The sequence below is a fragment of the Semicossyphus pulcher genome, unplaced genomic scaffold (assembly GCF_022749685.1).
Source record: "Semicossyphus pulcher isolate SPU_LCO1_2020_fin unplaced genomic scaffold, fSemPul1.0.p SCAF_12, whole genome shotgun sequence".
In the NCBI taxonomy this organism is placed as follows: domain Eukaryota; kingdom Metazoa; phylum Chordata; class Actinopteri; order Labriformes; family Labridae; genus Semicossyphus; species Semicossyphus pulcher.
This window is the reverse complement of record NW_027211626.1, coordinates 21638422-21709771: the sequence shown is the minus strand read 5'-3', so window position 1 is coordinate 21709771 and position 71350 is coordinate 21638422. Positions and strand designations below refer to the sequence as shown.

The window sequence follows — 71350 nt, the reverse complement described above, 5'->3', positions numbered from 1 at the left end:
TGCTTTGTTTTTATTCAAGCTAACCAGACACTCTCATCCCCCTGAACCTGTCTCACAAACAGAATCACAAACGGAAATGGTGACAAGCTGGAGCCCTGGCTGAGGCCAACACCCACCAGGAATATTTCACCTTTTGCCTAGGGATGCGGACACAGCTCTTACTTTTGTTATACAGGGAGTGGATGGCCCATACCAACGGCCCCAGTAGCCCATATTCCTGCTGTAACCCCACATGACCCCCGTGGGGAACACGATTGTAGGCCTTCTACAATTCCACAAAACACATGTAATCAGGATGAGCATACTCCCAGCAGCCCTGCTTGGTCCACTGTCACGTGACCAGGACAGACTCCTCGTTTTTCCTACTGTAACTGAGGTTGAACGATTGGAAGGACCCTCCTCTCGATGAGATTTGTCTTTTTTAAGAAAATAACTTAAGAAATGTTTGTTTAGATTAACCTTCAGATTGTGTGTGTGTGTGTATGTGTGTGTGTGTGTGTGTGTCAGTCATTTGTATAATGTCTAAGGTCCCTTAAATTAGATCAGAATTTAAGGAGGCTTTGTTATAGTCAATATATATTTCCCATTAACATCTATGTTGCTTTAAGTGTCATTTTGTGTGTAGGTTTTGGCTTTCTAGAATCCCAAGTACATGATAGCAGCATCATGAGTTTTTAAACACTAACATACCACAAATCCTGCAAAGCAGCTCCTGAACTTGATTTGTTTTGCTGCAGTACCCTCAACAGGCCACCTGGTGTCTCTCTCCTGCTATGGAAAGCAGGTGCTTGTGTATAGCTCTGTTCACTAACTGCCTTGTATAAGGCCACTTTGCCTCACCATGGACTTGGACGTGGACTTTTTCTTCTCCAGTAAAAGCTTTTTGAAGTTTCACACGATGCCTTCTATAAACTTTTTGTGTTCAGTTTCATTTTATATGTTGACCTCTTTCCAAAGCAAATTAACGGTGGTCTGTTGTTTGGTGGTCATTTTTGTCAAATGTAAAACATGTCAAAACGTTTTGGGTTGGATTATATTTACGTTTGTTTTCCAGACTAACTTTCCTCCCTCTTTTCATCTAGACCCACCATGAGGTTCACATTTGTAGTTTTGAGTGAAATGTCTCGACAAATACTGCATGAGAACTTGGTACAGACGCTAATGTTCCTGTCAGGATTATTCCAATAACTCTGGTGATGCCATCATTGGGTAAAACCTCGAATTTGTCCACTACCTTCAACAGGAATGACATTCCCATGAGCCTCAGCTGCTCTTCATGTTTAGTGATCAGTAATGCTATCACACGAAACAAAGATTTTGAACATGGTGGACATTATAGCTGCACAACTTTTGCATTTTCATTGTGAGCATGTAAGCATGCCGGAGTTATCACTTAGCTCAGATCAATGCTGTGCTTAAAGCTGTGTTCTCCGTCAGATGTGCTCGTCATGAGGGCCAAATCGTTTCAGAACCTCTCCAGTGTCTGATTTAGAGGGACTGTGTTAAGTCGCATTTTGACCAAACTTTTTCAGTATATGTCCCTTAAAAATGTTACCTAAGCTGTACATACATGTACCTAAGTCCTAGGACTGTTGTGCTTATCCTAAGCAGACGGTACTCTTAAATGAAGGCCAGGCTTTCACAAAAAGCGACGATTCTGTTGACAAATTACAGATTGCAGTTTGCCTTGGATCCCCTGTAGTGCCGGATCAGTTACAGGAGCCCCAACAGACATTTAATTAAAAAAAAAGGATTGAATGGAGTCGTTCATCTTTGCTAACGGAAAAGCAAAGCTAACCGTGTAACGTAACAAACCAGACTGAATTGATCAGGACTGCTTGGTGGACACACAGGTAGCAGGATTTTAACTTCCCTCTCAGCTTGCTTTGTGTATATTTACACTGTTTCTGTCACAAACGTTGGTGGTAACCATAGCAGCCATGTGGTTTGTTACAACATAAGACCATCCAAATTCTACATTTGTAATGATGATGTTGATAAAAACGTTCATCATCAGACACGCCCACACAAAGGCGCATGAATCCACATGATGCTGACCGCACTGACCCCACAGCAGCTATATTTACATCAGCTAATAATGTGACTGCAGAGTATGACACACACCTACGAGTAAGTTCACTTTTCACAGCATCACGTGCTGAAGCAGGAGTAAATATAAACAACCTGAAATATATTTGACATTTACAGAGCCCAAAAATACTACACTGACATTTTTAAATGTTGACCTGCACCAAGTGAGGATTGTACGGTCAGTTACAGGTAAAGCATCATAGACTGTGTAAATATAGGACGTGCCACCGTGACGTCACCCATTGGTTTGTCGTCTGCATGCTGGCTGTCACCATTTGTTTTTATTCACCATAAAATGACCATAGTTGATAAGGAGGGCGGAGCTGGAAGAGAGTGAGGGTTGGCCAACACCAAATGATCAAAGCTGTACAGACTGTGCCCATGTCTAATTCACCAGCTGGTGAATGAGCAAGAATGAGATTCTTGTTATGGTGGTATAGCTGACAGGAGTTGTTTATTTAAGCTAATAGAGCCTCTGCAACGTAGCAGACTCACTGCACTTATAAATTTCAGTATGGAGAGCGGGCGACGGGTGAACAAAACCAACAGATGACTGAATAAACAAGTCTCCTAATTTCAAAGGCCAGCTGTCTTCTCTCTGGGGGGAAAGCCGGCAACAATCCTGACGAGCTAACAAGCCAGGTATAGCAAGTGCAGTATTTCTGCTACTTAGTGCAAATATATCAATTAAGTAAGACTGGACAGAAAATTACGCACAGACTTCTTGGACGGCCAGTTAGTGCCCAGCAGAGAGGTCAGGTTCAGTGGCTGTGTTGATGTCTGACAGCCGGCTGTATCCACCTGTCACTCAAGTGACCCTGCACCTAATTATGCATATCTTAAATCCTTAATATAATTAAGACGTGTGAGTTTTATAAAAAACCCATGTACACTTCTCATGAATCGAGAAAAGAGCTCTTTAAACGTGTTTTTTTCTGATTTAAAGGCATTTTAAAATGCGCCCTAATAGTTGTTTTTTCTACTTTTGGAGCCAGCCTCAAGTGGTCACTAGAGGAACTGCAGTTTTGGCACTTCCTCATTAGCTTAATATCTCCGCCCTGGAGGTTGCCAAGTGAAGAAGAGATGCGCTCCATGAAGATGTAGATGGATTTGGGAAAACTTTGTAAGCTGAAATCAACACAGCGGAAAATAATAAAATAAAAACATGTTTTGTGCACACCAAATTCCAACGGCGTATTAGGGCCACATTAAAGAAAAGAAAACTGAGATTATGAAATTAAAGTTGTTATATTACGAGAATAAAGTCGTAATTTTCTGAGAATAAAGTCGTAACTTTAGGCTGTTGTTTGCCTTTATGTTATTATGAAGGGGAATATCAGAAAAGCAGCCAGCCCTCTGCGCTAAAAGAAGCAACGTGTGAAGTATAACTTAACAGTGAGCATCTTGTGAAGTCATGCTTGTAAATGACTGCACAGGAGGCTGAACACAACTTGAGCCAAAGCTGTATTTATTGAACACACCCGGTAGCATGGAAGCATAGCATACATGTACCTCACAGGAACAGGCGAGATCTCCTAGTCTCCTTGGTTACGCAGCAGATTGTGTTACTGGATAACACGCAGCTTTATGTGTCAATACTTGAGTATAGGTTTTCACAAATATTAAATACTTATTCTTTCAGAACATCAGCACCACTTTGTCACAACTATCAGGCCTCTGAAAAGGGATTTTTCTTTAACGTGGCCCTAATATTCCGCCGTACAAATTAAAGTGTTTAATGAAAATACTGCTGCTTTGTGCTCACGCTGCATGATTTGTGTGTGTGTGTGTGTTTGTGTGTGATCATGAGGAAGTGGTTATCAAAAAAAAAGATAAGTATTCCTCCCAGATCGTTGGTGAATGTTTCCCAAGACCAAACTTTCCAAAGCCTGAGGGAAAACTCGGACATGTTGTAAATGGTAAAACAGTCTCGGTTACAGTAACGAAGCCTTTTTATAGAAGCTTCATTTCCTTTATTTGAAGAGTTCACTCTAGTATTTCCGATCACCATTAAAAGAGGATCACAAAGCCTCTCCTCTCAGACTCAAGTTTCACATCTTTCTGCAACGTCTCACCTCTTATCAGATAGAAGATTTCAGATAACAACTGTTTGTGGTGCGACACGAAGGATTTTACTGTAACTATCTGGTCGATCTCTGTGGGGAGTTTTTAATCTTTGTTGTCTGACTCTTGTCAACACTTTTAGTGGATGCACTTTCATTGGGTTCATTTGCCCTAATTGATTACATTAGGATCACACAATGATGGAGCTTATGTGCAACATTTTTTACGGCCCAGGGGACCTGTAATGCTGTAAGCTCGGGACTGGATTTTTTGAATGGGAAGTGCTCTGGTTTCTGTTTGTAGTCTGAGTAGTATTGACCAATCATGTATCAGCATGCTTTGGTGTACAAAGGAAAAACAGTCTGTGTGGAAAAGAACAGGGCCGTAATGCCAACGCTGCAGTCATCTGACCACGATTTAGCTTCTTATTAACCTCTAAAGCAGGACATCTGCATGCAAGTGAGGCTAACAATCCCTCCTTAGATGACATTACTCTTGTAACTTAACTAAGGTAAGTATTAAACTAACAGTAGAGTAGAGTACTTTTGAACCTACGTCACTATGTTTTTACTGCACCAAGTAAACTTTGCCGATGTGTGTCCATGTGTTTGTGGTATGAAGAAGTGTTGCTTGACATGGGTGCTAATTTAGGTAAAGCTCCATTAAGTCGTATCAGAGGGTAGGAACGAACTACTTATGTGGTATGCATTGGAAAAGTAGTTTGTTGCAGCCATACGTTGTGTCCGAAACCGCATACTATCATACTAATCATACTAATCATACTAACCGTGACGTAAAATTGAGTATGTCATGCGTTCCCATCTCATAGTATGCAATTTTGTGTATGCAAGAGATGCTCGGATGTTTACTAGATCAGCTTGGATATTTGAGTATGAGAGCTCACTGGTTGTTAAGTCACGTGATACGGAGAAGACGGCTCTGAGTATGATGCCAACGGCATCCTAATAGTCAGGTTAGTAGGCAGTATGCAGTACATACTGTTTGAGTATGTAGTAGGCAGTACGTTAGTATGCGGTTTCGGACACAGCAATAGACTGTATGACAAGATAGACGACATGACAGCTCCCTAAAAGTGAAGTCAAAACATCTCTATCGCCCCCTGCTGACTGGCTGCTGTATAGCTCATAAAGCCTGTCTCCTCTATGTTAACAGGTGGGACATGAGTCAAACTATAAAATCAAAATACACGCCAAATAAATGTTTCTCAAACATGGCATTATAGTTAGTTCTTATCATGCTGCTTTATGTTCATTTTTCTGACAAGTTTATTTTTAATGATTAATTTGATGCTGTAAAACAGCAGCTCTGTTGACAAATCCGGCTCCTGCAGGCGATCTGTTTCAATCACTACAGTCACTGAAGTTTCCCTATCTGTGAACGTCTGCTTCAGACCAACACGAGTTCTGCTGTTAATACGCTGGCGTGCGGGACCTAATTTTTGACCTAATTCAGCAAACCATCTGTGTGTTGGGAAAATATCTGAGATGAACTTGGGGGCACGTCACTGTCAATGTTAAATGGCTTGTTGTGTTATGGTTCCCGACTGCATTACAGTATGTCAATAAACACTGCAGGCTGCTGTTGATCTTTCATAGAGAGAGTAAACACAACATCACAACGCTGACGTCACCGCAGAGGCTCACACAACGCTCTCAGTCCACACAAAAACAACGCTCTGACGTCCTTCAATCTGTGCAGAACCAAAATGTTTTCTGGAAGCGTCACGCAGCCGTATCAGTGTGAGCATCTACAGACGGTCACCCTGCAGGCCGGACACCATCTGATTGGGCCACACATAACAGATTTCTGCAAGCGGAGCCACAAAATCAGAAGTAAATGTATGGTCTCCTTCCAATATAGCGTTTCATGATGTCAGTGGCTTCATGTGAAGGTTCCCTGTGAGACTCTTTGGCCTGCAGATCCAGCTTCCTGCCTTTACCCTGTGGACCCCAGCCTGTCAAAAAACACATTTGGATCCGCTCATGTTGAAGTGTCTGAGGGACAATGGCATGCAGACCTCAGACAGAAACCTTCTTTGGTTATGACAGACACAGATGCTACACAGCACGAAACTGACCTCAAAGCAAAAGAACTTGAAACATGTCGATGAAATAAGACATTTTGCTGCACTCAGGGCTGAAGTGATGGATGCGCATTACATTACAGTAAATGTTTTAGAACCAACAAGATCTTAAATACTACAACTGCTCTTGAAAAAAACAGCGGGAAACCACCGGACACGGATGAGCTGGATGTCATGGTAATTGCTCCCATAAATAATTGCTACTAGCATTTCTCCTCTGGGAATCATGCACTTATCTGTGTGAAAACAAACAGGACTTTTTATAACAGGAAACGTAGACTACTGAAATAACTCCTTCCACGGTACAACTCTAGAGTAGCACCCAAGGGGAATTGCGTCTTCACTGGAAAGGCACCCTTATAGCTCTCTACTAAAGGGAACCCTGGAAGGGGAACCCCACACTGCATTGGAAAGGCACTGGATAGCACTTCCTCAAAATGTTCTCCTCTGGAAGGCACGCTAGACGCCACTTTATCAGGTGTTCTCCACTGGAGGGGCCCCTCATCACGCTACCATGTTACTGGAAGGGATAAAATGGTAAATGGACTGTACTTATGTAGCGCTTTTCTTGTCTTGCGACCACTCAAAGCTGCTTTTTACACTACATGTCACTTTCACCCATTCACACAGTGATGGCAAAGGCCTAAGTGCCAATCTCCAATCAGATCTATGCCCATTCATACCAAGCAGCAACCTCCGATGTTGAAAAATAAAGCCAATGCGAAAGTGCAATGAACTGCAGTTCCTCGAGTGGCCACTTGAGAGAAAACAAGAAATAACATTACAGCAGATGGGAAAATACCGATTTTTACAGCAGAAATAAACATGTTTTCAGCCTGGTACAAAAAACTATTTTATTATAAATAGCTAATTTTATTGTTCAAGATAACGGGGGGTGAATTTTTTTATAACACACCCATTTTAATTATATTAAGCCTTAAATCATAGGGGCCAGATCACTTGATTGACAGGTGGATCCTGCTGGCTGTCTGCTAGACGTCAACACAGACATAGACACTGAGCTTAACTTCACCTGTTTGTGTTGTTGGAGACTTTTGGGGATTTTTTCATTCAAAGTTTGGACAAATAATCTCTCTGTGGGATTTATGGAACTTTATGGCTGTGCAAGAAGTCTGAGCTAGTTAGTGTTAGTGTTATTGTATTAAAATATTTTTAGCACTAAGTAGCAGGTATACTGTGCTCACTTTAGCTGCTTGTTAGCCTGTTCAGTGTTTATCAAACATTTATTTAATCGTCGGCCAGTAAATAGGAGTCAGGAGTTGTTGGCTTTTCCCCGGAGAGATTACAGCGGACTGCAGTGATGAGAAGATCGGTTATTTTACGTTTCCCATAACGTGTCGGCTTGCTGCGAGTTCGCTACTTCTTCAGTCTGATAACTAAACACCTGCAGTCAGTCACCGTCACAAACAGAATCTCCTCCTGGGAAAACTAGCTCATTCATTGTTTATACAGTCTATGGCTAATAACCACTAGCTACGGTGAGGAGCATATATCCTAGCTTTATAGCCAAATCTGGTTTATTCATGCGGCCCGCCCATAGTCCTCAGCCATAGGCTTCAGCTCATTCGTGCTCCGCCTCTTTGCCTGCCTCTAGATTAGCCGGCTCTGGTATTTCCAATATGGCGACCCCCAGTGCCGGCGTAATTCGGGCTTCAAAACACTTCCTCAGACACCAATGGGTGACATCACTGAGACTACGTCCATTATTTATACAGTCTATGATTCATACCCGATGGCTATGCCACCGGGAGCAATTTGGTGTTCAGTGTCTCGCCCAAGGACACTTGACATGTGACTCTAGCAATGAGGGATCAAACCACTGACCTTCCGATTGGGAGAGGACCGACTCTACCACTGAGCCACAGCCGCCCCGAGGGCACAAGGGGTAACGTTATCACTTCTACTCCAATGGAAGGATAACATGCGAGGCTTTGCATCATGCTTTCTCTATTTGAAGGCCACCCCTGGTTGGCCCTTTTTCCAGAATTTCTCCACTGGAAGGGCACCCTCGAGGGCCCCCTACCACATTTTCCCAAGTGGAAAGACACCGTATTGAGCTTTTTATCAGGTACCAATCTGTACACCAGCATCTTCTCCACTGGAAAGTCCCCCCTACAAGCCACATTGTTTGGTTATCTCCACTGGAACAGTACCCTAAAGGACCCTTTATCATGTTTACTCCCTAGAAGGGCAACACTGAGGGAACTTTTTCATGTTTTCTCTGCTACACTTTTTCCCCCTGCACATTGGACCAGTACTTTGTCACGTTATCTCCACTGGAAGGGCTCCCAATGGGAGTGTTTTCTAGCACATTGGGCCTCTCCAGAGGATACTTTGGGGAACACTTTTGCAACATGGAGACATATGTTCTTCAGTGAACATGAGCAATGTTCATCACTACTATCCTAAAAATACTGTAACGTTGGAGGATCTCAAAAGGAGAGGGGGATCTTTTCATGTCCAGTATAAACAGAAGGAATTATAACAGCAAGAAAATGTTCAGACGAGCATCAGTCTATTAAAAACTGTGTTGAAAAATGTTGCAACTACCCTTTAATGGGATTACACTGCAATGAAAACCTCTGACTTGTATGACAGCAGGCCTGAAGTGTCATCTACACACACACAACAACATACTGAGCTTCTGCTGTTTACTCTTGTGTTATAAATATACAAGGCTCTGTGTGTGTGTGGGTGTGTGTGTGTGTGTGTGTGTGTGTGTGTGTGTGTGTGTGTGTGTGTGTGTGTGTGTGTGTGTGTGTGTGTGTGTGTGTGTGTGTGACCCGAGTGCGACAGCCTGTTGCAACATAATAATTCATCCTGTTTATTTGATTTGGAGGACGACCTACGCAGGGCTTCCACAGTTTGGCTCGACATCAGGGCTAAAACCGTCCAAGCTCTGAATCACGCCGTCTATTTTCAGCCCGCCTTCACTTCCTACTAATGAAAACACCGAGTTGCTTAAGGAACACTGCGACGTCACACACTGACTGCACACACTCGCACTATGTCGGGGTTTTTTGGCGCACAGAGAAGGCCTCCGTGTCACATTGTGAGTAGGTGGGTGTTAAACTGATTATTACAAGATGAAGATTATGGAGCTGAAGGGAAGTGAGGAGGTGATGTGTGTGGGAAGCGGGTGACATCTCCATGGACGGATCTGTTTGTGTCCTCATGATCACAACAAGTTCACTCACACAGCCTCAGAGCAAATTAAATCTTTTTATTGTGACTTATTAACAAGTCAACACGGGGGCGTCCTGGTGGATCTGTGGGCAGGAAGAAGAACCCAGTCTGGTTCAACCTGCAGAGTGTCATAGATTATCTGATCATGAGAGGAAAGCTCGACACAGACAGTCAACACATCCATCTGGAAGGTGTCAGGGATACGCTCTTTATTATTTGTTGCCTGATATTTAGTGATTCATACTCTTAGATTACAGGCCAGTATACCCTTTATCAGTGGACAAAGGTACATATACTGGAGTACTTTATTCTACTTTAAATTTACCTCATTTTAGTTTCCAGACTATTATGTTTGTGACCCTTCGCAAAGTCATGTTACATAGATTAAGATTGTCACCAAAGACACATTACCTTTCTCAATTGCTCAGATGTTTTCAGTATTATTTTGAGGGTCACAAAAAAAACAAAGTTCTTTAACGCATGATTCTTTAATTACATCTTGGAAATAAAATCATAGGTACTATGTAGCTTTACTTAAAAAGCAGTTTGAAGGCAATACATGCAGAGTATTTTTAAAATGTTGTAATGGATCTGAGGACTTTCACCTGTGCTGATTTTACTCAATAAAATAAAGTTTAATAGTTATTTTGCTTCATTGTGAGCACTAATTAGTCGCGGAAAACAGTTGTGTGACTTTTGAGGCTTTAAATTAGCTTCGTCACGGCTGTGGAAATAGCTGCATTATGGGAAGTGTAGGATCCAGTGTTTTATAGAAAGGACAAGGGACTTCAAATGATATACAGTATATAGGCACATTGGGTGTGTCCGAAACCGCATACTATCATACTAATCATACTAACCGTGACGTAAAATTGAGTATGTCATGCGTTCCCATCTCATAGTATGCAATTTTGTGTATGCGAGAAATGCCCAGATGTATACTAGATCGGCCTGGATATTTGAGTATGAGACGGGAGCTCACTGGTTGTACTCAACCACCCCAAAATGCATTGCTGCTATTCAGCTTCTACTATGGCGGAGATGGACCGGAGATCAGACCGGACATGCGTAAACGATTAAGTCACGTGATACGGAGAAGACGGCTCTGAGTATGATGCCACCGGCATCCTAATAGTCAGGTTAGTAGGCAGTATGCAGTACATACTGTTTGAGTATGTAGTAGGCAGTACATTAGTATGCAGTTTCAGACTCAGCCCCTCCCTTTACCTGCCTAACAGAGACCCTCAACACGGCCACTACGGCCTCCCCGCCCTCAATTGAAATCCCGTCCCTCACGGGGGCTCCAACACCGCACAAGGCCTTCAGCAGGGCAACCGCAACCATGGACTTCTAGGTGGAGCTCTTGCCAACCTGTTTGTGATCGTAGGCTTCTCAGTCAAGTACATGTTGAGGAGCATAGCCCAGGAGTGAGAGGAGAGAGAGGAGCGGGCCTTGTACGGCAACGCTCCCCACTGCAGGTGAAGCAGCTAGTCGACGAACACAGCGCGTGGGGGAGGGATTTTCTGTCGTGGGTACCACCATGGACTTTGGCAGACGGAAACTCAAAGCCGACGCACCCAGGAAGGACTGAGAGCAGGAGGAGGAGGAGGAGGAGGAGGATATACTGTTGTATTATATAATGTATTGAAAAACAGCATGTTTTTTTTAAAAACTCTGGTTATTTTTTGTGTAAAAGTCTGTATTTGTAAAATAACTAAAGCTGTGGCATGAAAATTAGATACTCTAGATATGTATGTACAACACAAATTAATTTGTTTTAAACATACTGAAACATTTGTGGTGCAACATCTGAACAGGATCTCAGTCACATAAGTCCCCTCCTTCCCACTGCTTCCTGTTTCTCTCTGCTTTGATCACAGTGATGAACTCAAATAACTTTGAATAGGCTGACAAATTCCACCAAAAAATCTCTTTATCTGGTTGAAATTCCTCAAAGTAGGCTGTCATCTGTCTCTTTTTATGAGCATGTTAGTGTGAATGTGTGTGTGTGTGTGGGTGGGTGTTTCCCAGTAGAAAGACGTCCAATTGAACTGCCTACGTCTTTACAATGAAATGCCAAACAAGGATGCCACAACAAGTGAGTCACACTGAGATAGCTACATGAGTCATTGTTGATCTTGTGTGGACTGAAGTGTGTTTCTTACCCACGATAAAACCTAAATCATACTGTTTTTATATCACTATTTCATGTTACTGAGCTTCCTGTTGGATCTGAACGATGGAAAGCAGCTACGTGACCTTTTGACCCCAAACTCAGGAGTTAAGGTGCAGAAGGGTTAAAGATACTTACATGGTGTCAAGTGCGCCTGCAGTGACAGCCTGTTCATGTTTTACTGACAGTGTCAGATGACTGTTTGGTGGATCATTTCTGCTCTTGGATAGACATCAAACTCTCCTGGGTGATTGTTTTCATCCCTTGGTTATGACAAATATCCTGTCACAGAGCTATTGTCTTTCACCTACTGTGAGGGTAAAGCTTTCAAATGTCTTCATATGAATTGATTGTAAACAGGAAGTTAGAAAAAGTCAAAACTGCTATTGTTTTATGATTTATGAAACATTACCGTCAATGTTAAGGTTGGTTTTGTCATGCTAGACATTTCACCCATTTATCCATCACTTTAGGCAAGTGTTTCAACTGCTAATCCATTAGCCTACTTTTAGCTAACTATTGCCTGCTATCGTTTTTTTAGCAAACTAATTAAACCTGTTTTATTGTAGCAATTACTATTTTAAGTATTTATTCTTTACTGTTAGCTCACATAGAGTAGGCCTATATCAATTGCTTTTGACTAGCTATTTCAACACTAGGCTATTATTTCAAGCTAACTATTTCAACTGATTAAATATAACTATTAGCTAATGGTTTCAACCATTATTTTTTCTACATTTAGCCAACAGTTTCAACTTCAAATCCATTATTTTTAGGTTATATTTCATGTGTTAAACACTACTTTTATTTCACTGTTTCAACTGTTTGTCCAATTATTTAAGCGGGGCTTAAATTGCTCGCTTAAAGTAGACAGGCTAAATTAGTTTTGCTAAGTATTTCTTATAACTATCCATTATTTTAACCGGTTATTTTAACCAGTTATTTCAACTGTTAATCCAAACTTTTAGCTCACCACGTCATCTGTTACTTTTAGCTAAGCTATTAGGTTTTTATTGTTTACTATTAGCTAAAAATTATATTTATTACTTTTTACACTTATTATTTCAGCTGTTTATAAATTATTTTCAGGCATAGATAGTTACTAACTGTTCATCCATTACTTTAAGCTAAATATATAAAACGTTTATCAATTATATTTTGCCTATTTGTCCATTTATTAAGTACTTTTTGCCAACTGTTTCAACTTTTCCTCTCACTTGTAAACTAGTTTAACAGCTGACTGTATCTAAATAGGGCCTTCATAAGCACCTTAAATAATACTGGAAAGATATGGTGTTTGACCACACCTAAGCTATGTCTTTGATTTTTTTGGAAAGTGATAGTTGAAAATATGAAGGCCTATTTTTCAAGTCAGTTAAAAGACTGCCAGGCTAGCAGATCCTGAGGTAATGTTGAGGTAGCAGCACAAAATCTGCATTTTGTGTTACTGTCTGATCTTGATTCCCAACACTGGCCTATTCATCTTCTGTGTGCACATACCATATTTTAACCCTTGAACCATGTGTATTTTTCAAATAACCTATTGCCAGATTAATCTCAAATAAAACAGACGAATAAACACTGCACAGAGCCTTTATGTGCCTGAAGGGGACTCAAAGGTTTCATATCTGCAGCTAAGATTTGTTTTGTGTTCAGTGCAGTTGGGACATTACGTACTGTACCCGTTCAGACGTGATTGACTGCGTTTGAGTAATGAATGGGGGCAAAGATCATTAAAGTTAAATATTCTGTGGCATGTTGGGTATTGTAGTGCATTGTCTTGGCAGTTAGTCAGAGATAAAACAATCCATTTACTCATAAGACTATTTATATGAAATGTCACAGCACTTACAGCTTTAGTTATCAATATATGAATGAAACATCAATTTGTATAATCGAGCATAGTACTAATGACAGAGTGACTACAGGTCCCACAATGCACGAGGTGTAAACGCTAAAGTTCTGTCTGGTGCGGACGTGTTTGACAGTCATTCAAAAATGGGGAACAGTAGCTGACAAGAGTAAAAGTCTCAGGGTCAAATCATGTCTGAAAATCACCCCCACAAATTCATGCTATGTTATATTTGTAGAGTTTAATCTCTACGTACAAATTCTAACGGGTTCACAAGCAAAACATCACGAATGAATAGAAATGAGAAGGGACAGAAAGCAGTTTCTACTGGGAAATGAACGTGGTGTTGGGCTGACCAAAGATAACGAAAAAGGGTTAAGGTCTCACTCTGACGTGTTCTAGGGGTTCGGAACGTCATCAAAAAACGCGACGCTTGATTTCTTCATGTTTACATAATATGAAAGATTAAGAAAAAAGATGAATCCCATACATATTTGAGTTAATGACAATTCCATGAATTACTTTTGGTTTACCTTGACTTAGTGCAGACATTAACATTATTAAAAGCTTAACATATAATATTCTATTGCCAAGTTGAGTGTATATGACTACAGAAGGCAACTTGAATTGAGTGCCAAAGATAACAAATTATAAGTTTCCATTTTGGTAATTGATAAAAATTGTTTAAGATCGTACTTAATAACAACATCATGGCAGCCACATGTATTTCACGTACTTATTAAGTTTACGCCTCAGATGTTAAGAATTGAACACCTTTTTTCACTTTATTTATTTATTTTATTATTTTTACAGTTCTACTATTTAATTCATGGTATGGGTTTATGTTATTTTATTGTTTGAATTAAACTGTTTTTGTTTTTACTTTTGAAGGTAATGCTTTATTTCCCTCTTTGTTTTATATTAATAAAGTGACAAAAAGATTGTTTCACGTTGATGTATGTAATGCACCTTTTTGTGTAACAGGCCCAAAAAGAGTTTACACAATCATTCAAGTGGCCTGGAAACGAAAGAAGTCTTGCCTGCGGAGTGAGTCTTCTGTTACAGAGACGATCTTTGGCACTAGCTAAACGGCTACCGCTAACGGGCGACAAGTGGAGACCGGGCAGCACGGGTCCGTTCCTCGCTTCGGTATGATGCCTGCAGACAGCAACATGACCTCCATAGTACAGCGAATAGCTCGGCAGGCTCTCGTTACTTTCAGGAGCACACCTCGGGTCGGTGAAGTGAGCGGTAAATCTTTCCTGGAGAACCAAGGCAAACTGAAGAGCTTGATGACGGAAGTGCGAGCGGCTGACCTAAAGCTCGTCCAGCGGAGAGCCGACGACAGCTCGCCTCAGCTGCCGTACCACCACGGCGCGCCCCCGGTCACTTATATGCACATTTGCGAGACAGACCAGTTCAGTATGGGGGTGTTTCTGCTAAAAAGCGGTGCCTCAATCCCTCTGCACGACCACCCGGGGATGCATGGCGTGCTTAAAGTCATGTACGGCAAGGTCAGGATCAGTTGCTTCGACAGGCTGGAGCGGCCGGCTGGCAGCCCGCAGGAGGAGCCCCCGCTCCCCCCGGCCCAGGTGGGTGCTCTGCGGCGCTCCGTGCTTCGCTGCACCGGGGAGTACACGGAGGAGAGCGGCCCGTGCGTCCTCAGCCCTGACCGGGACAACCTCCACCAGATCGACGCCGTGGACGGCCCGACGGCGTTCATGGACATCCTGGCCCCACCATACGACCCGGACGAGGGCAGGGACTGTCACTATTACAAGGTTCTGACAGAGGCGGTGGGAGACAACACAGAGCAGAAAGAGAAGGAGCTCTGGTTAATGGAAATCTCACAACCTCCGGATTTCTGGTGCGGAGGGGAGCCGTACCCGGGCCCGGAGGTCTGCCTCTGATCCTCTGACTGACATGCGGTCTTTTCTCGGGCTGGTCAGGTTTATGCACCCTGCAGTGGCACACTTAATCCTTAATCCACGTGTCATTAGCATGTGCAGGTAGACCCACATTAAATGGTCAACTGTGGGCTTTATTAAGTTACTTTGCTGCCCTGGTGGCCACCTGCTCCTTCAGGGAAACATTACAGCACAAGTCGGTGACCTCATTGTTTGTTAGGTAATGTTAACAGTGAAATACAATGACTCAAGATCATATTTCACCTGAACAAAAATTGGAGCCCCAGGCGAGACTAACCTGCATCCTGCTTGGACTGAGATCACTATCTGTATCTACATTAAGGATATTATTGACAGGAAAGCAGATAAAGGACTTTATCACTCTCTTTCACGCATCATCTTGCTTTAAATGCACTTTCCTTGTATTTAACGGAAATCAAATGAAACATTTCAGATATGACTTTTCGTAGTCTCCTAGTCTTTATTTCTCTGATATCCATGCTGCATTGTAATCTCTCTTCTGCAGTCAGCGAGGGCAACAGAAGTCTCTTGAGCCTCTGATTCGATGATTGTTGATAATCGACAGCTGTAACCAGACAAAGAGAGGACTTTTGCCTTTGCAGATGCAGCTTGTGGCAGAATCTCTGTTTATTTTGTTAATCCCAGTGTGTGGAGCAATGCACCAACAATTTAGACTTGGTGGTTTGGTTCGCTCTGAGGTCACTCGTTGCTGCTTTGGCATCCAAAAAGCCTTGTGCACTCTCCTACCAACACTTCAAGGTAATTCAGGTGGATTTAGTTTCATAAATGGTGGTGTAATTTTGTAAACTAATGCATAAGCATTTAATTAATCTTATGAGGGAGCTAAAAACTAAAAAAGCAACAAATATTTGAGTTCAAAATGACGTGAGCGAAAGGATAAATTATGACCCTGTAAGGAGTTTTGAAGGGAGGTGCCAAGACATGCCAAATTGATGATGTGCAGGGTGCTGATGCTGCGTTCAAGGAAAGTAGGGAAGATTAAACTTGCTGCTTGCATCTTTGTCAAAGTTGATGATTTCTGAATAGAATAAAATATTACACAGCAATACTATTAATAACCTTGAAACATTTCAGTGTGCAGTACTGCATGATCTTCAGTTTAAAGCTTGCCAGTAGTAAAAAGCTGACTATATTTATTTACAATGTGCAGTTAAGCTAACACATGCATTTTTTTCATGCTGCAGCTCTAAAACACAATACTTGATTTATAATCTTCATGTTGGGAATTCCAGACTTTTCTTGAATGCAGCATTGAATGACCTGAGCTGAGTCTCCCGGGACCACAGAGGAACTGTGTCCATGTGTTTGAACCGTCTTCCTGCTTTGGGCTTTTGTGACATTTGCTCCAGTCGGATCATGAACTGTTCGAAACTTATGGCCTCTCTTTTGGAGACTTAAAATATGTGTTTTTTTTCCCACTTTGTGATTAGGGCTCTACAAACTGCAGACTGCCTTCTTGTTTTCTGAGAAGAGTTGGATCCTCAGGGTTGTTTGTGAGACGTCAGTGATCGTCAGGAGATTGTGTGAAAGCTGTGCACTTAATCAGGCTACTGAGCACAAGTTTTCGGACAGTGTGGATACAAGTCAAGGATGGTGGAAAGGTTTTTGTCACAGTTGTAAGTTGGAATTTATGAGACATGCGAAACGAATGTGAAGATCAGGTTTCTAATAAAGTTTAAAGAGTTGTAGTTGTGATGATTTCCAGATCAGACTGAAGCTAAACAAACCGCAGAATTAATTATCTGCTGCTTTAAAATCACTTAAAGTAAAATAATGTTCTTCTTCTGAAACTATTAGAGGCATTCAAGTGAAGCATTTTTAGTCATTTTCAGTGGGAATATAAACTACACGTCTGCTCGCTAGCTGATGATTCAACATGTCTGTTTAGCTCCAGAACCTGATTCTTCAAATCCAGTTGTTGTTAAATGAACATGTCTGTGTATTTTCCCTTTAATGAAGGTTTTCTGTCATTTCATATAAAAAATGCTGTTTGTTTTGCCATTTCTGCTTTATGTGTCTCAGATAAGAGATGTTTTTGTATGAGCGTGTTTGGAGAAGTTTCTCGTCCTTCACTAAATTTCTCTGAAAAATGTCGGCAGAATAAAATCCACTGAATCAACTTCCTAACCAAAGCTTTTTTTCTTCTTTCAGCGAAGCCTTGAATTTTAACCCACTGAGCGCTTATTGAGTAGGCTGATAAAGAAAGCTCTGTGTGACTAAAATGCCAGCATCTGTTTGAAAAGATGTGGCAGTATTGAAGGCCGAAAGTTAAAAATGTAATGAGTGTTAAATGGAATAGTTGTCTTGGCACAGCGCAGTAGAGATCAGCAAGTGGAGCCGTGTTAACGATGTCCCGCCCCTTTCCACGAACCAAACCACACATATAACTCACCGAAACAAAATGAAAGATTATGTTGGCTTATTAACAGCTTCTTAGTGTTCACAGATATGGAAGCTTCAATGCAGTGATTGTTTTAGTTATGTTTCTACTCTGCTAATCCGGAACAGAACGGCTGCAGGAGCCGTATTTGTCAACAGAGCTTGTCAATCATTCTTTTAACAGCATCAAATAACTAATTAAAAATAAACTTGTCAGAAAAATTAATGCTTGGACATAAATCAGCATGATAAGAACTAACTATAATGACAGAAACCATGTTTGAGAAAAATGTATTTGACCTGTATTTTGATTTTTCAGTTTGACTCATGTCCCATCTGTTAACATGGAGGAGGCAGGCTTTATGACCTATACTGCAGCCAGGCAGCAGGGGGCGACAGAGATGTTTTGGCTTCACTTTTAGGGAGCTGTCATGTCGTCCATCTTTTTATACAGTCTTTGGTCAAGATGTAAAGGAACACAGTTCTCTGCAGGGATGCACAACAAATTTGTAATAGACAAACATGTTTATATATTTTCATGTTGATTTTAACTGTACTGTTGAAAGATAAACAATTAAAGCTCTGATCTGTCTGATCACACACATGTGTGTCACACACACACATGGATGACATGTTTTATGGGCAGGGAATAATATAATAATAGAGTCTCACAAGTCAATTAGGAACAGAGTCTTAATTTAATTTTCACTGCAATATGACATACAGTATAACTAGGTGTCCAGCTGATCTTGATGAGGATTCATTGTCTGACAGACAGCAAAGTGTGTGAGTTAATGCAGTTAAGTTTAATACTAAATTAAAACATGTAAGGGACATAGTATAAAAAGTGACAAACTCTGCTGTGTGCACTGGTAATGTAACTTTCACCCAGGAGACTGGGGTTCAAGTCTTGTGAGTAACTTGAACTCAACACAGACTTATTTCCTTGTACTTCACGTCACCTTGACGTTACGTCCTGTGTAAATAAATGTTGACCTTTTTCCATTCACTTTATGTTTACCTACTTATTCAGTACCTAACCAAGGAGTTTTAGTGCCTGTCAAAGGTCACCTGACTTCCTGTCCTGTCACAATTTAAAGTATGTAGACAGGGCACACCAAATGTGTCTAAAAGTGGCGTGGATTATGTTATATTGTTGTTGTTGTTTTTTTACATAGACACTGCTGTGTGTGTGTGTGTTAAGGAGGAGTAGTCGTCTTTTATCATTTCTTTGTTGTTTTATATTTTCAACGGAAGCCTCCTGATTTTATGATCTCCTTCCATTTCATGCTGTTTCCTGCCAACCCTTCATCTGTTTCACATTAAACGCCTCTCAGGAGTTCAGAGGGCATTATCCCACACTCGTTGAAGAATTGTGATGTTGCATTGGCATTAGCTTAACATCAAATTAAGAGTTGATCGATGAGCGACACTGGAGATTAACGGGACGCTTGTAAACAAAATAAAGTTATATTTATAGTCAGTGTCGCTCACCGAAACTCGTCATGTGAATCCTTGAGGTTCCAATAGAATGATGAGGGCATTTCTTTTGTCATTAAACATTCGTAAAGCAGATTTTTCTTTAAAGTTTGGCACCTGTATTGTTTATGTTTACGAGCATGCAGTTTTGGCCTTTCCTGCATATTGCTGGCTGTTAATGCTGGACAAGGAAGATTACAAGATTATTTCTAATACATACGTAGAAATGGATTTAGGATTCTGGTTTTCATGTTACATCAAGCTATTAGTTTTTTTTAACATCTTCTAAAATGCTTGTTTTTTGAATGGAGTTTGGTGACGATTTCTGATGCAACACTTAACACTGATAGGCCTTTGCAACACCGTCAGACAAATGTCTATCTTTTCTCACACAAATATCCGAATCCCAAATGCTTTGTTTTGCAAATTTGCATTGCATGGTGCGAGTTTGGGTCTTTGCATTGACTTTGTATTTGATCCAGTCACGTGTATGATTAGTTCCCTTTTGGTCTGACAATGCAAACTCCATCTGCTGTGAGCGATCATGGGAAATGATCAGAGGCTACAGCAGGACAACTAAAAGCACACAGGGTTGAGATTAAACAACAAATAAAACAACTAATAAAAAAGGGACAACAAGCAGCAACAACTGGACAAGTCAACATTTATTTGCATTGACGAGAAGCATCAGTCCAGCAGAATAAAAGCTTTAGTGCTCGACTTGTTTGCATAAAATTATAAAACACAAAACTTTTATTTGTCAGGTCAGTGGCTTTCTCTCTTTCTCGTTCTCTCTCTGTCTCTCACATTCATCAGGTAGAAATGCTGGTTTGATCTTTACAAAAATCAACAGGCCGGTGCACACACCTGAAAGCAGCCATAACATAACATCTAACCAAACAGATTATCAGGCTACAATCTCATTTAATCCAAAGATACACAAAGCTGCATGTAACAAAACCAAACTCTTCATCTGGTGCATAAATGAAACATATTAATATCATTGTTTGAACATTTCTAATACAATACAAAACCAGGTTTAAAAAAAGGTCAATTTTGCTGCATCTCGCAAAGACTTTTCCACTGAGTTTCCCTCTTTAGCTCCGCCCTGATTTGTGATGTCACAGCATCTCTTGGGTGCATTCTGACATCTCCACTCCCTCTTCAAGCGTTTTAAAAAATATATTGTATGACAGACAGCGTCATACTAAAAAAGAGTGAGTATTACAGTTTGGCATCTGTTATGTCAACCTTTTAAATGTTGTAGGCTGACATATTTTAGTGCTTACAGTGTTAAAATGACAATTTTAAGCCTTTTAATTCTTGTGTTATTTATCTTTTTTTTATAGTCCAAGGATGAGGTTGTTCAAGCATAATATTTGGAGAAAAATTTGAGCATAAAATTGAAGTGAGGTTCCAAAAGTCCCGTCTGATACCACCGTGACTATCTGAGATGAACAAGTTTTGTGCATCATTTGAAACGAAACTACCCACAGCCGGAGGCAGTGCAGCAGCAGTAAACCCTGCATCTCTCAGCTGGCTTGCAGAATTTCAGTGTCATGTTTGCAGCCTGACCTCAAACTGAATCCCTGAGAGTATGAAGCATAGACAGTAGACACAATGATGCCTTGCCACCGAGCGCTAAAGCAGGATGTAGCAGTTTGGCACATTGCGGCGCACATTCTGAAACTGATCACTGAACCAGCGCCTTACAGTGTAATCTGTAAACCAAACTCCATCTACATTTCCGTCAATTTAAGCCCAAACTGCTTGGCCTTTTTTTTTGAGAGGAGTGTGGTCGTGTTTCTGTTAATAAACGGACTGACTTATAAGTAGGGAATGTTGTTTTAGTTACTGTGATAAATAATGAGGTCATGCCCAATGAGTCATTGGGAACTCTGGTTCCGATTCTCCCTGATTTAAAGATATGGCTTCCAAAGAGATTTCTTTCACGTTTTTGTAATAAGCTGCAGGTTAAAAGGTGAGCTCGGTTGAGGCACGAGCTGATGAAGCTGATGATGTTGAGTTTCAGAAAGTTCACATTCAGCCGCATCAGGCCGCGCGTGCTGGATTAGGATGCTGAGGACTTTTTCTCCTTCTGCCGGAGGTGAATCTTCATGTGCCTCCTCCTCTCGTCACTCCGCGCGAACTTCCTCCCGCACTGGTCGCACGAGAAGGGTTTTTCCCCGGTGTGCGTGCGGATGTGGGTGGTGAGGTGGTCGCTGCGGCTGAAGTTCCTCATGCAGATGCGGCACTGGAAGGGTTTGTGGCCCGTGTGGATGCGCAGGTGCCGGCTCAGCTCGTCCGAGCGGGAGAACCTGCGGTCGCAGCTCTCTGCCGGACACGGGTACGGCCTCTGGTGGACGGGCGTCTTGCTTGGCCGGTTCGGGTACTTCCTGGGTCTCAAGATGGGCCTGAGAGGAAGGTTCTGATGGCTGGGGAAAGCTGCCGCCATCGGGCCTTCTGCAGCCGGCGAGGGCGCACCGAGCGTAAAGTTTCTAATGGTGTTGAGAGGCGTGAGAGGAGGGGGAACCCTGAGCGAGTCCAGTGGGTACGGGAGGGATTTCCTCTCGGGGAATGCCGTCTGGATATCTCTCTGGCAGCTCTGCTGGTAGAAGCCTCCATACTCAGGCATGATGGAGAGCAGCGCGGTGCCGTCCACTGTCGGTTTTGGCACAGAGGTGTAGGATGGAGGCGCATGGTAGGACAAGGCGCAGGTGGATGTCGTCAGGTACCCTCCTGCCGATTGGTCCTGGTACATGTCCCCGCTGCAGGAGTAGGAAGGGGCTGGGTGAGTGTGAGGGTGGGGGTGGGGGTGAGGATGGGGGGGCGCATACATGTGGCTTAAGTCCGGCTGGCCGTGCGCCATGGTGCCGTCCCCCGCGTCCGCTGCGTCTCCTCCTCCTCCTGCGTACAGATCGGTGGATGCGGAGGATGATTCTGACTCGGTTACCGGTCCCGGAGTGGCGATGTCAGCGCTGACCACGTTGATTATGTCCCCCGGTGTCCAAGGTTCTCCCGCGCCTCTGGAGTCCACCGAAAACTTCCCGGTGAACGCCACAGGGTGCGTGCGTAAAGATGCCACGTACTGCGCCAAGTCGCTGTGGAGAAGCAGCTCAGGTGCGCACTTCTCCTCAAACAGAAGATCACCTGAAATATTAAGAGAAATACACTCTATTAGAATGCAAAGAAAGGATCATATTCACAATTTCATCGCATGCACAACACGAGATCGATTTTTGCGCACTCAAATCAACATGTCGGACTTCCATTCAAACCACCTTTAGAAGACATAGAATCTTACCGCTTCCATCCTCACAAGATTTCCCTTCATGCTCTATTGCCTCCTCTTTAAAAACCATCTGTGTTGACAGCCCTCCCGCCGTCGTGAACACATCTTTAGGAATATTGTCTACAATTCCGCTGAGAGACACAGAAACTTCATCAGCTACCTTCGCACTCATCCTGCCTCTGAGATGGAGATCGGCCGATTTAAACTAATTAAATATGAGACTCACTTTCTCCAATTTTCTGCCCCAAACATTATGACTAATCTCCCTCGTTTTCTCTGTTAACCCCTGTCTCTTCCGCCTCTCATCTCTTGTTAATAGCTCCTAGATGCTGCAGTATGGTTATAAAGGGAATCTCTGGGTCTCCCGTTACGTCATTTTCCAAATATGGACTTGGGTTTTGAAAAAAACAGAGGAAGAGGGAACTCCAGAAATAGGACTGGTGGAGCTCGCCGTGACGAAGCGTGGAAACAATTAAAACGACATGATCCAGTTGATCTGAACACAAAACTCTCGGTTAATAAACAAACATGATCTTAAAATGTTACTGCAACACTAATCATAAACACGCGCACGTGCCTCCACCTGCTCAGGCTCGTTTAAAGGAGGAAAAACAAAGCGGCATGACTCGGAATTCCGGTCACACTTTCTCCATACATGGATTCTCCGGTGAGGTGAGAGGATCCCGCTCTGCTTATATGGCTGGTATCCGGGTAAAGTGTGTTACATTGTGTTGTCTTCGTGCCAGCTGAGCCCACACACTGACTGCACACAGCCATTTGTTTTCTCCCCTGCCTTGTCAGGAACAGATTACTGCTCTGACTGAGGCTCGCCATTGTTGGCCCACTGAGATAGATGGCGTGATTAGTGAGAGAATAATCATTGAATTCACTTCCTGGAGAAGATGCGTGGTCTTGATGGTGTCTCCCCGTGTTGTTTAAACAAGGGTAGAATAAAACAGAGGTTTTATTTACAGGGATTTCGTCTTAGTTTTGATGAAGATGTAACACGCACACACCCACAGTACAGGATATGTTGCTTATATGGAGAGAAAATCTGCAGCTTTCTATTAACAAATACCCCCAAAATTAAATTATATAATATATAATTGTAAATGTTTTTATTAACTATAATAACATGGTGTAAGATTGCAATTGTTCCGTGTAAGACAGGAGACATCGAGCGTTCACAATCAATACAGAGAACATTATATAATTTCACACCTTTGGCAGAGCAAGTGTGCCATTGTAAATTATAGTTGTATAATTAAGCACTGGGTGAATTTTGACACACATCCAAACCTCTATTGTAACTTATAATTGTTTCAATAACAGGGCTGTAGTTCTTATCAGTACTTACATACTTATATTGTTTCAGTTTTGGTCCTAAAATGTCAAAACTTCCATCACAGTATCTTTTTTCACATCAATTTTTAGGGTTATGCAATTTTTAATTAAAGGTGCAGTCACCTAATTTTGTTTGAATCATCCAAACCTCAAATTTACTGAGAGATCACCTGAGATGTTTAAACATCTACCTTTGAGTTAAAGTGATGATCTCGAAGATTTAAATAAAAGTCTGTTAAGAGCCGCAGCCTTCGAAGGCCGTATTTGAAGGCCGATTGCGTCACAGCGGTGCATCGAAGGTTGTTCCAATTTGAAGGCTCCTTCAGATGTGGCCGACAAATACGTCCTCCGTTTCCCGGGCCGCCAAGGATCCATCGGGTGCATCCTTTGCGGCCCAACATATCCCGAGATGCATAGTTTGCCAATTCAAACAAGATGGCGGACTCTTACACGGCCGAGGAATAAACGTTCAACTCAATAGCTATGTTGCACAAAACAAAACGGCCCTTGAAACAAATTATTTTTAAAATAATACTTAACTTGACATTAGTTATGCTAGCTAGTTATCCAGCTGGCTACCTGGTGCTAGGTGACAGGAGCAGCATTTGGTGACACAAGGATAAGGGCGGGAACAGATGATGATGCAAACAGGAAATCTTCTGTACACTCTGTGGACCGCCTCCTTTAAAGGCTGCAGGCCCTGGATTGGGACACAGTTTGGGTGTCAGGTGTGACTTTGGCGGGAAAAATCACAAGCGGCGCCCAGTTAGTGACGTGCTTTCCATCACCCAGCAGTGGTTGGTCTGCCAGAGAGGGTAGGCGGAGCTAAGCGACTGCTTTTCCGGTCTCTGCGAGTAAACAGTAATCTACTATGGCTGAACAAACAAAGAAAAGATCGATGACTACAGATACAACTTCAAAAATAATCCAAAGAAAAAGAAACAAATTCGACGCTCAGATGAAGGCAAACAGTCTAAAAAGGAAAGCGACCGTCAGCGAGGAAAATCAAGAGTTACAACCGGAGCCAATCGTGGACGTCACACATGGAGCACTGTCTGGATATCTGGGAAGTGTGCTCCCGTAATTACTGTTTATCGCCACAGGTGCCGGCAAAGAGAACAAAACTGAGATCTTTGAGATTATAACTTTAAGAAGTTGGGAGGCCACACACGAACTGGGTGACAAAAAGATCTATATTCACTAAATATAGATCTAACAGCCTATCACACAGCAGAAATGAACACGACATCAGCCAATTACGCTTCACTTTTTAACTATGATGTCAAAGTAAAAGATAATTATTCACGGTTAAAAAATAGTTTGAGCTCAGGATAAAGAAAGTAGATATCATCTGGAAAAAGTGAAAGAATGAGTTGAACCATGTGGCACCAAAGAGACGGTGAGAGTGAACTCGCATTATCCTCCAAAGCACAACGTCTAATATTTGAGAGCAGTTTGGATAGCTCAAAAGTGATGAATAGCAGATTAAGATGTACTGGCTTATCGCTAACACCACTGTACACACTCAGATCACTCTACACGCTGGCAAACACGTGGGAAGTCAGGTGATGCACTAGAATAAGCAAGAAAGTCTGAACCGGGGTGTGGATAGGGTTGATGGAGAAGTCAAACAACATGGGACTTTTAACCACACCCTGATATTTTCTTAAACCTCACCAGGCACAATCAATCAAACAATCAAATCAATGCACAGGAAACAGATATATGGTCTTTTTTTCACCATGCATTTTCTTGTCAAAGCTGGCCCCTGCATTACCCACAATGCAACCTGACCTCTGGCATTTGTGGAATGGAGAAGGGTGTGTTATGCTAGTAGCGGCTAATGTAGCCTCCAGCATGCAGGTTGCATGCAGGTCTCACGTGTTTGAAAATGAACACCGACAGATTGTTTTAACTTTCAAACCTTTACAATCCAGCCCCATCCGATTCTGACTCAAGTGACATCACATGAGGACGGTTATGTAACTTTACACAGCTTCCTCTGGAGACACTAAAGTCATTTTGTAAGCATGTGCACCTGGTGAAAGACTTTAAAGGAAAGTATTAGTCTTCTCCATTTAACATATTTAAGTGACTGAAGAGTACAAAAAGTTTTGGAGTTGCTGCAGTGGATTGCTTCACCCAGCAGCTGCAAGATGGGCTGCGATGGCTGCAACATAATGCTTTGGGGCAAATGTGCCCGATCAAAGTACGTCAACTAAAAGCGCTTGTTGTTGCCACCAACATGCTCAGATTGTTATTTTAAGTGTCTGACTACATTACAGAAGGAGTCACTACAGATATAGACCTTTCTGTTATGAGTAGGATGCTCTTTTTAAACCAGAAGAATATGTTACATCGCTCTCTTCAAAGCCACCAGACTCCACTGAAAAAGACGGCGATTTTACATCGCAGAACACAGGACCTGCTGGTCTAAAGCTGCCTCGATCAGTCAGCTTTTTTTTCTTACTGTTGTTATGTGTCTTTGGTGTTTTAAAGAGTTATGTCGGATACAACGCGATGATGTTACACCCAATAACACAAAAACAATAAACCACCAGGGCAGTATAGAGAAGCAACTTGTGTTTTACAAGGTAAAATTACTGATTTTTTCAGTGGAGTCTGGTGGCTTTGAAGAGAGCGATGTAGCTAACAGCTGTTAAAAAGAGATCTTACCTTACCTAAAAAGGTCTCTCTCTGTAGGGAACCTTTCCATAATGTTGCCAGGCATTGTCAGTGGCAAAAACAAACACTTTAAGTGGACATGCTTTTGATTACTTTGCAGCCATTACTGCCCATTTTGCAGCTGCCGGCTAAAGTAATCCACTGGAGATTTAAAAAAAAACCTTAGTATCTGAGACCCCAAAACGCTGCTCCCCAGACGTAGGATTATTTGATTTTGGATACAACCAACAACGGTAGAGACTGAATGCTTTGAGGGATTTGGAGTGTAAACGGAGCGCATTTAAACGGTGATACTTCAACTGTTTGATTTGCTGATCAGAGAGCTGATCGAGCTGAAGCCTTCTGCTGGATCACTGGGCTGCAGAGACGAACACAGCGAGCGGCAGGACCGCAGCTCTCCGAGCCTTTTGAACGCCCACAGTTACAAAAATGTTGGTGTGTATTGTCGTTGTGTGGCGAGCCGCCCACCCTGTGGCAGATGGGGGGTTTGGTCGGTACACGCACACACACACATACGCACACACACAAATACGCACACACACACACTGCAATGAACAGAGAAATCAAATGCACACACTTTGGAAACACCCACACTTACATGCTTGCATACAAACACGCACAAATACACACTTTAACTAACTGTCAATGTAACTCAAACACACACACACACACACACTTTCACATGGTTTTGACTCTGTAACAAACATACACACCAACATGCGCACTTTCTCTGTCAGAATCTGTCGAACAAACACACACAAATCCACCCACACACACACACACACACACACACACAGTCTTTCTTTTTCCTCTCTCTCCACACACACACACACACACACATACACACACACTGCTCCGTGGGGACGGTGCCCTGCTTCCACCCTTCGCCCACGCTCCTCCGGGCCGTCGAGGCTCTGGGGGGTTTTTGGTTTTGTGTTTGGTGGCTCGGGGTGTCAGCCGGGGGTCCGGCGGCTCGGCAGACCCCACCACGCCGATTAATCATCTGTCATCTGCGTTTTTTGTTAATATGGATCTTTGTCTTCGTCCTCAAATGATGCTCAAACGATGCCTGCTTACCGCCTGCCGTCCTCTTTTCCATTTTTGCAACCGAACGTCACTGAAAACTTAAAAAAACGCCTTTATGTGGCTTTCTTCATGTCGAAGGTCCCGCGCAGTCATCTGCTGTCCGAGCAACATTTGCGACCTTTGAGACCTCAGATGGACACCTGACTGTTGTCACATCAAAAATCAAGAACAGTAACAAAACAATGGGTCCTTTTTTATCTCTTCCTTATAAAGAAAATGGAGATTGTTAACACAGAACTTCACGATTTTCCTCGTTTAGCTTATGCTAACTGCTGCTAGCTGCTAATCCGCCTTTTTAACGCACTTCCAAAGAGTTGATGAAAGCATCTTTGTAAAATCTAATCTGCATTGTCCCGTCTGAGAGACTCCTTTGTTTCAACTCTTGAAAAACATTTTAATCACTCTTGTTGACTTTTTTTAAACATTCAGCGCACATTTGTCGTTGAGTGTGAGTTACAGATGATTCAATCCAGATCAATTTGATCGTCCAAGTTTCTCCACGTGATTCAATACAGCTTCAACCTTATTTTGACTAAAGCAAAGGCAAGATTGGTATCCCCATCCTCTGTAAGATATCTCCCAGCCAGCATCGCTCAGACTTTAAACAAACACCATAAATCATGTGAATATCCTGCTCGCTCTTGTGCCAGAGTTGTAGGTGTTTTTTAAATGGTGGATGACTCATTTACGGAGGAAAGGCTCCTCCTGGTTAATCCTGATCTTGCAGTATTTAGAGTAAATGTTTAATAAACGTATGCCGAAAAGTACCTATTACTCTCTCCTGAAAGTACCGTCAGACTGAACGCGTAGGTGTTTGGTTTGCTGGATGGGAAACTGTCGGCCTGGTGAGGCCGAACCGACGTCAGGCTGAATAAAGCTCCATAAATCATCCCGAGCTGCTCATTTGCTTCCTAATAACTCGGCCGGTGACTCTCAGATTTCTCATTTCGGGATGAAATTCTTCATCAACGTGCAGATGAGTCAGGGTTTGGGAGGTTTAAGGCCGAAGAACCCTCCAACCAAGTCGTCAATAGAAGCAATTGCATATTCATGGGAAATGTATTGACTGCAGAGTGTCGGATAATAGACAGGCCCGTCAATGACCGTGGAGCCGCCGTGAAAGGCTTCAACACTATCTGTGGGACGCAGAATGTGTCGCCGGCCGCTCTCAGAGCTTCTCCACTGATATCAAATGGGGATAATTAGCTTTCCAAAGGACCCGGGTTTCAGATCGCTTTCATTGAATCCGTCTTGTTTCGTTGAGCTATAGATTATTCAGAGCAACGTCCAATAAACGGCAAGTTTTAAGAACAATTTCAAACGCTTTCATGGTCCAGTTACAGACGCAGGAATTAAATAAAGATAAAGAGTAATCTTTTGAAAAGCGTTGCTGCACATTTAGCATTTTATATCCTTGATTTTTTTGTGTGCTTAGTCATCAAAAAATATTATAATATTGGAAAATATGAACACAGAAAGCAAGAACAACAATTAGGCTGCAATATTTCACAACTGCAGTTTGGTGCTGCTGTGAATTAGTTTTTAAATGACTTCCTACTTTTTGCATTTTGAACCACTTTTCAAACATTAAACATCAACGTTTCTTTTACGAGCAAAAGTTAGACAAACGGCAGCTCTCTGAAAAATAACAAATAAGTTTGAACCAGATGGTTTCAAGACAAATGCATCACATTTAAATCGTTTACTCTGATTCCCACCAAATCACAGAGTTCAAGCAGCACGTCCTCACATTGTAAAGGCTGGAATTACATTACTCTAAAGAATTTCTGTGATTTACTCAATCAGTGAATATACTAACAGTGGAAGCGAGCACCCACCACCCGGCGTTCTGGATTTGTTGGACTCTAAACATTTCTGCTAATCAATATTTAAAACCTTGTTGTGTGTTTTTGCAGCACACAAAGAACCTTCTGCAGTGTGTTAAAGAGCTCCACAGCATTTACACCCTCGTCACCAGCCACCAAATATACAAGCTTTAGCCACTTTGAACCAGCCACTCTATATTAGTTGTTTATTTATAATAACTTTTGATACAATTACTATTTATTTAAAAAAAAAAAATTGAATGATTTTTTTTTATTTTGTCCTATTAACTGTATTTCTATGTGTGTAATATTATTGTTAGGACAGGAATAAAGTTTGCTCACTGAATGGTACAATAACACCATAACAGGGTGGCTCTGTCGGAGCAGATCCATGGGGAAAGGATATATATGTTTATTCAACTATATCTGTGATGTATTGCATACCTACTTCATTATATGACTACATATATGAATAAAAAAGAATCTTCACTCATCAAGTATCTACCATTTACGATAAAAGGTGACATTAAACAATGAACAACCTGCTTTAGACCTTCGCTGACTCCTGGTATCTTAAGACATTTTAGCACAGAGCTTCATAATGATACCACTTGGACGAGTGGAAACAATACAGACTTATATTCCAACCAGAAATCTTACTTCATCTCCACAACACTGTGTTTGTGTACTGCTTTTATAAGTAAGCTACCAGAGAAGAAAACCTTCAATAGCGACATTTTTGCTTTATTTTACTTTGAAATCACCGTTAAAAAATGTCTCTGATAGAATTTAATCAAACTAAAGGCCTGAAACTTTAAACGATGGTCATGTTTGTCTATTTTTCAAGGTATTTCAGCTGTTAGTGAACATGCTGATATCTTTGCACACAAACACACAGTTGATGTAAAGATTTTAAATTTAAGGCACAAAAAGACCAAAATGAAGAGAAGTCAAGCTCATAAAAGAAGCAATACATGGTTTTTTACCTTGTATGTCTCAGTTTTCCATCTTTTTAAAGCCACTTCATATAAGTTTTAAGATAAACTCTATTTTAAAAGCTCGGTATGAGCAGAAATCTCTGTTCAAGTGACTGTGAAGTAGTAATCTCTCCACTCTCTGCTTCAACATATCTTGAGTGGATTCAGACCCTCAAATGAGAAAAAGAAAAAGTATCAAACCTACAGAAGAGAAATCCTCCTTGTCCTCCGTCAGGGTCCCACCAAAACGCCGGCCTCCGTCGGGCCTCCTCCTCCTCGCTCTCCTCAGAGACGGACGGAGAAAGAGAAAGAGCAGGAGAGGTTTGGGGAAGGATCGTAGCTGCTTCTCGAGCTGAATGAAGCCCGGACGTTTGACCACAAAGTTACCCGCTCTGGATTTCTGGCTCGCCCCCGGAAAAGGGTCATCATCACCCGGGGTCTGAGTGGGCTGTCAATGACAAAAAGATAGAGAGAGAGAGAGACACACAGAGAGAGAGAGAGAGTGTAGGGGGGGAGAAACAATACGATTGTTCCCACCTCACTTTGCTTCCACCCTCGCAGTTAAAATTGTTATGGTAATGAAGTGGAGTTTTTGCTGGACAGCAGATTGTAACAGAGACATGTTTCTCTGGCTGGAAGTGCAGGCCGGAGGTGTTGGAGCAGGGCAGCTGCTGCTCCGATGATGATGATTATTTAAAGTACGCACACTTTTTTGTTGAAGAGGAGAAAGTTTATGTTTGACCTCCAGTTTTCCTCTCAAGATGCTGTAAGGTTTTTAGAATCATCTTTTTCCACACTCAAACATTATAAACTTCAGGTTATGTGCATCTTTTAATGCACATTTCTCAGCCTGATATGTTTGGTATCTTTGGACTATTTAGATCTTAAGAATTTAAAATAAAAACTACAACAGAAATACAGTGTTCTTATAGTTTTCATAGTTTGTTAAATCCCTATTGAAAATTATATTCAAAAGATCATGGACAAGTAGGGCACGTATCACGCCACTTCAGGTGATCTGAATGTTGCTTATTAACGTCACATAATCGACCAATATGCTTCCTCTGAATCACAACACCTACCAAAGCAACTGTCAGCAGACAGATCAATGTACATCACACAGAGTGGCTGGTCTGTGGTAACGTGTCGTCCCCCACAGAGCAGCGAGTGTGCAGGAACACGAGTATGTGTTTCTCATACACACAAGGTTTTATCAAACTGCCCCACGTATTGCTCTGCCAAATGGTTGTGGTCATTTTACCTCATCATTTCACACAACAACAGAAGGCCACAGTACACCTGCTCAGCAGCAAACAGCAGGCAGACACAGCTAGACACCAGATGCTGAACAACAGTGTAGAGTTTAGCAGCTAAAGAGACACGTTTCCTTATTAGGGGGTGGAGACCAAAAGCAGAGCTAAAAGACAGTGAATATTAGACTTATGCTGCATTCACATGGATTCATGCAGACGGTAGATGGCAATCCGGGTATCATTTGAGTTGATGAGAGCAGGACGGTAAAATGTGGCGAGGCAGTAACAGTAGACAGCATTGTCGTCCAAAGTTAACAAAAAAACTTTTTGCCATCCTCCGCAAAACCGGATTTTACGTACCTCCCTAACACAACAACAAAACATGGCCGATCTGGACAACGAGAAGCTTCATCATTTTGGTACAACAACACACGGAACTTCATGACCAGCGTTTAAGATCCTACAGTTCTCCTTTCACGATCCATATTGGAAATGAATAAATGAACTTACATTCTGAGGGAAATCTAACAGTATTTTTATGTTTGCAGTAGAATATCAAGAGAAAGCTGCATTTATAGCTACAAGTATTAGCAACATCTGGTCATGTTTCGTTTTGCTGTCCTCCCGTTCCGTCAGAGTGTTTGTTTGCTTTTCCTCTGCCGTCCAAAATGCATTGTCCGTCTGCCGTCTGCCTGAATCCATGTGAACGCAGCATTAGATACAAACACCACATCCACTGAATGATCATGTTGCTCTGTAACTGCTGGGTGTTTAAAAGATCAACTTTCAAGGTTAACATACCAGTTTGAAAGATGATGATGATATGTGTTTACAACTCTTGTTGCAGAAAGAATCATGTAGGTTTGAATCTCAGTGTGACGCTGTAAAGAGCACAACAGCTGCATCTGACTTCTGCTGCAATCCACTGCACTTTGAATCAGTTTTTACATATGCATCAAGTGCAGCAACATGAAAGCCTGCAGCAAACTGATATTTGTGCGGCAAGTCCGAACCACACAAGTGGCTTTGAGGACACTACAGCAGGAGGAGCAGGCTAGTACCACATGATCGCAAAGAGGATTTTGCAGGATGTAGCAGTGCATGCTTTGGCGAGATGTCCGGGTGCCGATAAAAGTAACCAAACTGTGACTTTCACAAAGCGAACAAAACACGCAGTTTGGTGAGATCATCGTTTGGGATATCTGAATACAGAGCTCCCTCCCCAAACTGATGTTTCATGTTGGATATAATTTACTTAATCTCAATCTCAATATATTTGAGCAGTATTTAGTTGTTCATATTTTCCAGGGTGTCATTATGAGGCTTGATTCACGTGTTTATCAACAGTCAGGTAAAAGTCATTTGAAAATCTGCAGGAAGTCTTGGTCAGTAAACTTTTTTAGTTCACAGTTTTGATAGTTTATCCCAAAAGTTGCGAGGCGACCCAACGCAAGAACTCACACAGCGCTCCGTGTGACGCACGAAAATGCCATGTTTTTGGGGGTCGCCATTTTGCTCTGACGTCAGGTGTGTTTGTGTAGACTTGGGTGGATCTTGCCCGAATTATTGACTTGGAATTCAGTGTTTTCTGTTTTTTTGAGGAAACGCTCTGAGCGCCTCGAAAAAACTTTGACTCAAAGCAGAAAAGTGGCTGACGTAATTTCCGTTTTTTCTCATTGTCCAATCGTATGAATGGAGAGGCAGGCCTTCTGTGGGGGTGACTGTCAGTTTACAAAATAACGGTTAGGTTAATGACAGCTAATGATTGGGTGGTTGCCTTAACAACAGTTAAAAACCGTAGGCTTCAACAGAAAAGGCAGTGCGGTGCGCCTCGCGTTCTACAGCCTGCAAAACACGCTCTGTCTGATCGGGACCTAATGCTGCTTTAAATCTTTTTTACTGCAGATCAGAAAATGAATGCCCTAATTGCTAACCAAGGCGTTATAATACTTACCATATTTCCTGTCTATCTTCAGCTGTCCTATCTAGAAAGAATCTTTTAAAAAAAAGAAAAAGAAAATGTGAGCTCGGCCTAGACACCCCAAAAGCTATCAATTGGTTACCGAGGTAAGACCAGACTTAAGAAAGCTCTCTCAGAGTACCATAAGATATAATGCAATTTTTTTAGCTGCTCGTTCTTGTTCAGAGGTTGCCCTCTCTGGGTCCCATTTCGTGAGGACAGCATCCAGAATGAAGCCAGAGGGGGACCTGCAGCATTATGTTTTGAGGTGTTGGGCCAACGACCAAGCTGCTGCAGTACACAATGTACCTCGAGGTCCCTTTAAAAGGAGAAACAAAGATGATAGATCTGCTGAGATTTTAACACTTACTGTATCTCTAGAGAACTATTATCCCTGCTAAACTGAAGGGGCTAGAGGTTGATGTGTACCATAGTTAAATTCAGGTGTTGGTATGAAGGCCTGATAAACTGACTCTGAAGACAAATAGAAACAGTTTAAAACACCAGCCAGAGGAATGGATCTGGGTGTAATAGGTCATCTTTTCACACTGGTTAATGGTTTAACACTAAAATGCTCCTATTTACCAAAAGATTCAGAATTCTCTGTTTGCGAAAGCATAATTTAATGTGTCTTGTGGCCAAAAGATGCACCTCATTAGACTTTCATGACAGCCTGCACGAGCTCGTCAGCCAAACTGTTCAGCATTCGAGCACAGCATTATTTACTGCCTCCTGACACAGTGTGGGCTGCATGCTGGCTGTATGTCGGGAAAGTTATATCCAAGCAAATGAAGTATTTGTGCTTCTTAATTTAAGGAAACATTCACGTCTGTACTCATGATTTGTGAGCGCCTCCAGCTCACTAAACAAACAGTTATTGTTATGATATTATGGTTATTAATAAGTTGCATAACAACAACACGATGGCTGCCAGATCAGGCATTATTACACCATAACTCTCACATGAGACACGAGACTACAACAAATAGAGCAGATTTTTTTTTGTTTTCATGTGTGTCTTTGAATCTATACATGCATTAGTGTGTGTGTGTGTGTGTGTGTGTGTGTGTGTGTGTGTTTTAAAGGGGTTGCCAGAGCAAAAAGGGCAACCCCCTCGTCCTCCTCAGGGGGCTGCGTGGGCGGACGGTGCTCAGCAGATGGATTGCTGCTCGACGCCGGTCACTTCATAAACCTGGAACAGACAAAGTGCGTGAATGTATGAATTAGTTACATATTTTGGTTTATTTCTTTAAATATATTGTTTTCCATTGGATTGAATCTTTAATTATTGTTTTTTTATACTTATTTATGTCATTATTAGTTGGTTCTTTTCTTTTATGTTGTGTTTTGTTATTGTTAGGTCCTTTTGTCTTAGTCTTTTTCTATAAATGTAGATGGATATATTGGTGTATATTTAGTATAAGTCATGTTCATTATTACTATTATTATTATGATTGTTATTAATAGTAGTATTTCTTTAGATAGATTTATAGATTTATAAATCATCGTGCAGGGAGAAGGGGTGGGATTAGATAAATTTCGACTTCTTCCCACTCTTTTTTGAACATACTTTTCATTGTCTTTGTTGTTGTTGTTTTCTTTTCTTTTTTTTGTTCAAAATAAACTTTCAAAATTGAAATATAGCATTTTTTATTATATTCTGTGGATGTAGTGGCATTAAAATGAATTTCTAATTGTAACGGTCCTCAGCACAATTGTGGATCCTTTGTGCGTCTCTTTGTCTCCATATTTTCTAATAAAGAAAGAAAGAACAGAACTTAAGTACTCATTTAAATAAAAGTTTATGTCATTTTTTGTTTGTGAGTACTAATTCATGTGGAGAGCAGGGATGCAACCAAAGCGTTTGTTGGGTTATTTTCTTCTTACATTAAGATAAATAGCTGATGCTAATATTACCATTTTATAGGTGTGTTTACATGATTATGTGTGTGTTTGTTAATGATGACATGAGTGTGTTGTGTGGATGTGTTAATTGCCAGATTACATTTGTTTTTTGAGTAATTTAATGTCATACCACACTAATTTATGTGTAATTATAGTTTATCTTTTTTTGTGAAGCCAAAACTATACCATGACACATTCCACCAAAACATTAACATTACAGACAGCATTTTCTGCAATTATGACTGGGTTTCTATAATTCTGTTTCATTTTTAAACTCCCAGCTATTTACTACCACTAGAGTAAGTAGTTATTTATCATTATGTTTTTACATTTTGGTAGCATTTAACAAATACAGCTCTTATGTGGCTTCAACAGCATGCAAATTGCGACCTGCTCTGGTTTTATTTCAGACAAAGTTGTGTCTTAAGGAGTTGTTTTGAAATAGCTGCAATAATAGATTAAAAATAATCAATAGAGAAGAGATTTGGTTTAAATAAAACGTTTCTATATAAGCATATGTTTCCTTAAATGCAGTCGTATCTAGCAAAGTCAAATGCATAAGCTTCAAAAAGAATACTTAGCCTCATATAAACTGTTATTTAAATCACATGCACATTCTTAACGGACTTAACAGACTCAAACAATTCTAATGAATCCTCATCCTTCAAATAGCCACAACATAAAGCACCCCATCTTTATGTTCTACTTACATAAAAAAACAGTAATTGCTCTGTTTAACGCTCATACGTATTTATATGTAAATGGAAAGTAACGTCGTTTCTGCAAACAGCTTACTGTTTCCAAAGCAAAGTCGCCACCTAGTGCTAATATGGTGGAATTTTTACTATAATTTCCTCCCATGATGCTCCGCGCCCATGGCGTCATGCGTCCCTCTAACCAATGGTGTCGTTTGTTTGGCCGTTACCCCCCTTTCATTGGTTGAGAAAAATTTAAAAGTACCGTTTGAAATGTGTCTTGTCGGTGGTTTTAGTGCGCCAGAGAAGCTGTCTGTGGTAGGAGACTGTTGTTAGAGGGCACGGAGGAGGCTAAATATAATATATATAACATATAAATTATATTTGTACGGTTTAAGCAATAAACGGATAATTCGTAAAGGGAGAGAGGGACAAGTGTACATCGTCACTCGGTAAGTCCTTCAACTTTAATGCTAATTCCACATTTTGGCTAGCGCTGCTAAAATGCTAATATCAGTTAGTGCTTTAAATGTTTACAAACTGTAGTTTTTCAGCAGCTTTGAAACGCCATCTTTCTCATCTCGTTAGATAATCTCTTAGTTGTGTTGTATGTGTTCTGATGTGAAGCGTGTAACGGTGCTGCTTGCAGACTACTTGAGCAGAGGAGAACATCTCTGCAACCATGACTTCACACAACCTGAGCGGAGTCAGACGGGACGAGAAGGGGAGAAACATCCAGGTGGTTGTCAGATGCAGGTATGAAGAGAGAACTTACTTTCATTGATGTTTATGTTTCCTGTTGTTGGTGCTAAACCTTTTGTCATCGCTGAGCTAGCTGGTGTCACAAACTGACAGGGGCTGAATATGGTCGAAACGTGACGGACACAAATATTTCTAAATCGCTTGTTTTATTTACATTTCCAAATTTAATTCCTCCAGTGAAGTGACTCACAGGTAGAAAAAGGGGTTTTCTCTTAGGGCCATGATATGATAGTTCCTTGTATATGGTTATTTTGAAATTGCAGTCGAAAATGCATCGTAATCCCAGTTTTGGGAATTGAAATGATAGTATAACAGTACAATATGATACAAAGGCATCATTATCTTTGCTCCATTTTATGTTTGTAACGTGATTTAGTTAATTTTACACACAGAGATTACAATCTGTTTTACAAAAAGCCTAAGGGTTATTCAACAGAACTTACTGCTGTTTTAAGGTGTTTCAGGAATCCCAAAAGACTTTTCATAGCCTAAAAACCAGTTGCCCTGTGGTGCCATAAAAAGCAAGTTATTACTGTTGACTTTTACATTTTGGTTCAAGGTCCAGAGTGGCTCTGGGAATGAGCTCAGAGTACTGATGGGTGTTGTTAATTGGGCATCTACAATTTATCTTTCATTATATCATCTTTAAGCATGATTATTTTAAACGCATAAGCCATGACGCAATTATTCCAGTGTCTAAGGTAGGCTAAATCATCAGGATTAAAGCTTTAAGCACAGTGGCTAGTTTGTTGGTGGTCTTAAGTCAAAGGTTGACACGTTTTCCAGCCCTTGTAGTGCCAGGGTTTTGAACATACAGACAATAGCATGAACGGGTGTCACAGACTGTGTATCAGACAATAGTTAATACATTAATCATGTTTAGCAAAAGAACAGCCTCTCTTGCCAGCATGTTTTAAATGTTTAGCAGAAGAGCATATTGTTGTGTCTTTTGTCAGTATTGTTGTATTTTTATTGTCTGCGGTTGGTAAAGGATCTATCAACCAGCCACTTGGCAACATCTCTAAACCCCATATGTAGATATTTGGCTGTATGATATATGTCTAAATATTCACCATATAGATTTTTCTATATTGTACAGCCATTATAAGTCAAATCCGTCTCTGCTGTTTTCAGGCCTTTCAACACGATGGAGCGCAAGTCATCCTACGGGGTCATCGACTGCGATCCGAGCAGGAAGGAGGTGCTTGTGAGGACAGGAGGGATGAACGACAAGGCGTCTCGAAAGACCTACACGTTTGACATGGTGAGTGGGTGCAGACATTCTTCAAGTTTATCTAATTCATATCAATGATTTAAGTTTACTTAATGTTTGAAAACCAGGACCTTTGAAATTGATATTACTCAGCTCCAGAAAAATAAAGTGAAGCCATAGCTTTCGGATACATATTACTTAGGTGTTAAAATGGATTCGGATGACTGAGACAGTGCATGTAGTTACTGACTCAAGAAGCCCACTTGGTGCTGATTAGCTCTGTTATGTTTTTGTAATGTAAATATTTTTCCTGCAGGTGTTTGGTCCAGCAGCCAAGCAGATCGAGGTGTACAGGAACGTTGTTTGCCCGATTCTTGATGAAGTCATCATGGGATATAACTGCACTGTTTTTGCGTGAGTGCACTGCAGCTGTCAGATTATGTCAAAGCTTTTCAGAAAAACATCAACAAGTGTCTTAATTTCTGCTCTGAACTCTCCTGTAAAAATGTTTAACCTGTCCCCTCTCTGCTCTCCCGCTCAGCTACGGTCAGACTGGAACAGGAAAGACGTTCACCATGGAGGGAGAGAGGAGTCCAGACGAGCAGTTCACCTGGGAGGAGGTGCGTTTACGTCTGTTGCATATTAACATTTATATTTTTCAAAAATATCCCTGGGTAATTGCTTCCTGCGTTTGTGTATTTGTTAGGACCCCCTGGCCGGCATCATCCCCAGAACGCTGCACCAGATCTTTGAGAAGCTTTCTGAGAATGGCACAGAGTTTTCAGTCAAAGTCTCCCTGCTGGAGATCTACAACGAGGAGCTGTTCGACCTTCTCAGCCCCACGGAAGACGTCAACGAGAGGTTGCAGCTCTTCGACGATCCGCGCAACAAGGTAACTGTCGGACTGGGCTGCTCCCAAGAAATGAATGCATATCTACTGTTATGTGAGTCCAGGACTTGTCTTTGAAAGTATCCTGTAGTTCTTGCTGTTTTGTGTAGTTTTTGCCTCGTTGATCTAGGATATTAATATGGTACTTTTTTCCCCTCCAAAAAACACTTTTTGTAATTTGCGTGTAATTAAAGGATATTTATTAATTAATAAGTGGTTCTCAACTGGTCTCGCCTCAGGACCCACCACCTTCTTAGTGACAAATTGCGACCCAAATTTCTGATTTTTTTTCAACCACCAGAAAAATGGTGAGACTGAATGAAACATCACAGTATGTCAACTTCACAAAACACAACAGTATAATAGTCAAGCAAAATGGTGGCAGTGCACAAGGGGAAGATATTCCCTCTACAGAAATATGCTAAAAAGTGCAACATAAATGCAACTACTGTAGAGCTTGTAGTCAAGTTTCAAGAATGTATCGGTAGCTGGGATGACCCAATCAGTGTACACATTGTATAACATTGAGTGTAACTAAACTACACTACTACTGCAGGCACAGCAAAGGAAACTCATGTCCTTCAAAATCAAAGCGCAACATCAACTTTTTTTTTCCAAGCACACATCCGCGACCCACTTTTGGTTCCCGACCCACCAGTTGAGAACCACTGCGTTAAATGGAGCACAGTGTGTGTTCATGCCTTTACATGAGGATTAGATCTTTATGAGACGTAATACAGCTCATACAGAACAAATAATGATATTGTTATAGTCCTAAAAAGATACTTCTGAACAAAAGGGGACATATGTTATACTAGCCCTTTTTACACTGCGGTTCCGCCTCAGTGCCGTAGCGAAGCTCTGCCGTCATGCAGCCTTTGCCTTTAATCAACATTTCTGTAAATATGTCAGTTAGCCAAAGGCTAGTTTACATCTGTAGTCCTTGGCCAGATGTTAAAATAGGCTCAAAACATTGACAAAATATATATAGAGAGAAAGTGTCATGATGGTGTTGGAGTAAAAAGTAGCCAGTGGCATAACATATATGAAGCATACAGGACGAACCATACACAACATTAGACAAGTATTAATAATAACACCCAGGCAGGATTTAACAAAGGCGTAAGGGTTATGGAGCGAAGCACGCAGCATCACATTAAACTGTGTTGGGCAAAAAATTAGTTAAGGCATACATGCACACAACAGTACAAGATTTAAAAGCATTGCACAAGTTTTAGCATCAAGCAAGCAAGCAAGCATATCAATCAAAACAAGCCATACATGTGAAGCAACACAAGAAACAATGAGAGAGCGACACCAGAAGCACACCACAATGGACAGCACGTGTAGGCACAGTGAAACACAAGACGGATTCACAAATAACCTGACACAAGGTGGCAGCAGCAGGGCGAATTTTAGAGCTGACAAATTTGGTTACTGGTGAGCCACTGTTTCATATCAGAACTAAATGACCGGTATGTATTGAGCCCTGTGATAAGTGTTGAGATGTTTACATTCTCGTGAGGTTCTGACAGAAAGGGCTGACTGACCAAAAGCAACAAATGTAGATTTGGTCGTATGCTAACAAAATCTCTGAGTGGGGTGGGGGGCCATGCCATGTATAATTTTGTATAGGAGACAGGCATGTAAATGCTTAATCATGTTCACTGTATTTTCTTAGAATTGCACAGTGGTGGAATTGTTTTGGTTTTTTTATCTTGAACTTTAAGTGTCTGTTTATATAAAGACTATTGACAGTAGGTCATGTGAGGAAAAAATCATAGAATGCATGTACATCTTGGCTGCTTCGGTGGACATGGAGTTTCTGATAAATCTTAAGTTTGTGAGATTTAATTTAAATAGTTTACAGACTTTTCTTTATATGTGCCTTAAAATGAAGGTTAGAATCAAGAAGAACTTGTCTGTAACTTCTCTCCTGATACAAGAATATCTGGGTCTTCAGCAGGGCCATATGTTTTAGTGAAGAACGTACCGACAGTTTTAGACGCATTAAGTTGGAGGCACACTGATTAAGCCATGCTGTGATTTTGACCACAGCGTTTGTGAGTTTGGCAGCAGCTTCTGCTGTTGTAGAACCATGTACATGGAAGACAGTGTCGTCGGCATACATTTGGATGTGAACCTCAGGACACACACTGCCCCAGTGTGTGTTTTTAAAAAGCGTTCCACCGTTGAGGAAGTAAAACGTGCGCGAGGTGGAAACAAACAGCGCGTGCTTCAAATACACCCACACACAGCGCGCCGCTGTTTACATAGACATGGCTTCGCCTCTGTTACGCCTCTGTTACGCCCCTGTTACGCCTCTGTTACACAAAAACCAATGCAAATTGGATCGTGATGTCTAACCACACAAATCTAAGCACATCATTTGCAAATAACGCTGTGGACAGACAGATTTGATTCATAAAATAAGTCTGATTTGCTCTCAGTCTGCAGCCTCTGTTTATGTTTCTTCCTCTGTTGTGCGTTGCAGCGAGGCGTGGTGGTGAAGGGTCTGGAGGAGGTGACGGTTCACAACAAAGATGAAGTTTATCAGATCCTGGAGAGAGGATCAGCCAAGAGGAGGACGGCTTCCACGCTCATGAACGCCTACTCCAGGTACGCACGGACAGCAAACCATAGTTGTGTTCATGTTTTCAGCCTAAGTGGGGTCATAGGGACAGAACAAACACCTCTGACTCCACTGGTTCATTCACTTACCTTCTCCCTCCTGTTTCTCTGCGTAGTCGCTCCCACTCTGTGTTCTCGGTCACCATCCACATGAAGGAGATCACTCTGGATGGAGAGGAGCTGGTGAAGATCGGGAAACTCAATCTGGTAATTAAAATTGATCGCAGAGTGGGATTCTTGAAAAGGTTGAATCTTTGGGCATCAGTTGAGCATGTTGACTTCCCTCCTCTCTCCAGGTGGATCTGGCCGGCAGCGAGAACATCGGGCGCTCTGGTGCGGTGGACAAACGAGCTCGTGAGGCAGGAAACATCAACCAGTCTCTGCTGACGCTGGGCAGAGTGATCACCGCTCTGGTGGAGAAGAGACCTCACGTCCCGTACAGGTAGATTCACTTGTTGAATCACATCCAAGAATGTCCCAGAAGGTGGATTGTTTTAAAGCCTAAGATGGAAATTCAATCTGTATCTTTTACTGGTTAGATAATTCGTGTGCATTCTTCTCACAGGGAGTCAAAGCTGACCAGAATCCTGCAGGACTCACTGGGAGGACGGACAAAAACCTCCATCATCGCCACCGTGTCGCCGTCCTCCAGCAACTTGGAAGTACGTCCTGTTATCTCAGAATTCATGCTCATCACCCTTCGAGAGATGAAGCATCTTTATTTTGAAGTTAAGTTTTTATACTTTAGAGGTGTCTTCTGCTCATGATTGTGTTATTCTTTGTCTGTGTGCAGGAGACTCTGAGCACGCTGGAGTACGCCAGCAGAGCCAAGAACATCATGAACAAGCCTGAGGTCAACCAGAAACTCACCAAGAGGACGCTCATCAAGGTAAAGGAGTTTAGAGCAGATTACTTTTTACTTATTGGTATATATTAAATAACTTATGTATGGGATAAAGCTTAAAGGAAAAGGCTGAACTCATTTCAGCGTGGCAGGAAATGTCTTTGCTTCAAACTGTAAGGTCTTCAAGGAAAACATTAACTCTTGTGTCTGTCCACTCAGGAATACACAGAGGAGATCGAGCGTCTGAAGCGAGATCTGGCCGCCACTCGGGACAAGAACGGAGTTTACCTTTCTGCAGAGAACTACGAGTAAGTTTTATGAAAGAACCAAGGAAAAAACATGCCAAACACTTACTTACACTTACTGGGCATTTTACTTTCACTTTGTAAAACTGACTGAGTCTAATGAGTATTTTAGACCAACATCTTTTTTACTGTACCTATAAATCTGATTATTTATTTTTACAAAAAAAATGTTCGGCCTTTCATGCCTTTATTGAGCGAGGACAGTGGATAGTGTTGGAAACGGGGGAAGAGAGTGGGGATAACATGCGGCAAAGGGCCTTAGGGCGGGAGTTTAACCTGAGGCCGCCGCATCAAGGACAATAGCCTTTGTATATGACCACCGCTAAACCGGCGCCGCATCTACTGATTATTGTTTTCATCAATGGGTCAGAGGTCAGAAGCAGAGGTCTTTGCAGGTCTAAAATTTCGTGCCCGAACCCTAAGAGACCCGTAATTGTGCGACCCAGAACCGAACCGGGCCCGTCTATTATTTGAAAACTGGGACCCGAACTGAGTTATGTCGGACCTGACACCAGCTGGGCGAAACAGACCCAATCAGCTGTCAAAACAAAGCTTTTTGTCCTTCCTGTGTGACGCAGAAAGTTCATAAAACACATCCAGGTTTCCTGCTATCCATGTCGTGTTGAGAAAAAACAGAGATGCTAATCCACGAGTTATTTCAGATTAAAAGCCCGCCTTCTGTCACGCAGACGGATGATAAATGCGCGGCTCGTTTAGAAGTCACACACACGTGTTACACTTAACTGCGCTTACTTTCTTCTCGTCTTTGTCCACAATTTACATAAATTAGGTTTTTCCTCTTTATATTCATTTTTCTTTTAGCTTTTTTTTTTTATCACATCAGCGAGGAAGGTATCCATCATTACCTTTTCTCTGAACCTGCAGTCACGTGACACGTCACTCAACTCGTTGTTGCTCTTTCTTCTGTTTTTCAAAATAACTCATGTAGCTAATGGTCTGGTTTGCTTATGTAGGTCACAGAGAGTAATCAGAATTAGTTTCATCTGTCTGTTTCATAACCAGTGAAAAACTGTCTTGTTTTGTACAACTGAGTGAAACTTTAAAACGTTTCATTTCCACTCCTGGGAAAAGTTGAAAGTTTGTGAGGCTGCAATCAAAGTTTAAGTTTTCATACATTATTTATGACAACTGATTGACAATCAATATTGTTGTTGATTATTTTCTGAGGATTAATTAACCAACTGATTTGAAAGTTTTTAAAAATCGTTTTAGGAAGAAAAGAAACAATTCACCTTTGTCATGATATTTTAGTTAGGCATTTGGACTCTCTGTATCCCTGTCCTTGATGAAAGGAAGTATACACATTATTTTTACTGACATCTATATTTAGCTTTTTACAGATGCCTGATGCAGTGTGCTGTATGTTGTGTATAACAGATGAGACCTGATCATTGTGTGTGTGTTTGTGTTTCAGGAGTATGATGAGTCAGATCACAGCTCACGAGGAGCATTCATCAGAGTACACCGACAGGATCGCTGCCATGGAGGAGGAGATCAAGAAGGTACATGAGCCTGATATAACCCTCAGAGCGCTTCAAGATGGAGTTTAGTTTTAGTAATCATGAAGTTTAATTTTAACGACATGTATGATCATATGCCACACCTGCAGGGTGATATAGCAGGTATGACTAATGTAGTGCCGTTAGATGAGTTTCACTATGACTCACAGGGTTTGTACAAAGTCTTGACATTTGGGGAAAAGCTTTATTTGAAGAATTATGTTTTCTTTTCTTGAAAAGCATTTTTATATCAAATATTATGTAAAGATGGAAACCACAAGGGTTTGTAAATTCTTGAATAAGGAACTATGACGACATTTCTCTTAAAAAGCTACACATGTCCTCTAAAACCTGGACATTCAGAGAGTGTATGGATTTGTTTTCCAATCAAGTGAAACTCTAAATAATTTACTTATAGATTAGCAGTTATATTTTGTGTCATAAATTTTGACACTATTTCAGTTTTTAACCACATTTGGCTCAAAATTTCATCCAAATTTGCCAAAGAAAAGTATGTTATCATGTTGAGCACAGTGAGATAAACAGCTGGGGGATCTTACACTCCAACCATGTGCCATTAAAACCACTGCAGGAGAAGTGGACATAAACATCATTTATAATTCTGCGGGCTTTGTTTCTGCCTGTACCTTCAGCACTCACACCTCCTCTCTCCCTGCAGGTGACTGAGCTGTTTGTGGACAGCAAAAGCAGGCTGGAGCAGTGTACTGTCGACCTGGACGAGAAGCAGCAGAGGTGAGGGATTATTACACAACATAATGACACATTAATGATCCGCCCTGCTTTCAGCTCTTGATGATGCATTTTATAGCTAATCCAAAATCACCAGAATTGGAGATGCACGGCTGTCACTGGAAAGAAAGCTGATAATGAACTGTTATCTGTGAAGTATTTAAAGCTGTCTGACAAATGTAGTGGAGTACATATTACAGTATTTGTCTCTGCAGTGTTGTGGTAGTTGTGGTATTTATGGTATTAATGGTACTTTCACCTCTGCTTTAGGTTGGAGGAGACGAGTCAAGACCTGCAGCAGACCAAAGTGAAGCTGAGTGAGGAGGAGTTTATCTCCTCAGAGTTCAACTCGGTCCAGGAGACTCTCTACAACACCGCCGGGCAGGTACGGACAAGCTCGACTGATGCTGAAACACGACACACAGTTTTTTATCTTATCTATACAAACTACTCTTAACAGTTAGCCAATCATCAATCAGTTACAGACCATAACCTGAACACAATTCATGTTATGTTTACAGATTATGCTAATTTCAAGCATATTTCACTCTGTGATACCTGTGGAGTAGCTTTGCATAATTTACAGTTAAGTCAGTTTTCCCACACTGGTGCTCTGTGCAGGCCCTCATACAGCCTCTGCCTGAAGCGACTCAGTCAGCTCTGTCCCTTTACGAAACCCCGCCCCTACCAGGCCGCTTTCGTCTGATTGGCCAGCTCTTTGTGATGTCACAAAAACTGTGTGAAACCTGGTGTTCACAGCAGCCTGCAGACTGATAAAAAGAACAATTTCCTTCATATTGGTTTTTTAATAGCAGGTAATAGCAGCAGCTATTGCTCCTCTTGGATAGAACAACGTCTGCTCTTTGTTATTTAATCAACAAAATTGGTTTTGAGAAGAAAATAACTTATGTGATGTTAGTGTTTTTATTGTATGCTAAGTATACTTACACTCTCTTTAGCAGTTATAAAAATAGGAGTATTAAGATGAAGTTTCTTATTCACCCACTTCCTTCTCTTTTCTTGTCATCTACTCTTTTTTTCTCTCGGGCTGTACTTTCCACACAGGAAGTTTTTGTAACTTCCTGTTTTTCTGCTGGGTTTCAACCAAACTTCTTCCAAAGACTTAACACTAAACTGTTTTAAATGTGGTGTAGACTATGTTTCTGTTTTCCATGAATAATGTTTGGAGCATGTTGCTGACATACAAACATTTATGTTCTGTGTTTTTGTGTCTCCTCCCTCAGCTGCTGAGCACAGTGGATGCAAGCACCAGTGATGTGTCGGGCCTACATGACAAGTTGGACAGGAAGAGAAAGGTTACACACCCTTTACAAACCGCACACAGCAGCGCTTTTCTGCTTCCTTAAGTCAATAAAATAAAATATAACACCTCAACACTTTTCCCCAAAGAAATTCTTTCTGCTTTCTTTGCTAATTAAGTTTTGCAACTAGTGGAGATTGTTTTGTAGATCAACTAACTGTCCAATGTTTTCATCTCACAAATCAAATCCAACATTTAGTTTATGTGAGATTGAAAGTTTGACTAAAGAAGAACAATACTACAGTATCACTCAGTTTTCTTGTCATCATGTAAAATCTTACCAACAAAATGTAGATGCAGTGGTTCCATCAGGCTAACAAACTCGCTCTTGGTTGTCATCGCAGGTGGAGCAGCACAACAGTCATATCCAGCAGAGTTTTGCCGAGCGGATGGAGGGAGCGTTCAGCGACATGCAGCGCTGCGTTCAGCAGCAGGGAGCCAAACACCATGACATGCTGAGCGGCTACTCGCAGGCCATCGGTGAGAGCAGAGAGCTGCAGGGCTCATTTAAGCTCCTTAAACTGTCTTTTCCAGTAATGGAGCTCAACGTGCACCGTTGTTCTGAGGGGGGTGTGAATGGATACGAGTCATTACGACCTCTGAGAAGGAGTGTACTCGATATTCCATGACAATCTGATCTGTTCTCCTCCTCCACAAAGTCTTATAAGGCTGTTTTCACATTCTTCCGAGCTCACATTAAATATCACTTTAACACCTGGATGATGTTCCTGCAGGATTTATGACATCACATATAATTTTTAAGCCAATCATAGGCCGGTTTTCCACCACACATGTTTGATATGAAAACCTCCAGCTCATGAACACTGGGGGAGACTTTCATCTTGTGTCAACCAGTTTAAACTTTTTGAAATTCATATTTGCTTATTGCAAATATAACAGGGCAATACATTACCCCTATTTAAAGAAGTTTATATCATATTTCATGAGCATGTGTGGAGACGCTGCTCCTAACAGGCAGCCTACGGCAGGTGCGCGCCAGGAGGATGAAGACCTTGGAGAGGCAATAAGACACATGATAGAATTAGTCTGACTCTGCATTTCTGTCCTGTCTCCTGCTCAGATGGTTTGCTCGTAATGAACGAGGCGGGGCTGAAGGGAGCTCTGAACACCGTGGAGTCTGTCGTGGGTGGAGTCGGGCAGCTGGTGGCTGAGGGTGTGGCTCGCTGTCGGGACAGGGTGCAGCAACATGAGGCGATGTGTCTAAAGGACAAGGAGAGCCTGCTACAGCTGCTGGTGAGGACAGAGCAGGGACACACTTTAAATATGGCTTTAAATCCCTGTCAATTTGTCCAACATTTAGTTTGAAACTGCATCCCTGAATCATCATGGGACAGCATTTTTGAATACTTGCCTGTTTTTTTCCTGTAAACGCAGGAGGAGCATCGGCAGGACATGGAGGAGGTCCTGGTGGTTCGGACTCTGATGGGTCTGTCAGCTGTCAAAGAGCTCAATGAGACTCTGAGGGCCACAGTGAACACGCAGCGGGCGCTGGCCGACAAGGTTAGTCCCGAACTGTACTGTCACCTTTTACCAATAAAATCACATATCACAAGTGATGACCTGTGCGAACGTCCTGATCATAGATTTCATTGTCTGCCCCTCTCAGGTGGAGGAGATGAAGGAGGTGGGTGTGTTCTTCAGCGGCCTGGTGCAGGAGCTGGCGAGGCTACGGGAGGCCTCGGTGCAGAACCTGAGCTCTCTGCAGACGGAACATGACAAGCTGGAGGACGAGATCAGACAGGCCCAGGAGAGACACCAGACGGTAAGATCGCACAATGAAGATTGATTCTTCCTGCAGGTTCTGTCCAGCCTGGATCTGAATAAACAAAGAGTTCTAAGTTGTGTCTAAGATGACTCCACACTTCAATCCCCTTTCCAAAGTAAAACAGCATTTTTCTAACCCGCTGCTGTTCCAAAACTCACCAAAACAAACCAGGCTCACTCTCCATCCTGTCGTCGTCAGTGCACCAAAACATTTCAGGATTTTGAAAATACATTTAATTTATCAAAGATGCTCTAAATTCTTTATAAAAAGGACCATATAAAAGAAAATGTGCTTCATTCTCAGCTCCACCTAATACACAAAATGCACATAATCTGTGTTCCTGCTGGGTGTTTTTAAATCTGCCGACTTCATGAGCCACAGGAAGGATTCCTGTTCTCGTCTGTGGGGCTGAACAGTATATCATTTAGCAATTGCGATGTGCGCATGTGCAATAGTCACATCGCAAAATGTGCGATAGTGAAGCAAATGAAGCGAAACACGCCAGGCTGTGACTTTATTATTGCTAGGTGCAAAACGAAAACTCGCCAGCTTCTCGTTTTCCCTGTGTCAAAACATGGTAAGTGCAAACAAGGAACTATAACAACATGCTCATGTGTGTATAATGCCTGCAGTGGGTGATCTCATCTACTTCCTTCAATGACAAATTAATTTTTAACAAGATGGAAAAATATTAAGTTGTCCTTTGGTTTGATTAATTAGAAAACTGAGTGCTATCGAGTAATTTTAAGACATTCACAGCCCTGTCCCGTTGGTTGAGAGATCACTGCGGGTCACAGAGCAGTGACGCTGCACCACTGGAGCAGGAGGAACGCACACAGCAGGATTTCCTCCTGGTTGAGTGAATTTTGCTATCTTCTAATCACTTCCCTCGGATGAACGTTGCCCGACTTCTAAACTTTGGCTGAAGTGGTGCTGGTAATTCCAGCAGAGCGCGGGTTCAGCCTCAGAAAATGCAACATTTCTGTCAGAGGCAAAGGCTCAAAACCAAATGACAATCGCCCCTGCAGCCATCTTCCCTGATTACGCACAAGTGTTTTATTTGCCTTCACTGTCACTGCGGAAAAAACATGAATCTGCTCGGTGGGGTGCGCGAAGGTGGCTCATAATTTTTACATCACGCGATCGGGACTTTGAAAGGTGATCGGCCAATCACCGATCGCCTAATTAGAGCACATATTGGCCAATTTTGATCGGCGTCGGATTTATCGGTGCATCCCTACTAACTTCATTACTGTTCTATCTGTCAGGGTATGAAGCAGACCATCCAGTGCCTGCAGGACCAGCTCAACCTGCTGACCATAGAGGTCCAGAAGGACTACACTGACCTGCGCTCATGCTCCAAAGCACTGCAGAAACCTCTACAGACCCTTCAGGAGAACATCAGCAGGTGAGCCACAAGTGTTGCAAGGTTTTCCTTTAATTCAAGAGACACAAACGTAAATCTTTCTGAACCAAATTTAGGGTCAAATATGTTGAGGAAATATCAGCCTCTGAAATGGTGTCGTCAATGTTTCCCCCATTGTGTGCAGTGGTTGCAGTACAGTGGAGCATCAGGCCTCAGCCCAGGCAGACCTCCTCTCCTCCACCTCCTCCTCTCTGGCCTCCTCTTTACGCCTGACCACCGACGAGAGCCGGCAGACGCTGGACGAGATGACAGGCTGCTGCTCCCACCTCCATGATGCTGTGTCCGGTACAAAACTCAACATCTCTATTCATTTAAACCATAAACAGCTACAGTGCATTTACTGAACATTGTTTGTGATGCAGGTTTGGTCGATCGTGACCTCCAGTGGAGCTCCAGAACCAGGGAGCAAGCTGAGACTTCAGCCCAGCAACACTTATCTCTGATGGGGATTGTTTCTACTGAAGCTCAGGCTCTGCGTCAGGTAAAAGAGGCCCTTGCTTTTTCAATTAGGAATAATAATCAACTGAAGGTTGAGATTTCACAGTATCATGACCTCTTAAAAGGTAATAAAAATGTACTTAAATTGGCCATTCTCTAATATTTATCCTCCTTTTCTCCAGAGCGTCGAGAAGCGCTGCACTGAACAGCTACAGACAGCCAGGGAGCAGCTGTCCGGTCAGCAGGAGGAGGTGAAGAGAGCTGTGATCGCCGTGCAGAACCAGACCTCCCTGAACCGGACTGTCCTGGACCAACAGCAGGCTGAGCTCCGGGACCACGTGGAGACGAGCCAGGAGCTGGTCCACGGCTTCCTGCAGGAAGAGCTGCAGCAGGATGTTCCCACTGGTACATGATTATATTTCGAGAATCCAATCTGAAACGTGTCCTGTTGAAGAGAAGTTGTCAAGCCTGTTGTCTACAAGTTCTTTACCCCTCAAAGTCACTAACTGTTCTGTTGCTTTCAGGTGCAACCCCTCAGCGTCGGGAGTTTGCGTATCCCAGGGAGATTGTGAAGTCGCGGAGCCGTGGCGAGCTGCTGGACAGCCTGAGGAGGCAGCAGGAGGAGCTGCAGGCAGCCATGGAGGAAGAGGAGGAGGAGGAGCAAGAGGAGGAGGACAAGCACAGCCAGGTTGACCACGTACGTTAGCTAATCTTTCCTATTTGTAGGAGAACTTCTACAGTGTTGGACGTAGGATGGTTTCTCCAGTAGACATATTCACATAACCTGATTTATTCATTTCCTACCCATACATTTCAACGTTGTTGGTTGTTAAATAAAACTGATAGCACACAGATTAATTTATTTTAATAGTTGAATTAAATGATTCCCTTGTTAATTTACGCTCCATCTTCTCTGTGTTCCTCTTTATCGTGTCTTCAGGACTCTCTGGAGGAAGAGTTGAGTACTTGTAACGAAAGCTTGGCCACAGAGCCGTCCTTCATCGACGAGAACCTCGTCTTCAACGAGAGCAAACGCGTTCCCTTTTTCAAGGTGAGCAGCCAAATATATAAGTGGGGTGGTGTCAAGAAGTTCAGCGTGTCTTTTGGGACAAAGTTAGGAGTGAAAGATTTGACCTGCAAATGAGAGTATTAAATAAATTAGCATACCTGTTAGCTTAGCATTCTAGTAGGCTTAAACATATCGTATGCTGCTGGTTAGCTTACAAGGCTAGTAAGTCTAAAAGGGTTCCCTTATTTTACATTTGTACATTTGACATTTGTTTCCATAATAGGCATGCTAATTAGCCAAACATTGCCAGCATGCTAGTTAGCCTAATTTGACAATGTAGATGGCAATAATGCTGTGTCACTTGCTAGATGTGAGGTAGCTGAGGGTGATTATTATTTGGCTGTTGCTGTAAGAAATAATTTAACATGAATACTAGGCAGAGGTGTAAAGAGTACTGAAATATTCTGCTGAAGTACAAGTACTGCAACTTGAATAATATTGTACTCAAGTAAAATCAATCAATCAATCAAATTTTATTTGTATAGCAAATCATAACCAGTTATCTCAAGACACTTTACAGAAAGAGCAGGTCTAGACCGACTCTGTAAGTTATTTAAAGAGGCCCAACATGAATCACCATGAGTAGCACTTAGCAATATTCGGCACACTGGCAAGAAAAAACTTCCTTTTAACAGGCAGAAACCTCGAGCAGAACCAGACTCATGTTGAACAGCCATCTGCCTCGACTGGATGGGCCGAAAATGGGATAGAAGGAGATGCAGGATAGAGACAGGCAAAGAGAGCAACAACAACATATGTTCTTGTTACGTGAACAACAACAGACACATACTTATGGTTACAATGCCAATAATAGTGGTAGATTAGGGTGAAGATTAGCAAAAAAAAAAAAAAACAATTAGCGAGAGAAGCAGAGTAATGATAAAGGCTGTAGTAATCGTAATTGAAACAGTTGAAGTCAACAGGTCTACTATTAGCATTAGCAGCAACAATAATGATACTATGGGGAAGTACTTGTGTAAAAAGTAGCTCACTTAAAAAGTGACTTGTTTACTTTCCCACCCTGCTGATTTCTATAATAAACACATTTTGATTTCCTTACACATGCATCCTGTGCAATGAACTGAAAAGGCAGTGAGGAAATGATTGTACAGTTGGAGCAGTGTACAGGTTTATGTAGTTAAAGTAATAGGTGTTATGAACGTTTATTGTGTAATCTGTAGCACTCAGCTCCCACTTATAATAAAAATGAAACTTCATTATTTTCAAACCTGGGCCCTATGTTTACATGTTTCAATGTATGAAGTCGAGAGGTGGACCCTTTTGTTAAAGAGTAAGATCATTTGTTTAACCAGAAACAGCAGTTATACAGCTCTCTTCATAGCCACCAGACTCCAGCAAAAACAGTCATTTTACCTTGCAGAACAAAGGAGTCGCTGATGGTCTACTGCTGCCTCGATGGGTTAGTCTGTTGCTGTGGAGTTTTTAAAGGGTTAATTCGGTTCTGAATTAACGTGCGTTACGACGTGTAATGAGGCAGCGGTAGACCAGCGAGGCCCGTGTTCTGCGAGGTTCAATGACAGTTATAGGAGTCTGGATGCCTGAAAGATGCAGCCAGGGAGGATCTCCATCCTCAGTGTCAGTCTGTGTTAAAGGTGGTGTTTTCTCTGAACTCTCTTCTGTCCCAATGTCCCGCTAGTAGTTGTAACTGTCCTTCTTCGTTTCGGACTCGGTGAAAATCAACCGCCATCGCTGTTTTGATGCACAGTATGACACTTTGATCTGATTAGTCTATTTTTGATGTCATGCATTTGATTGGCGTCTGGTCAACGTCAGTTTTTCTTTCTAGCTCGCAATATCTGTAGATAAACTTTTTCTCAGTAACAGATGGATGTACAAATGTAGTCACATAAGCACTTATAATTCATTACTTCCACCTCTAAAGCTAGACTTACATAAGAATGCTCACCCAGCCTTTGTTATCATCAGTATACAGTACAATGTTTCAATGTTTGCATCATTGTTGTGATTTCCTTTTTTTCCAGCAAAAGAAGGGCAGTAAGAAGGAGACAAAGATCCCCAGCCGGCCAAAAGCATCAGAAAACGAAGCCCCATCAACGCCTCAGAAATCCCGCCTGCCCCTCCGCTGCCAGAACTAAAACAGTTTTAATGTGTTTCCCTTTTTAACTGTGTTGTTTCTGTCCTGTTTCTCATTTTAAATCACTATGTCTTCTTTATGTTAGGATTCTGTCTTATGAACTGTCACTGTCACGTTTTACTACCATGACTGTCTCGACATTTTCAAGTTGCTTGTAAAATTAAAGAGATTTACGCTTGTTTTATACTTCTGTTCAGTTATTCGTTCCAGTAGATTTATTATGTTCATCTAAAATAAGGAAGTGAGATTTCCGGAAACCTCCGAACAGAACCAACATGATGGGTGTTTGAAGTATTTCACAAGGTTAAACTCCGTCAAAGAAGTTGCTCTTAAATCTGACGACAGCATTTTCCCAGAATCCTCTGGCAGGCAGTTAGAAAGCTGCTGTTCAGAGTTCCCTGTATGGTGAAAATAATTTAATTCTGATTACATGCAAGTTTAAATGAAACACACTGTAGTTTGGATGCCTAAACACTTAGTTCTGAATGCTACTTTGTTGTGTTCATTAAGTGTGTTAATTTAATTCTGTGCGGGCATTTCTTTAAGATGTAAGTTTTTATTTTATGTTTTTTAGTAGTTTGATTAGAAATAGTTTCAACATGAAGTGGAGTGGCCATGCTTACGCCTGGCTGGTGGCTTGGAAACTGCAGTAACTAATTTAAGCTGAAAATGTCTGATCAAGGAGTATTAATCATTATTAATAGGAAATTCAGCGCACTGTGTCTTGTTTACTGTTCAGTTATGAATCCTTACTGACAGTCATGACAGGCATCTTGAAATCTAGTGATGGTGAGATCAAAAAGTGTCTGATGGCATGGCATGTTCCACTGTGTGCGCCAGGTAGCGGCATGTGCCGATCCCCTCAGTGATATGCCACTCGTCTTCCAAAGGCAGGTGCCGCTTACAAGTTGAAGTGCATATGAAAATGTACAGTGAGTGGTCTGTGCTGCTAAAAAAGGCTAATGCTATGAAATTACTTTTGTGTCATCATGGAGATAGTAATCAACTATGCTTTCAATACACATGAAAGCCGGACGAGAGAAACGTATACATTCATTTATTTATGTGTTGCACTTGCGTTGTCAATAAAGACAAAAAAGTATATATGGCACTAAATGTCGTAAAGCAAGCCCAGTGTACATTTTCATATCCACTTCCACTTTCGGGTTGCCACCTGCCTTTGGAAAACAGGCATGCCAGTCAAACAATCAGCACATGCTGCTGGCCCACCAGTGGCATGCCCTTTGCCACTTTTCGTTTGTGTTTTCCATATTTATCCGGTGATCTGCCTTGTGTCCTTGAGATAAATTGACCCACTATTATGAGAAATAATATATTTTTCCTTAATATAACAGTTGCAACCATGGCAGTTCTTGGCTTCCATACAAAACAAATCAAGCACATGTAAATTTAATTTTAAAGCTCCTATGAGTTTTTCGCTGGTTATGAAACTGACTGAAATTAATTATGGTTACTCTATATGACCTACAAAAGCAAACCATCAGCGACAAGATTTATTATTTCTATATTGTTATTTTTAATGCCTGAAGCTGCTGGCAGGGGGTAGGTGTCAGACGAAGCAATTAACTGCACGCTGTCTTTGTTTACATTTTCCAGAGCAAAAATGTAAAGTGAGTGATACATATGACTGTTAAAGAAAGCAGGATGAGATTGTTTGTTAAAAGCCACCACTTAAGCATGTACAGGACAAAATCAGCAAAGAGATAAGAGGTACGGCTTTGTCCACAGGGGGCGCCAAAATCAACACAGAACAAAAGTTCCTCACAGGAGCTTTAAATACTGCAGATTTTTTTGTAAATCTTCAGGTTTTCAAGTATAGTTTGGGTGTTGAGAGGGAAAACAACAACAGCAGCGGTTCAACAATTATATTTATTATAATTGTATACTCAGATGTTCAATTAATCATTTCCCCTTTAACAAAAGGTCTGTGTTTAACACTGAAGAGACTGATTGCATCACATGTGCTCCAGGGTCCACATTTTCAAACCTGAAAATCATAAGTTTACTCTGTACTTTCCCAAAAATAGTTTTAACCAAGGCATGTTAATCAGTTGTGCAGCTTTTAACAACAAGGTAATTCAAAGTCCTTTGGATATTTACATAAAATAAAGACCAAATACATACGTACAGTCAGACCTTTTTTAAAGTTATTCTTGATATAATGATAATTTAAGGAATGGTTTGTTTATCCACCTAGAGGGTAAGATAAGAACATTTTATTTTAAATTATAATAAAAAAAATAAAGCTAGTTTGGAAGGTTGATTATTAGTAAAAAGTTAAAATGTTCAACAAATAATAATAATAATGGAAATACGGAAACCTAACAAAACAGGAGAGGTCACAAATAAAGGGAGATTGAAGAGAAAAGTCTATTTTTAAGGGCTGTAAGTGGTTTTGTTTATGTAGATAACTCCCATGTTACTGTAAATAACAGTTTTACCAATAACTGTAATTATTAACCAATGTACAAATAATTTATTTAAAAAATACCAGCGGTAATGGAAGTATCCTATACTTAAGTAAAATTACCCCGTAAAAGAATAAAGGTCATGCTTTGAAAATGTTATTTTAGTGAAATTATGCAAGTACAATCATCAAAAAGTATTAAAGGTGTTAAAATGTTTACTGTCATATCTTCTATTATTATTAGTATCATTATTATAACGTATGCATGGATGTAAAAGAAGAATTTTACTGTTGGAGTTTAAGTGACTAAAAATATGTATTTTATACATTCTTCAAATGTTTTGTGTAGTAACCTAATTTATCAAGTAACTTACGCTATCAGATAAATGCAGTGGAGTTTAATTAGAAAGTGGCAGGAGAGGAAATTACTCGTAGTTACATTAGACCACTGAGAGACAGACCTTAAACTTGTCTTCAGGCTCGTACCATAAAGTGTTGTATTATTATTTTCCCCTCAACTCTGTTAACGTTTGTTTGTTGGATTCCTTCTCTGAATATTCTGTAAATATACAGTATGTGCCAACATTGGCCATGTACGGCCTTCACTACGCAGGTTAGAAGTCTTTGTGCTAAGAAAGGGCTAAGCTAAGCGCACGATTTACTTTCGGTTTCGAATATCGGAAGTGTCTCCCCATTAAATTGGGTGACCTATCTTGCTCATGTTAAATGCAAAAAGCCATAACCTGCCAAATATTATTTTACCATGCAAACCCTTAACCAGACTACTTTGTTTATTTCCTCGTGGTTTCTATTTGTAATAAAGTTGTTTTTATATTTCTTGTCCATTTTATTTAATAAACTGTTGTCTTAGCTGCCTTACTTTGACCAAGCCGGCTTACACGAATGCCTTTACCCTATCTATTAAAATATGTAATGAATCGATTAAATATACTATTCATACATCATACACGCTGAATAAATCATAGCTATATAAAAGATACTTGTCGAAATAGTAATTTTCGGAGTTGTAGATTACTTTTGATACAATTTAAATCTGGCACTGACAGGAACGACTAAAAACGTTCCGGGTCCTCGCTTTCACAGCGAATGTTCTATCGGTTGTCCGCACTCAGCATTGACGAACAGGGACTAAGGATATGCAGCGGAGCTTTTAAATCCTCTTCAGTAGCAGCCATACAAGTAGAAATGGGTGAACTGAACAACCGTTAAGGATCAGAAGAATTAAACTTCTGTTAGCATATTGGTTAAATCTTCAAGAGCATGATAAATCACATCCAGCTAAAGCCATCCTGGAGGAATGCTGGTAGCATAATGACTCTAATTTTACAAGCTTTGGCTGGATAGGAAATATAAAAGCAGAGCAAGCAGGTTTGGCTCAAATACAATTCAGTCCCATACTCCCCCCTGGTTATTTATAGAACCATCAGTAAATTTTGAAATACAACAACAGCTGAAAAAGAACAAGGAAATCTCTACCGGGAGGGTAGCTGAAAGTTATATGGAAAAACACTTCTCAGACAACACAATGATTTTCACCGATGGGTCAAAAGACCCTGATACTGGATGAACAGGAGCTGCAGTCTACAGTCCACAATACAAAATACACATTAAGAAAAGGACCACAGATCAGTAATCAGTGTATGCAGTTGAGCTTTTAGCTATCATATTAGGTTTGGAGTGGATAGAAGGAAATAACTACAGGAATACAGTAATAGCATCAGACAGTTGGGCAGCACTCACAAGCATCAAAACCATGAAATCATGTAGACAAGATCTTATAATCGAAATACATAATACACTATACAGAATACACAAGAGGGGTTTATTTGGGTTCCTGCCCATGTAGGAATAGAGGGAAATGAAGAGGTAGATATTCTGGCCAAACAAACACTTAAATCACACACTGTACACATAGAAATTCCTTTAAGTAGGGCAGAGGGTAAATCAATAATTAAGAAACGTGGGAAAAGTATGGCAAGAATACTGGGACTTTCAAGATACAGGAAGACACCTTTATAATATACAAAAACAAGTTGGGGTGTTAAGAAGGAAGGGCAGGAGCCGGAGGGAAGAGGCAGTCATCACACGACTCAGGATAGGGCACACAGGACTGAACAACACACTACATAAAATAGGTAAACACCCTAATGGCAATTGTGACCACTGTGGTCAGTCTGAATCGGTCAAACATGTTTTGTTGGAGTGTAGAGGGTATGAGGAGGAAAGGAGGGCACTGATAACAGCAGCAGAGAAAGCCAAGGTATGCTTTAATATAGAGAACCTACTTGGAACAGAATTAAACAGAATGATCGCTCAGTTAATGGCATATTTAAAAGAAACAAAGTTGATGAAGAGGATTTAGCTTCCTCGTTTCTGTTTTGTTTATATTCTATTTTTGTTTAATAATTAAATTTTATTTTTTATTATGTTTTATTTTTCTGCCAATCTACTGCTCCACACTCCAGTCCAGTAGGTGGCGGTAATGCCTCAAGTCGGTTGCCAAACGCCAATAAAAACCAATGAAGAAGAAGCATTGGCGAACGACGCGGAAGGGCGTGGAACCGTCGCAGGCAACAAAAAGTCGTTTCTTTTTGCTGTTTTGAATGTCGATATTTTTACTGTCCTGTGTTGATTTATAGACATGGAGAAACAGGGCGATTTTTGGCTCCTGGCTGTGGTTCTGCTGGCGGTGGTGAACATTTCAGCAGCTGAAGATAAAGCGGTGTACTTTAAGGTTGGCGGTGAACTCGGATTGAGGCCTACCTTCTCGGGGCGTATCACCAGCATTTTGTGGAAACTCAAAGCAGATTTGATGGCTGAGTGGGTCGAGGGAGTGGTTCCGTTGGTTTACTACGGCAGGTTTAAAACCCGTACAACCCTGAACACAACCAGTGGGCATTTGGTGCTGAAAGACACCACTAAAGATGATGAGGGGCTGTACACAATGGAAATCAACAACGTTGTCCAGAATGAGCGCTTTCTTGCTAAAGCCATCGAGGAAGTGCCCGCGCCGACTGTGGAGTTACAGCCGCTGATATGTAACGCTGATATGGAAAGTTGTGAGCTGACCTGTCATTTACCCACAAAAGAGGCTGAGCCCATCACCTACAGCTGGAAGGAGGGAGACGGAGAGTGGGAGCAGAAGAAAAAGGACATTGAAATTACCAAGACTGAGACAGCTCGTGTTAAAACGTACTCCTGTAAGATGACGAATCCAGTCAGTGAGAAAGAGAGTAAACCTAAAGACAACCCGTTCTTCCAAGATGACCCTGTCCCCAACCATGGGGTGGTCGTGGGTGTTCTCATTGCGCTCGTTGTTGCTTTTGTTGTCACTGTGGCTGGGTGTGGGTTTTGGAAGAAGAAGGAGATCAAGGGGTGGTACATTAAAAAACGTGGGAACAATGTTTCTGAAACAGACAATGGGCATATAGCGTCTTCCTCTGGCGGGGCTTCTCCGACACCAGAGGATGTACCACTCAAAGGTGAGGCATAGCCAAAGACGGAGGCTCCAGAAACTGTATGGAGATGTGATGCGCTTATCTCATCGAAACACCACCAGATCTGCACTCTGGCGTCATTGTCCTCAGACTGTTTTTGCTCTACACACATGTTGAGAAAAAGATGTATTCAGCACTCAGCTGTGTGCACCCTGAGTGTTACTTTAAACAGAACAATGATAGAATGATTGTATTTTATTGTTTAAAACAGCCACTTGTTTATATAAGCTGTTTCTAGAGGGCTTGCTGATGTGGAAATGAAAATAAATATGACTATCTATGAAGTTAGGAAGGATGCATATCGTTTGGACAGAAAAATAATTCAACAACTGCCCTGTAAAGTAAATTCAGCTTCATTTCAGAGGTCCAATTGACAGTATTACGACGATCCTGTTTGGTCCAAGGGAAATACTAAAAAATGTAAAATCCTTTATGAAGTGGGCAGACTGCCATAAATATGTAATATGATATGTTTGAAGCAGACAAGTAGAAGTGAAAATGTACTGATGATTTCAAGTGCATGCTTAGAACTGACTAAAGCTTTGTCAAAACATTGCGACCATCAATGTATGCAATGAACAAAAACAATCTGGTTCCTTCTGCTTAAACTTGCATCCACATCGTCACTTTTTTCATCCTGAGCTCTTGTGGTGTATTTTATATTTGACTGTTTTTTTCTATTATTGCGGTCTGTCCAGTAGGTAAACTTGCTTCTTAAAATCTAAATACCTTTTAATTTAATTTATTTTGTAAATGTTGATTTACGAATGTGTGTGTTTTTATTAAGTGCCTTGTAAAATAAATGGATGAAACCGCTGCTCAGGCTGTGAACTCGTACTTGTTTACCGTGACCCAAGAGCTTGACGTAAAGCCGAACCCGGAAGTAAGCGCGGAGCACTCTCACACACTTCTGCTCTCTGGTGGCGATGCTAAACCAGAGAGCTGCCTGTCCGCCCCACCTGGGATGGATTTAGAAGAAGCTTTTCAAGTTGTCGGCGAGTTTGGACCCTACCAGAAGCGGGCGGTTGGTGTCCTTCTTCTGACACAGGTTGGTAAATGTGTGTTTGTATAGTTAAACGAGCTCAGGAAGCGTCCCTGCAGTACAGCTGCTGTCAGCTAACAGAACATAGGCAACGTTGACGTTAGCACGACGTGGCTCTCAGGCTCTGCTGGAGGGGTTAAAGCCTCTGACTGATCACCCACTTAATAAAATTAACTTTGGCCACTAACTCAGAATTAAGCTAGGTGCAGGCGAAACAAGTGCACTTTTTCGTGCATCTCGAACTTAAGCGTTACCACGCTTCCTAAAATAGAGTCGTTTTACTTTGTTTAACGTCGGCAAGCTTATGAAAAAAGGCAGCCTTCAACTCAATACTATTTTCACACTCAAGTGAGCCACTCTTTTTTTTTTTCGGCAGACCAAACAAACCTCGTTTAAACATAAATTAATCGTATCGAACGTCTTCTGCTTATATCGTTAATTTATTTTGAAATGATTTCCCCCGAACAAGAGTGACGTTACGGGAAGTTTGACAGCGAAACGTCGACATTTTAAGCTTATTCTAATCGAGAGCCAACGGCCCACAGAAACGTGAAAGATACGCCGAATTTATCACAATAGAACTCGTATTAATTTATTCTTTTAAGTCATGTCCCAGTTTGTCTGTGTGGTCACCAATATCAAATTGAATCGCGAATGTGTGCATCTTAAAGGCAGTTTGGCAAAGCTCCCCTTATGGCTAAGCTAACCATCCCTTTTGCTTGCTAGTAGCAAGAAAGTATCAAGTAAACCTCAATAAATGAAATAAACCAAGTTCCAATGATGATTTCATTAACATAGTGTTGTTTTGATCTGTTAAATTTGCTTCCCCCTATCTTTTCCATAATAATGTAATAATATTTATATTTTAAGTCAGTGGCGAGCGCAGTGATAAGCTTTTCTCATGGAAACCCAGTGTAACACACCACATTAAAGGCTTTTATCCTCAGTGTTTTTATATTAACATGCTAGTTTGTTTAACATGTTTTACAGTTAAGTCTCGCATGAAATAATTAATCCAATCCTATTATACACTGTCCCTCGAATTTTATCTGAAAAAAACAGCAACAAAAAAACATTGCCAGGTTTAAAAACTCATGGTCAAATCCATAAATTAACCCTGTGTTTACAGGCCTTAAGGCCAGGCTGATAGTTGCTATAGGGGTGATTGTAATGCCATTAGTGTTACTTCTAGTAGAACTGTCAGTCAGCAGTAGTGATCCGTTTGTTTCAGGTGTATATGGCCTCTCAGTCCATGCTGATCGTCCTGGTTGGATCTACGCCACAGTACCGGATCGAGCAGCAGGACGAGGTCCCATCCAGCCAGCAGGAGCTCATCCAACGCATCACCTTCACAGAGGACATCGACTCCATAGTGACAGAGGTGAGGGAGTCGGGGCTCTAATGCTTGCTCAGTTGTACCCAGCCCCTAATTTGGGAAATGTTCTTGTTTGTTCTATTAGGTCCTCAAATAAAGCTTGCGCGGTCTCCTCTCTGTGTTCCCCAGTGGTTTCTCATAAAGCAGCAGGCCTACAAGGTCAGTCTAGCTGGATCACTGTTCTTCGCAGGGCTTCTGGTGGGAAATGTCGTCTTTGGGCCACTCTCGGACAGGATCGGCAGGCGACCTGTCTACCTGACAGGTGAGGAAAACCACAGACCAAGATTTCAACTTAAAGATATATTCTCAAAGATTTCAGTTTCATTCTCATTGGCAACGGTAATTGTGGGAGGGCACTTCCCAACTTAACCAGACGTCCACGGTTGGCTCCGGTTGTAACTCTTGATTTTCCTCGCTGACGGCCGCTTTCCTTTTTAGACTGTTTGCCTTCATCTGAGTGTCGAATTTTTTTCTTTTTCTTTGGATTTTCACTTATTTTTGAAGTTGTATCTGTAGTCATCGATCTTTTCTTTGTTTGTTCAGCCATAGTAGATTATTGTTTACTTGCAACACTTGCAGAGACCGGAAAAGCAGCTGCATAGCTCCGCTTACCCTCTCTGGCAGACCAACCACTGATGGGTGATGGAAAACACGTCACTGACAGGGCATCGCTTGTGACTTTTTCCGTGAAAGGAGCCACAGACACCCAGTCTGTAATACTGCAAATGCAAAGGCTTTCATCACCATTGTGTTACCTTATTAGGTGATAGATAGTGACTTAACAGACTTTTATTTAAATGAAAATCTCAGTGAGATTATCACTTTAACATACTTAAGTTTAATTGTTCTCATATTGCTGTTTACCTAAACACTAAATGCTTTAAACAGCTGGGTTTAAAAACAGAATATGGCATTAAAGGGAAATTGCCTCTTTCTTTCTGTGGCTTCTGAAATAAATGCACATGCTAACCAGATCAAGATCTTCGCCACACAATGCGTACTGCTTCTGTCCACATGGGCACCCAAAATCGACACCAAATGAAAGTTCCTCACAGCTTTAAATGATGTGTTTTTGCTAATATCATTATTATGATTCAGTAGTTACATGACCAATTTAATTAATTTGTTGCTGTGTGCAACAGGCTCAGCTTTTACAGGAAACTCCTAAATCCCTCATTAAGGTTATTCAGAGGAGTTCGATGCAGTGAGGTGTACATGTTCAGAATCAGGGGAAAAGAGAGCACCGGTTTTGTGTCGGTGCTCTGTATCAGATTCACTGGATCATTGTAATTAAAGTATGGATAGCTAGTTAGATTGGTGCATTCCTTATTGTTGCATTAACTTTACCTACAGTCAGTCAGATGTGTAGGTGGCTATTTTATGCTGCTGTGTCTTTTGAATGTTTAAAGTGGAGCTGCTGTGGATCTCACACACATTCAGCACGATGTGTGAGGCCTGAGTTGCTCCGTGACATTCATATGAGGTGTTAACATTCTTTAAATTTCATGACGTGGTTCAGTCACATCAGGTTGGCTCTGTAAGCGTTGGACTTGACTTGGATTTTACATGTACAGCTCAAAAACCTTGTAGAACCTTGTATATGTGTGCAGTACTTCTTTAAGCTCTCAGGGAAGAGGACTCTGCTGCTTCTCGCTCTCCTTACGCGTTTCTCCTCATCTGCTGTCTCTCTTTGCCTTCCAGGTCTGTTTCTGGAGGTGGTCTTTGGTTATGTGACGGCCTTCGCTCCCAGCTATGAGGTCTTTGCCGTGTCTCGTCTCCTGGTGGGGCTGATGAATGGCGGCATTGGCCTCGTCTGTTTCGTTCTCACTCAGGAGTACGTCGGCAAGTCCTACTGGGCCATGACCGGTAAGAAATCCAAACAGGATGAGGATATTTCACGCCTGCTTCCTTGATCAAACCCTAAGCTTTTTTTAACTTCGTGCTCCCTCTCACCTCGGCTGTTCCTTCACTTTTAGATACTTATTTTGTATTTTCTGCAGGGACATTGACCAGTATGACTTTTGCGATCGGCATCGCCCTGTTCGGAGCGCTAGGCTACTTCATCCAGCCGTGGAGGAGCCTGGCCACTGCGGCCAACTCATCCGGTGTCCTGTTCTTCATTCTGTCTGTGTGAGTACAAACCTCAGAGAGACAAGCCACCGTCTGCATCCAGATAAAAGCAATATTAGTCATTTTAAAAGAAAAGCAGAACTCCTCAGGAGCGATTCCTAAAATAAGATAAATGTGTGATGAAGTTTCAAGGAAACACAGGAACGCAAAGAATATAAATTCAATACAATTTAATCATCAGGATACATAAAATATAAGTACCAACGCAGGGTTTTTACATCTTGAGCCTATTTTCTTTTCCATATCATTTAATGCTTTTAAAATATCCACTTTTGAAAGATACTAACTTGTCCAGCAAATTACTCCTTTAAGGCTCTGGCTAGAATCTATGTCTGCTTTGAGATACGTGAGGTCGTGTCCCACCTCCTTTAACAAAACGCGACCGACCTTGTTGCTGCTTCACTGTCCGTAGCAATGGAGTCAAGTAGCTAGTGTATGTTATCTGAGGCCACTTCTTAAGGTAGTCCTCCCATCCCTCGATAGTCGGAAATAGCTGTATGGTAATATTATCCTGTTTGAGGTGTAAAAGATCGTGTTCCCACATGTTTTATTTCCCGATCGCTTGAGAAAAGAGGACTAGCGTTAGTCGTTACCATGGAAAACGCTGGTTCCAGTTTAGTGATGGACGCGGTGGCTGAAGTCGCATCCATAATTCAGGCAAAGGAATAAGGTGATAGAAATCTGTGAGCCTGCTCGAAAACATATTGCAGTGCACATTTTTGTCACTGTTTTATTATGGTTATAAGATAGAGTTAGGTATTTCAAACAAGTCTGCATATGTATTGCATCACTTAAAAACCTTGATGAGCTGTAACACTGTTAAAAATGACTGAATACAGCTGTTTCATGTGAGAACACAGTTAAGGTCGGCTTATGTCGACTTTGGTTGAAGTAAAAGTCAGCTATTCTAATATTACTTAAGTAAAAGTCTGAAAGTATCTGATCTTTTCTGTACTTAAGTATCAAAATTATTTTTTATTTTTTATTTATAAGTATTTTATTTGTACTTAAGTATTGAATGTATCAATACAAGTACATGATGTTAATAATAAAATAATCAGAATTTCGAGAGTTATTAACTTTATTCTTTACAGTAAACCACTTTAAAAAATGGATTCACTTGAAGAAAAACAAGTTCTTCACAACTTAAGATCCTATTTTTTGTAAAATCAACCTCTATCTTGATGCTATTTATTCACTTTGGGCCCCTTATTTACATCCAATACACACGTCTTAATCATGTAAAAATAATTTGAGATGTGTACCTCACATTTGATGCACACCACATGTATATCTAATTAAACAACAGCACCTACAATCATGACGAAGAGAAACGTACATAATCCTATTCATAATCTTAGTTGACATTTTTGGAGAAGTTACTTCAGGGTCTTACTTCTTACCCATACTACCCTTACACTGCGACATCTCTTCTCTCCTCCTGCTGTGTCGGGTTGGGGGGGTAGTAGTGAGTGAGTGGTTAAGCAAGACGGAGAGATCTGCAAAGTGAAGCTGCATCGAGCGGAGTGGGACAAGGAAGTTAGTTGCAACAGCCAGTTGCAACCCACGATGTTGCAGCACTGTCACCCTCCGTGTTTGACCTCACAGTTTCTGTTCATTTAAAGCCGCATTTCCAGTTAAAAATCCACTCTCATTAGACCAACAAATGTCTCCCGATTGACGAAGTAACGAGTAACGAAGATTCTTTGGGGAAATGTATCGGAGTAAAAGTTGTGAGAAATTCAAAAATCAAGTACAGATACTCCCAGAAAATACTCAAGTAATGTAACAAAATACTATTACTTTGTTCCAGCACACCACTGAATGTGATACTACCCCATCTTGTTCAAACTCAGTGTCAATAAAAACATATCTTGGTCGGTCCTCTAATCTCTTCTCGGGTCTCTCTCCTCCAGCACTCTCCCAGAGTCTCCTCGTTGGCTGTACTGTCGGGGTTACACGGAGCAAGCAGAAGAGGTAAATATATTGATACATTTTACAAGTGTAGTTAGGTTTTTTAGCAGTGAAACTATTTTAGTGATTAAGCTTGTCATATATTTTATCCCGAAAGGGCAGCTTATTTGTCGTATCTTGTATCAGTATGAGAGAGCTGCTGAAATCTGCAAGTGATCGGAATAGATTTGTTTGTGGAAACCAATTTAGCTGCATGGGTTTCGGTGATAACAGCTTAGGCGTCGGGAACTTTGAAACTCTGCTGAACAACAGGTCCATCTTTTAGTCCTGCACACAATCCGGGAGCGAACACCACCATTTCACCAGACAAACTCAGTGATGGAGGATTCTGCTCTGCTGCAGGGGCTCTGATAGAATCACAAGCAACTCCCAGTTAGTTTCCATCACCCAGCAGTGGTTGGTCTGCCAGACAGAGTAGGCGGAGCTAAGCGGCTGCTTTTCCAGTCTCTGCAAGTGTTGCGAGTAAACAGTAATCTACTATGGCTGAACAAACAAAGAAAAGATGGATGACTACAGATACAACTTCAACAAGAAGTGAAAATCCAAAGAAAAAGAAACAAACTCGACGCTCAGATGAAGGCAAACAGTCTGAAAAGGAAAGCGACCGTTGGAGAGGAAAATCAAGAGTTACAACCGGAGCCAACCGTGGACGTCACACATGCAGCACTGTCTGGATATCTGGTGTGTGCTCCCGCAATTGTCGTTATCGCCACAGGTACTGCCAAAGACAGTGAAACTTGAAGAGAGTATAGATTGTAACTTTAAGAACATGCACAGTGTTAAGAGAATCTGACCTTCCTGAAACTCCTGGCTTCTGCACCTTTTTGAAATCTTCTAACAAGCTGGGACTTTTGTAACATCTCCTTTTTATGCTAAAAGGGAATGGTCCGCCTATCACAGATCCCACTTAATATGAAAGCCTAAACTTAACCAGCCTGTGTCCCTCTAGGTTCTGCGCACCATGGCGCTAAGTAACGGCAACGCTGCCAAAAACCTGATGTTGCAGCGTGTGGGCTCCGCTAAAGACGGTAACCATGCCAACGGGGGTGCGGGCGTCCTGCAACTGGTGATCCATCCAGTCCTCCGCATGAGGACCATGGTGCTCATGTATGTCTGGTGAGTTCATGCTACTTAAAGCTGCAGTAGTGGACACAGGGGGTTCGGGTTCAAATCCTGCTGCTGCTACAGACTCAAATCATTCATGCTGTTCTGTTCTGCTTCTTTGACTTCAGTATTTCTGCTGCTGCGTGACTATTTCTGTCGCTTCTGTTCTGCTCTTGTTTCTGCTTTATTAAGTTATTTCAGTTTTTCCTGCTACTTTAAATAAAATGCGGCTGCCGATCATACTGTTCATGAAAATACGCCAGCTTTAGAAAATTAACATTTTGTAGTTTCCTGTGTGATGGATTGCGGTGGTAGTTTTGGTACCGCACAGCATTTTAGTGATGATGTGATGACCAATTTCTTCTCTCATTTTGTTGGCAGATTGATTGAGGAAGTTAATATATTAATAAAGGCGCTCTGACTGGGTCTGTTTGGTTTCTATCGAACTGTAAAAAAAGAACAGCTCTTTCGCTCAGTAGAGTGTGAGCTGTGGTTTGTGATCCGACCTGAATCTCAGAGATCAGATGTCACAGAGTACAAGAGTCTGAAAGTGCTCCGTGTTCTTTTACTGTGGATCTAAACAGACTTTAAACCTAAACTTGAGATGGAACCGTTCAGATATCTGTTCAAGTAACATTACAGCCTCAGTAAGCTGCTAGTGCTGTCAAAAAATGTTATTGTTTCCTTTTGTAAAGACCAGTTTTGCCTGACTGTAATCCAGACTTAGACTCAACTTTAGACTCAACTTTATTGATCCCTTTGGGATGACTCCCTCTGGGAAATTCAGTCTCCAGCAGCTTATACAGTACAATACAATAGGAAAGAATCAGCACACAGAGGGTAAAAAATAAAGATCAAAATATATATATCTATCGATATATATATATATATCGATATATATATATATATATATATATATATATATATATATATATATATATATATATATATAAAAAGTACAAAATTAGATAACAAAATATATAAAATATACACTCTTAGAAAATATACAAGTAAACAGTGGGTAATTGACCTGGTATTTAGTTCGATTAAACTAAATTAGGTTATTGCACTGTGGTAGTCCCACACATCATTTAGCTCTACTGTTTCTTGTTGAGGACAGAGTTTACGGTAAACGGGCTCCTCTGCGGGGAAAGGCAGCGTAGGATGTGCACTGAAAATGAAATATATCAAAGCAGCTGCAGATTTCTGCTTTTAAATAAATAGATAAGATACCACCACAAACAAATGCTGCTTAATGAATTTTCAGCCCCTAATCTGACACTTATTATTATTGCTTTGTGTACGTCATCGTAACCACCTACCTCCTCTGGATGTGTGTTTGTTTGTCCGGCAGGTATGCCTGCAGTCTGGTGTACTACGGTCTGACTCTGGGGGCCGGTGAGACGTCTGGTAGCCGCTATATGAATGTAGTCATGTACGGCCTGGTGGAGCTGCCCGCATACCCCCTTTGCATTTACTTTATCAACAAACACTGGTGAGACACACACCCAAACGTATACAAGAGTACACACGGTTCACCTCAGGGATGCTGGGAAATATTACATGGTGGTTTGTTTGACTAAATCCAGCATGAAGAGTCTGCTCTCTGCTTATTGGACATTGTTAGATTTTCTTCTGCTCGTAGATATTTTCAACAGGTGTTTTTATGTTCGCATTGTTTGTTACTTTGGCTTCAGTTAATGTGATCATCCCGAGGCAGACAATGCTGCGAGGTGTCCTGCTTAAAGCTTTTGTACATGTTGTTGCACAGGGCCGGGAGGAGGAAAAGCATGGCTAGTTTTCTTTGTCTGGCCGGCTCCGCCTGCCTCTGCACCGTGTTCATCCCTGAAAACACAGGTGAGACACAGACGCCGACTTGTACAGGGGAAACTCCATCTGGGCACAGCGGTAGTGGGCTTAATGTGGGTGTGAACACGTAAACTTTCCAGTGATTTAAACTCGTTTTTCTGGTAGGCTGTTTTTACCACAGAGTCAGCTGGCTGTCTTCAAACCTCATCACATGACTGAGAATATTAGGGCATAACTAATGTCTTGCTATTCCCTCAACAGGGCTTCAACAGGGTCAAGTCATGGTGCTGCAAAACTCAGTTTTAACCTTAGTTTGATTAGAAAGTAAAAAAAGGGTTTAATTTGTTTGCAGGGACGTTGCTGAGCGTCACGTCCTTGGCTCTTCTGGGAAAACTGATGGTCAGTGCGGCGTTCAACATCGCCTACGTCTACACCTCTGAGCTCTACCCAACAGTTATCAGGTGAAGCACCCACAGTCATCTTGTTTTATATTGTTCCCCACATCACACGTTGTATGTTTATGTTTTTGAGTCTATTGTTTGACTTTGTGTGTGTGTGTGTGTGTGTGTGTTTCAGGAATGCTGGTTTGGGTGTTTGTTCGATGTCGTGCAGAGTTGGAGGGATCCTCGCACCGTTTGTTCCCTCCATGGTAAGAGTCTGTTGGTGTGTGGTTTAACAACAGCACACGTCCTCTGTTGACAAAGCATGGTCCTAAACAGGCCAAGCAATGAAATTAAAGGGGCATTTCACTAATACATAACCTTCATGGGCTTTTATTAAAAGCCAGAAGGATTTTTTTTTGTTCACTCCGACAAAGAGACAAAGCTTGAATGAAAATTTGAAGGCCATTCCTTCTAGCTGAGGGGATACTGAGCTGAGCGAATGGTTTTCTTTCATTGCATAAGGGACGTACTTTTCTCACCTTTTCTGTTAATGTAAGAATTTAAATATACAAACTGGCACTGTAAGACACTATGGTGTTGTGTATTAGTACAGCCAAAATCAGAAGCATTAAACAGCTCATCTGCAGACCAAAGTCGGAGTTAAATGTTGTGATGTCTTGAGAGGATGAGCTCTCGGACCTTTTGAGGTGTGGGTGCAGGGAATGAAGACAGTGGAGCGTTGTTTTCCAACAGAAAGACAGTGTGTTCAGTCTTATCGTACAGGTAAATTTAATTCTTGCAGACAAAATCAAAACAGAAATTCTTACTCAAAGTCTAGTCTGCTATCTTATTGTTAAGCTGACAAAATCCCCGTTCCTTCTGTCCACCTCAGTCATTCATCTTCTCTACACTGTTTCCCTTTCACTTGTTTCTCCCTCACTAGAGTAATCAGCTAATGTATTTCAGCTGGGCAGCAACCATTGTCCTGACTGCCCTGCTAACCATGGGCTTTGTAGTCTTTTAACGGATGCCATGATGGGTTGTAGTCTTTGTTGCAGCCACCAGGACGCTGCCTCTCATGACATCACAATGTGTACGTGAAAGTGAGTCAGCAACAAATTTTAGTCTCTCAGACTTTAATTATTTTTTACAGCATGAAGGATTTCAGAACACAGAAACATAAAGGCCGTATTTCTGTTAATTAAGAAAAAGACTTTCATCTTGAAACGAGCTAACATGAAGTATGAATGTGGCAAAAAGGATTTAATTTGCACATGGAGTCTCTCAGCCGCAGTGGAGATGGCTTAACAAAAACAGGGTAGTAGATCTTGTTTGATCAAAGAAGTTTATGATCAGAAAGCGACAAATGAACATGCTGAGAACAAAAGCCGTTAAGCTCTGCAGAGCCGGGGAAGTTTGCAGATCAGCACTTCTTATCATGGTGGAGAGACAGTAAGAGTACTTCTCCCAGGAGACTTGATATATAATATATATACCCCCTGATCCTCCTGTTCAGCAGGAGTAAAAGATAAAGTTCAGGAAGAGCAGGTGTGCAACAATTGTGAGCTTTCTTGTGTTATAGCGCCCCAAGTTAATCTTCTCTTTCATTTATGGTCACAGACTCTAGGTAACTTCCTTTTTTGATATCCTCACAAATCAGGTGGTGCATAAGCTCAGAGGTTTAAAAATGCAAAATTGTTCTTCTATAAATCAGCCTTTGGTCCCTGATGGAAGATTAACTATAAAGAAAAGAACCACAACAACAAGAGGTCAAGAAAGAGCTTTCTGTTTCTATAGGAATTGCTTTTTTTAATGGTCCTTTGTGTGCTTCACCACATGTAAATATTACACTTCCTCTTCCTAGTTAATTGATAATTCTGGCACTTTATTTTCACCTATTACATGTACTGTCTGTTTTCCTATAATCAATGCAGTGTATTGTTCCACATTATAAACGAGAGACAAAAATGGGCTAAACTATATTTATACATTTTCTTAGAACTTTTTATTGTTACAGTGACTGAATAAATGTGCAGATGTTTGACCGTTCAAAGACCGCAGGAGGAGAAAACAATACTTACATGTACAGGAGAAGAGATGAGACGTCCCACTTTAAGGGTGTCGCCAAGATCGACACGAACTGAAAGCTCTCACAGTAGCTTTAAGACACAGTTGCTCTGACTCTTTACACAGGAC

At 41.4% G+C, this 71350-nt stretch overlaps 5 protein-coding genes across 5 annotated transcripts in view; 4 read left to right on the top strand and 1 right to left on the bottom strand.

Annotated features, from left to right (window-relative positions):
• The first annotated feature begins 14602 nt into the window (after positions 1-14602).
• Positions 14603-17559, top strand: adob (2-aminoethanethiol (cysteamine) dioxygenase b). Its single transcript, XM_069658926.1, has one exon. The coding sequence runs from the start codon at positions 14643-14645 to the stop codon at positions 15399-15401; it is 759 nt and encodes a 252-aa protein (XP_069515027.1). The 5' UTR covers positions 14603-14642; the 3' UTR covers positions 15402-17559.
• Positions 17560-19945: 2386 nt separating this feature from the next.
• LOC138588689 (early growth response protein 2b-like) lies at positions 19946-22883 on the bottom strand. Its single transcript, XM_069658925.1, has 2 exons — positions 22603-22883; positions 19946-22448 (listed from the first exon to the last, which is right to left on the bottom strand). The coding sequence occupies exons 1-2, from the start codon at positions 22760-22762 to the stop codon at positions 21370-21372; spliced, it is 1239 nt and encodes a 412-aa protein (XP_069515026.1). The 5' UTR covers positions 22763-22883; the 3' UTR covers positions 19946-21369.
• A 13750-nt stretch (positions 22884-36633) lies between these two features.
• kif11 (kinesin family member 11) lies at positions 36634-53577 on the top strand. Its single transcript, XM_069658703.1, has 27 exons — positions 36634-36773; positions 36971-37077; positions 38218-38347; positions 38613-38710; positions 38838-38916; positions 39003-39188; positions 41680-41804; positions 41933-42023; positions 42113-42258; positions 42382-42478; positions 42610-42705; positions 42880-42968; positions 44401-44488; positions 45165-45238; positions 45506-45620; positions 46480-46551; positions 46901-47036; positions 47638-47810; positions 47952-48077; positions 48184-48339; positions 49611-49750; positions 49893-50053; positions 50131-50249; positions 50389-50611; positions 50731-50903; positions 51147-51257; positions 53279-53577. The coding sequence occupies exons 2-27, from the start codon at positions 37004-37006 to the stop codon at positions 53390-53392; spliced, it is 3192 nt and encodes a 1063-aa protein (XP_069514804.1). The 5' UTR covers positions 36634-36773; positions 36971-37003; the 3' UTR covers positions 53393-53577.
• A 4805-nt stretch (positions 53578-58382) lies between these two features.
• Positions 58383-60154, top strand: LOC138588586 (lymphocyte function-associated antigen 3-like). Its single transcript, XM_069658793.1, has one exon. It carries the CDS (start codon positions 58482-58484, stop codon positions 59331-59333), a length of 852 nt encoding a protein of 283 aa, XP_069514894.1. The 5' UTR covers positions 58383-58481; the 3' UTR covers positions 59334-60154.
• Positions 60155-60301: 147 nt separating this feature from the next.
• The window catches only part of slc22a15 (solute carrier family 22 member 15), a 13854-nt gene continuing 2805 nt past the window's right edge, over positions 60302-71350 (top strand). The window contains exons 1-11 of the mRNA XM_069658909.1: positions 60302-60385; positions 61611-61760; positions 61884-62016; positions 63456-63620; positions 63755-63884; positions 65801-65861; positions 66808-66974; positions 68317-68457; positions 68734-68819; positions 69124-69232; positions 69348-69420. Of these exons, the coding sequence (XP_069515010.1) occupies positions 60302-60385; positions 61611-61760; positions 61884-62016; positions 63456-63620; positions 63755-63884; positions 65801-65861; positions 66808-66974; positions 68317-68457; positions 68734-68819; positions 69124-69232; positions 69348-69420 (1299 nt within the window). The remainder of the gene's footprint in view (positions 60386-61610; positions 61761-61883; positions 62017-63455; positions 63621-63754; positions 63885-65800; positions 65862-66807; positions 66975-68316; positions 68458-68733; positions 68820-69123; positions 69233-69347; positions 69421-71350) is intronic.

What these genes read in the sequence shown, in the direction of transcription:
- LOC138588689 (XM_069658925.1), bottom strand. Translation starts at nt 22,762, where the DNA reads ATGAGTGCGAAGGTAGCTGATGAAGTTTCTGTGTCTCTCAGCGGAATT. An exon ending in ATCTTGTGAGGATGGAAGCG is followed by an intron (nt 22,449 to 22,602) that starts GTAAGATTCTAT and finishes TTAATATTTCAG; the next exon opens with GTGATCTTCTGTTTGAGGAG.
- adob (XM_069658926.1), top strand. Translation starts at nt 14,643, where the DNA reads ATGATGCCTGCAGACAGCAACATGACCTCCATAGTACAGCGAATAGCT.
- LOC138588586 (XM_069658793.1), top strand. Translation starts at nt 58,482, where the DNA reads ATGGAGAAACAGGGCGATTTTTGGCTCCTGGCTGTGGTTCTGCTGGCG.
- kif11 (XM_069658703.1), top strand. Translation starts at nt 37,004, where the DNA reads ATGACTTCACACAACCTGAGCGGAGTCAGACGGGACGAGAAGGGGAGA. An exon ending in CTCATGAACGCCTACTCCAG is followed by an intron (nt 41,805 to 41,932) that starts GTACGCACGGAC and finishes TTCTCTGCGTAG; the next exon opens with TCGCTCCCACTCTGTGTTCT. An exon ending in TCTACAACACCGCCGGGCAG is followed by an intron (nt 45,621 to 46,479) that starts GTACGGACAAGC and finishes CTCCTCCCTCAG; the next exon opens with CTGCTGAGCACAGTGGATGC.